At 42.3% G+C, this 72089-nt stretch overlaps 2 protein-coding genes across 2 annotated transcripts; both read left to right on the forward strand.

Moving 5' to 3' along the window:
* Window positions 1-1902: 1902 nt before the first annotated feature.
* Window positions 1903-25685, forward strand: LOC138097927 (putative adhesion G protein-coupled receptor F2P). Its single transcript, XM_068994153.1, has 8 exons — window positions 1903-1980; window positions 5486-5528; window positions 6967-7118; window positions 8884-9114; window positions 10890-12251; window positions 18987-19028; window positions 20963-21022; window positions 25638-25685. Exons 1-8 carry the CDS (start codon window positions 1903-1905, stop codon window positions 25683-25685), a joined length of 2016 nt encoding a protein of 671 aa, XP_068850254.1.
* A 17480-nt stretch (window positions 25686-43165) lies between these two features.
* Window positions 43166-55965, forward strand: LOC138069784 (adhesion G protein-coupled receptor F4-like). Its single transcript, XM_068961124.1, has 8 exons — window positions 43166-43252; window positions 44478-44532; window positions 47343-47491; window positions 48459-48710; window positions 50209-51588; window positions 54208-54249; window positions 54685-54744; window positions 55918-55965. The coding sequence occupies exons 1-8, from the start codon at window positions 43166-43168 to the stop codon at window positions 55963-55965; spliced, it is 2073 nt and encodes a 690-aa protein (XP_068817225.1).
* The last annotated feature ends 16124 nt before the right edge of the window (window positions 55966-72089 follow it).

Raw genomic sequence — 72089 nt, forward strand, 5'->3', positions numbered from 1 at the left:
AGTCTTAGCCACTGGAGCACCAGGTAAGTCCCTGGAATCGACATTTTTAAACATCTGTTTGAGAGGAAAGCATTCCTCTCCAGCTGTTCCTGACTTTCAGAAAGGTGTGGAGCAAACCTGGGAAGGCAGGTCTGGACCATCAGAAACCTTGACTCTTTGAAAATAGGGAAGGAAGGAGGCTGGGTGGGAGGAGTGGGTAGTCAAAGATCGGATTCCTGTTACTGTTTTGCCACTATGCTTTTACTTCTAAGTTTTCTGCTTGCATGGAACTAGAGGAAGAGCTCATGACTTTGGCTAACTGTCAACAAATCTGGAAGAAAAAGGATTTTCCTTAAGTCCAGATTAAAATATATCACTTTTAGTAACTCAGACAGGGAAAGACAGATAATAGTATGATATCACTAATATGTGGAATCTAAAAAAAAACTGATACAAATGAACTTGTTTACAAAACAACAGACTCACAGACTTGGAGAACAAATATAGGAGGAAGCAGGGGTAGGGGTGCGGGGGGGAAGGGATAGTCAGGGAGTTTGGATTGACATGTACACACTGCTGAATTTAAAATGGATAACCAACAAGGACCTACTGGATAGCGCAGGGAACTACTATGTAACAATTTAAATAGGAAAAGAATTTGAAAAAAGAATATATATATATATATATGTGCGTGTGTGGGTGTTTAACTGACTCATTTTGCTGCACATCTGAAACTAACACAATATTGTAAACCAACTGCAGCTCAATTAAAAGAATTCTTTTTAATTAAAGGAGAATAAAATACTACAAGACCTTCGGAAAACTGTTAATGATAGTCTGAAACAGGCACTGCAAAATATTTTAAATTATCACTAGATTTCAGTGAACTTCAGCTAGACAATTATTTCAATGCAGCAAACATGATTTTAAAATGTAATTTGCCTAGTCTTTAAAATAATAGCATTGTTTTTTATAGAATTATGCATGGTTGGGATAAAGACTATTTCTTTTTCACCAAAAAAATGATCAAATAGTTAGTATTAACCATTGCAAAAGCTCCTGGCCTTTGTTGATAACATCCAAGTTTTCTCCTTCCATCTAAAAGCAAAGAAACAGTCAACACCTCTCAAAGAATATCTTACTCAGGGATGAAAAATATTGACGTTATTAGAATTTATATCTATAAAGCACGGACTCTGATGCAAATTATCAGTTCTTCTAGTCTCCCTTCTCTCCCTCCCACCTTTACTCTTTCTTATGGAATTTTCTATGTCCCCATCATGCATCCAGCACAGTTCTAGATGCTAAGAAATCATTTTAGTTTTGACATCAGTTTTGGCAGAAATAACAATACCAGGGCATGTCTAAGGTCAGTTTTGAAGAAGCTGCTACCTACCTATGAAAATACAGCTCCAGAGTTAGGTGGAAATGAGGGACCATAGGTCAAGCCTGGTGCTTACTCTCCTTCAAAAGCTATTTCTAATCTGAGCTTGCATGTGGAAATGCCAGCTCACCTTCTACTCGAGCCACCCACAGGTTTCTCAGCCCTGCCTAACCCAGAGAGTGTACCATCCTTCCTGCTCCCCAAATATGGGCTGGTATGTCACACCCCAGTAGGCAGATGCCTTTGAAGGGATTCCCATGCTAGGTGTTACATGCAAGACAACAGCAGAACTTGAAGGTTATCACAGCGATTGCCTGAACCTTCCAGGGCCAGCTGGTGAGCACACCTGCGGCATCCTGGTAAGGTCTAGGGAGACCAGGGGCCTCCACCTCTGGAGCAGAGGGGCCCAAGCAGACAGCACTAAGGACAGAACCCAGTCTCAGGCTGACTGGTTCTGCATGGAACATCGAAATCTTTCAATTGGAGACATTTTGCCTTTTTGTTTGTTCTAATAGCCAGGAAGGCAACTGCCGAAGACGATGACTCAGATGCTTTTGCTCTTGCTGTACGGCTTCGTGTTTCTTTTGGCCACAGAGTCCTGCAGGACGTTATGCCAGGTGAGAAGAGGGAGGTGGGAGGATGAACCGGTGGGGAGACCAAATAGAAACTAGAACCCATGAGTTAGCCAGCCCATCTGAGCTGAAGGGTATGTAGAAGAAGGGGTGAAAGTGAAAGTCGCTCAGTTGTGTCTGACTCTTTGCGATCCCAGGGATCGAACCCAGGTCTCCCACATTGCTGGCAGATTCTTTACCAGGTGAGCCACAAGGGAAGCCCAAGGACACTGGAGTGGGTAGCCTATCTCTTCTCCAGGGGATCTTCCTGACCCAGGAATCGAACTGGGGTCTCCTGCATTGCAGGCGGATTCTTTACCAGTTGAGCCATGAGGGAAGCCTGAAGACAGGGTAGAATGCTCCAACCAGAAGAAACTGCAACTGCAGGCCACCAAAACCCATTTTAGCCAATAGCTGCCAGTTATTTTCCCGTCTGCTTTTTCCATAATTTCCTGAGATGCAAAGGGCTTTGAATGAGGTAAGGGTAATCCACTCTTCTTCCCTATCCTTTGATGGTGAATCTTTCAGCGGCTGGTAAACAGGGTACTTCCTCTTCCTTTAAGGCACCTGAGAATGTGGAGGCTGGGAGGAATGTGACCTTGACTGTGTGTGTGTTAGTTAAGTCATGTCTGACTCTTTGCGACCCCATGGTAGCTTGCTAAGCTCCTCTGTCCATGGAGTTCTCCAGGCAAGAATACTGGAGTGGGTTGTCATTTCCTTCTCCAGGGGATTTTCTTGACCCAGGGAATACAGGCAGATTCTTTACCATCTGAACTATAGGGAAGTCTCCAAGTTTGACTGGGAGATGGCTAATGGCATTGAGTGAGCTGGACTTAGGAATGGTCCCGGCACCGTGAAACACTGTCCCACCCAAAATGGCATCTCCTTCAAGAAGCCTGATGGTGAACACCACCAATGGGCAGGAAGGAGCAGTGAGCACCTTGGTCAGGTGGCAGCCTGGATAGGAGGGGGGGTTTGGGGGAGAATGGACACATGTGTATGTATGGCTGAGCCCCTTTGCTATTTACCTGAAACTATAGCAACATGGTTAATCAGTTATAATCCAATATAAACTAAAAAGTTAAATAAAAAATTCTTTCTAGAATTTCCCAAACAATATTCACCCTGAGTAATGTGCCCCTGGATGGGAAATTTCTCCATGACTCCCCTCCCTCTAATACTGAGTTACAGCCCAGTTTCTGGGAAAGATTAGAGACCCCCTCAGAAAGGCCTTTTCTAGGAGGCACCCAACTCCACAGCTCTGTACCATTTCCTCTTCATGTCCTCATCCGTACTCTTCCACAAGACAGAACTTGGAGGCTGAGCATGGGAGGCTGGCTTTGTTTTCTTGATTATCAGGAACTCACCTTACCAGAGAGGTTCCATCTTTTTCTTCTCAATTTACAAGTTGCTGGGGGCTGAGCTTTTTGGGGGGCGTTATCTGTCTTCCAACCTCTCTCAGGCAATTCTGAGGGTTTAGCGGGTTTACAAGTGTCTTGTTCACAGTATTAGTCTGAGGATTGTTGTTATGTGTGCGTGTGTTAGTCGCTCAGTTGTGTCTGACTCTTTGCGACCCCGTGGACTGTAGCGTGCCAAGCTGCTCTGTCCGTGGATGGTTACTAGCTGAAGCTTAAGCGGCCCAGATCGGATACCACCCTAGAAATGAAGAGATCAGGTGGGTTTGTGTACGTGGACTTTGGCAGATTAACTGGAAGTGAATCAGTTCCTTCACTTAAGAAGACAGTTTCCAGAATTCTTTGTAAATAGCATACTATTGCCTTCTGCCCTCCTATCTGACTAGCAGGATGTGACCTCACTGGAGTCTGTTTAATGGGCCAAGTGTTATCCAGAATTGTTCATTTTGAAGTGCTTTATTATGGTGCATTGGAGATCATGATCCACTCAAGATGGGCTAAGGGCATCTTGAAATGCTTGCACTTCCATGCATCTATTTATTTATTTATTTGGTTGGCACCGAGTGGCATGTGAGATCTCGGTTTCCTGACCAGAGGTCAACCCTGTGTCCCCCATGTTGGAAGCATGGAGTCTTCACCACTGGTCCCTCAGGGCAGTCCCTCCAGTAATAAATTAATAACAATATTTTTATAAATAAACTGCCAAAATTTCCTTCCTACATTTTTTGGCTGCACACTTACATGTCAATAATTTTGTAGTTTTTTTCTATAACAAAAATAGAAAGATGATTCAGTTTACCTCTAAAATTGATGATCAGATTTTTTTTCGTTCTTATGGCTAGTCAAAAAAAACCCAACCTTTCAGCTTCTCAATTCATTGTTAATAATATCATGTAAACATGTAAGAAAGACTGTTTTCAAACTTGCTGCTGCTGCTGCTGCTGCTAAGTCATTTCAGTCATGTCCGACTCTGTGTGACCCCATAGACAGCAGCCTACCAGGCTCCCCCGTCCCTGGGATTCTCCAGGCAAGAATACTGGAGTGGGTTGCCATTTCCTTTTCCAGTGCCTGAAAGTGAAAAGTGAAAGTGAAGTCGCTCAGTCATGTCCGACCCTCAGCGACTCCATGGACTGCAGCCTTCCATGCTCCTCCGTCCATGGGATTTTCCAGGCAGGAGTACTGGAGTGGGGTGCCATTGCCTTGGGGAAATCAAATTTTTTTCATGTGTTAGTTGCAAGATATCTTGAGCACTTAGGATTTTCTTGTTCTATGACTAATTGTAAATACTCTGAGAACGAATGCCTCTTATATGTTGATGTCCTCTTTGTAATGCAAATATGACTGCAAAATTCATAAATATATGCTATTGAAGCCAAACTAAACAAATACCCAAATCAACTTCTACCCAAAACAGCTATATCCTTCGAGTGCTCTCCAAAATAAGGGAGAATGTAAAGGAGGGGGAGTTGGGGAAAAAAAAAAAAAAAACTGAACAGATGATGGCTAAACTATTTTGCTTCTGAAAATTTAATAAAACATATGATAATGATGGAGCTTCCGTGGTGCCTCAGTGGTAAATAATCTGCCTGCCAATGAAGGAGACGTGGGTTTGATCCCTGGGTTAGGAAGATCCCCTGGAGAAGGAAATGGCAACCCACTCCAATATGCTTGCCTGGGAAATCCCATGGCCAGAGGAGCCTGGCGGGCTACAGTCCATGGAGTTGCAAAGAGTTGGACACAAATTAGCAGCTAAACAACAATGATCACGTGAACATGTTGCTGGACTCTTTCAGCACATAGAAGGGGCCCATGCAAGCAAGGGGTTCTGCAGCGTAACCTTCATTAATTTCCAGTAAGTCCACATCTGCCCAGGGTGTATTTCCTAGATAGAAAGCAGATCATTCTTCCTGGAGTGGAAGGAATTCTCCTGCTGAATAGCCATGGAAAGACATCTGTTCAGGCTGAGGGGAAATGGGACCGTGGTGACAAATTCATGGTCTTAGATTTAGTGGCATGCTGGCATCAGAGCTGATTCAGATGTGGTGAAAGTGAATCACTGGGTGCTTTTGACCTGAATTTTAATTTTCCCTTCCTAGGCTGCCAACAAGAACAAGGAGCAGGTGTCTACCAGGCCACACGGTATGTTGGCAGCAGTTACTAACAGTTGGGTGTGTTCCTATTCATCTGTCGTAAGGCAGAGCTCTTCTCAGCCCTCTGTCTCATGGCATGGTAGATGGCACACCTCGATGGTGTGTAGCTGGACTTTTTTTTTTTACTCTTCTCATCTTAAATTGTACCTTTGACCCCTGCTCCCTTCTTGCTCCATCCTGGTCTGAGAGTTCTTTGCCATAAATCCTTTGGATTGAACTAACTCAAAATAGAGCAGTGGCTATTGGGGGGGGGGCGGTCTATGAGACCCTGTTGATGATATAACTCCTTGTAAAGTTCTGGAGCTAAGAAATTTATTTTTTTGTATAATACTTTTTAAAATTTATTGTTCTTTTTAAATTGAAGGATAATTACTTTACAGAATTTTGTGGTTTTCTGTCATACATCAACAAGAATCAGCCATAGGTACACACATGTCGCCTCCCTTCTGAACCTTCCTCTCATCTCCCTCCCCATCCTACCCTTCTAGATTGTCACAGAGCCCCAGTTTGAGTTCCCTGAGTCATACAGCAAATTCCCACTGGCTGTCTGTTTCACATATGGTATTGTAAGTTTCCATGTTACCCTCTCCGTGCATCTCATCCTCTCCCTTCTCCCCTCCCCCCATGTCCATAGGTTGGTTCTCTATCTCTGTTTCTCCATTGCTGCCCTGAAGATAAATTCATCAGTACCATCTTTTTAGGATCCATATATATGTGTCAGTATATGATATTTATCTTTCTCTTTCTGACTTTGTATAATAGGCTCTAGGTTCTCCCACCTCATTAGCACTGACTCAAGTGTGTTCCTTTTTATGGCTGTGTAATATTCCATTGTGTATATGTACCACAGCTTCTTTATCCACTCATCTGTTGAGGGATATCTAGGTTGCTTCCATGTTCTAGCTATTGTAAATAGTGCTGCATTGAACATTGGGGAACATGTGTCTTTTTCAGTTTTGGTTTCCTCAGGGTATATGTCTAGAAGTGGGATTGCTGGGTCATATGTGGTTTTATTCTTAGCTTTTTAAAGGAATTGGAGCTGAGAAATTTCTTAGAGAATATCAGGCATGCTGGCTTCCAAACTGTGTTCTTGGGAGCTGCAGGCATGAGGCATGTTTAGGGGGTTCCTATGGGTAAGAGAGGGAGCTAGTCGACTGAACCATGGGCTCTTCTCTCTTACTCACTTCATCTGGGATGGTACCATTTTTATCTATTTTAAGCCTTAGAGTTCAGGATACTAGTTTGTTGGAAATAATAGGAGGTTGTCACTGAAATAGATGATGACCTCTGATCTATTTCAATCGTCCTGCGCTTTACAAAGAAAAGACACCTGATGCGCCTTCACTGTGTGGACACCGTGGTAACTGGCCCACGTGGTCCAGAGCCCAGACCTCTCCATGCAATGCTGACACCTTTTCTTTCCTCAGGTGAATGCCATGGCACTTGTGTGGACAATTCCTACTGCAGCCAACCTTGCCCTCCAGACACTCCCGGGGATATGGGGTTTTTATGCAGGAAAAAGAAATGGCACAAAGTCACTGACACCTGCCGTACTCTCACTGCCTTCAACATCTTCGAGGTAATATCCTTTCTCCCACCTGCAAAGTGGGGCCCCACACTAGCAGCACAGCACAATTGACAATAGTCAGGGCATGGAAGCAACCTAAACGTCCATCAGCAGTGAGATGGATAAAGAAGTTGTGGTATACATATATAATGGGATATTGTGTGTATATATATATATATATATATATATATTCAGCCATAAAAAAAATATATATATATATATTCAGCCATAAAAATGAATGAAATTGGATCATTTGTAGTCATGTGGCTGGACCTAGAATCTGTCATACAGAGTGAAGTAAGCCCAAAAGAGAAAAGCAAATATTGTATATTAAGGTATATATATGGAATCTAGAAAAATGGTACAGATGAACCTATTAGTAGGGCAGGAATAAGAGGCACAGACATAGAGAATGGACTTGTGGCTGTGGCAGGGGAGGGGAGGGTGGAACGAACTGGGAGAGCAGCATTGACATATATGCGCTGCATGTAGAAAACAGACAGCTAGTGGGGAGCTGTTGCGGAGCACAGGGACCTCAGCACACTGCTCTGTGATGACCTGGAGGGGTGGGATTGGGGTGGGTGGGAAGGAGACTCAAGAGGGTAGGGATATATGTATACATATAGCCGATTCATTTTGTTGTGCAGCAAAAACTAATACAACAATGTAAAGCAATTATACTTCAATTAAAAATTAAGAAATCAGCAATGCATGTAGCACTCACTAAAGGGAAAGTGGATGTGATGCTGTGTGGTTGGTGTGTTTGTATCTGTCCAATAAATCTATCAGTTCCAATAAAACTATATTTACTAAAAAACAGGCCATTTTTGGCAATAAGGAGAAGGCAATGGCACCCCACTCCAATACGCTTGCCTGGAAAATCCCATGGACGGAGGAGCCTGGAAGGCTGCAGTCCATGGGGTCGCTGAGGGTTGGACATGACTGAGTGACTTCACTTTCACTTTTCACTCTCATGTATTGGAGAAGGAAATGGCAACCCACTCCAGTGTTCTTGCCTGGAGAATCCCAGGGATGGGAGAGCCTGGTGGGCTGCTGTCTATGCGGTCTCACAGAGTCGGACACGACTGAAGTGACTTAGCAGCAGCAGCAACCTGGTGACTGTCGCCATAACCTGGTGATCCAGTGGTTAAGACTCTGCATTCTTACTGCTGAGAGCCTGGGTTTGATTCCTTGTTATGTAACTAAGATCCCACAAGCCATGCAGCATGCCCTGCCCCCGCTCCCACCCCAAATCAGGTGATAATCCTGGGGCCATAGTTTGCCCTGCTTGCTCTCAAGGGTGAGACTCAAGCCTGAATCCATGGGAGAGCTATCAATACTTTCAGTCCTCTATGGATGTTCCAACAGATTCATCCAAATTCAGCTCAGAATTTCTATTTTAAAAATATGCCCATATCTCATGCTTTGCCCCTCAGGAATAGCAGAAATAAGCTTAGAGGGTACTAGAAATCTACCTACAGAATGAATGTGCAGCATGCATACACAGAAGAAGTCAGAGAGGTGTGCTAAAGGCCACAGCTGCTATTTGGGGCAGGAAGCAGGTGGCTGGCAAGGCAGGGCTTTCCTTTTCTGTTGAAACACCCTGGTATTGGGCAGGTAATTCACAGCGAGTATGAACTTGAGAATGTAAAATACAAAAACATTATGCAGTATACCATCGTGTAATCAGACTGTCCTAAATTTTAGTAAAACTCTTTTTCTATTTAAAACAAAAGGAACATTAAAAAACTTCTTGTTGTTTTTTGCCATTTCTTAGGCAGATTTAAATTCTGTTCAAACATTTGGAGGATCAAAAGTAAGCGAATATACCAACAAGCCTGAGACTATTACAGATTTGTTAATGGAAAAGTGTCCGCAGGATCTGTCCTGCGTGATTAGGAACATTCAGAAGTCTCCCCGGATTCCGGGAAACATTGCTGTGATTGTCCAACTCTTACACAACATCTCCACTGTGCCAATGACGGATGTTGATGAGGCAAAGATGCAGGTGAGTGGTGGTGAGGATGTGGTAGAGAATCATCTTGATGGAAAAGGAATGCAGGTGAGCTGGATACTCTGTGAGCTTTTGGGGGTCTGAGAACCGTGTTTTTCATCTCAGTATCTCCAGTGCTTAGCACAGCAAGTGTTCAATAAATTGTCATTGAAAAGTGAATGAAGAGCTAATGAATAGAAGAATGAAAAAGTGAAAACATGCAATCAACAAACATTTAGAGAGACCACTTATGGGGTGTGGATTAAACCCCGGTGTACATTTCCAGGGTCTATTTGGCTACTGAAAACTGAGAACCATGGTAGATCTGCAGAGAGAAAGACTTTTCTTACTTTCATCTGGAGTCAGAACAGGTTGCAAAAAAGGAAAATAACTGAGTGCAAAGAAAACAATCATACATATCTGCCTCAGGAATGTAAAATGGAACCGGATCCTTTTTTTTTTTTTGCTTTGATCTTCAAAGCAGAGGATATTAAAAAGTAAGTTTAGCCTCTAGGATTGATTTCCAGTTTGGTATGTTCCTATACGTGGGGTCCCCTGATGGCTCAGCGGTAAAGAACCCACCTGTCAATGCTGGAGCCACTGGTTCGATCTCTGGGTCAGGAAGATTCCCTGGAGAAGGAAATGGCAACCCACTCCAGCATTCTTGCCTGGGGAAATCCCATGGACAGAGGAGTCTGGCAGGCTACTGTCCATGGGGTCAAAAGAGAGTCGGACATGACTTAGCAACTAAGCAACAACAAATGTTGCTATACAGGGTGCTGCACACAAGTGGGATGCATTAGATGCTAATTATGTAATAGGTGCTCTGACCAGAGTAAACACATGTTAGTTTCGCTAAGGTATGAAAAGGAATTGATGATGGCAATGGGCGTGGGGGAGGAAGGCATTGCACAAAATGGGAGGAAGGCAATTCCCTTGCAGCACTAACCTCATCTGGGAGTCTCATTAAGATACTGGTTCTACATAGACATAGAAAATAGACTGGTGCCAAGGGGGAGGGTGGCGACAGAGGGATGGATTGGGAGGTTGGAATTAGCAGATGCAAACTAGTATATAGAGAATGGATAAACAACAAGGTCCTACTGTGTAGCACAGGGAACTGTATTCAATATCCTGTGATAAACCATAATGGAAAAGAAATGCAAAAGAATGTGTATTTATATACATGTGTGTGTAACTGAGTCTGTTGCTGGACAACAGTACTTAATACAACCCTGTAAATCAACAATACTTCAGTTTTAAAAAAGGATGCTGATTCTGATTGACTAGGTCTGGGGTAGGGCCTGAGATTCTGGATCTCCAGGCAGTTCCAGGGGATGCCAGCTGGAGGATCACTTTTTTATGTATAATGTTAATTATTTATTTATCTATTTATGTATTCTTGGCTGTGCTGGGTCTTGGTTGCCGCTCAGGCTTTGCTCTCGTTGCGGCGAGCAGGGACTACTCTCTAGTTACAGGGCAAGGGCTTCAGACTGCGGTGACTTCTCCTATTGCAGAGCCCGGGCTCTGGAGTGTGTGGGCTTCAGTAGTTGTGGCTCCCGGGCCCTAGAACACAGTCTCAACAGTTGCAGTGCATGGGCTTAATGCTCCATGACACGTGGGATCTTCTCGGTTCAGTGATCCAACCCATGTCTCCTGTATTGGCAGGTGGATTCTTTACCACTGAGCCACCAGGAACGTCCCAGGATCACACATTTAAAAAGTAAATGTTGATTGTTCTGGCAGATTCAGAGAGTGGCTCAGTACTAATCCCGGTTCTTCATTGACAGAGTTACAGCATCATGGCCAACCACATTCTAAATAGCAAAAGCATCTCAAACTGGACCTTCATCCCCGAAAGAAACAGCAGCTGTGTCCTGCTACATTCAGTCAATTCCTTCGCAAGAAAGCTATTTGTCAATAAGCATCCCATTGACATAGCAGATACTTTCATCCACACGGTGGGCACCATCCTCTCTAGAGACAACGCTGGAAAGAATTTCACCTTTTCAATGAGAGTTAACGACACCAGCGACGTGGTCGCGGGAAAGGTGTTGATCAGTAGAGAGGAACTTCAGGAGGTGCCTTCTCCTTCTCGGGCCGTCAGCATCGCATTTCCAACTCTGGGGGCCATCTTAGAAGCCAGTGTTTTGGAAAGCATCACCGTGAATGGGCTTGTCCTGTCTGTCATTCTGCCCAAGGAACTTGAAAAAATCTCGCTGATTTTTGAAAAGATCAGCAAGTCAGAGGACAGGACGGCACAGTGTGTAGGCTGGCACTCCTTAGAGGGCAGATGGGACCGCAAGGTCTGCCAGATGATTGAGGAGAACTCCCAGCAGGCGGTCTGCAAATGTAGCCCGGGCAAGGCGTTTACCTCTTTCTCGATTCTGATGGCACCCCACGTCTTGCAGAGCCCCATCCTGATTTACATCACGTACATAGGCCTGGGTGTTTCTGTTTGCAGCTTGATCCTCTGCTTGTCCATCGAGGCCTTGGTCTGGGGCCAGGTGACGAAGACAGAGATCTCATACTTACGCCACGTGTGCATTGCTAACATTGCGACCACCTTACTGATGGCTGATGTGTGGTTCGTCGTGGCTTCCTTTCTCAACGGTCCAACGAGGCACCACAGCGCATGCGTGGCAGCAACCTTTTTTGTTCACTTCTTTTACCTTTCTGTGCTTTTCTGGATGCTTGCCAAGGCACTTCTCATCCTCTACGGAATCCTGATAGTCTTCCATACATTGCCCAAGTCCGTCCTGGTGGCAGCTCTCTTTGCAGTGGGCTACGGGTGCCCTTTGCTCATCGCTGCTATCACGGTCGCTGCCACGGAGCCTGGCAAAGGTTATCTCCGGCCTGAGGCCTGTTGGCTCAACTGGGACATGACCAAGGCCCTTCTGGCTTTTGTGGTTCCGGCTCTGGCCATCGTGGTTGTCAACCTGGTCACAGTCACACTGGTGATTGTCAAGACCCGGCGAGCGGCCATCGGCAGTTCCATGTTCCAGGAAGTGAGGGCCATCGTGAGGATCAGTAAAAACATTGCCATCCTCACGCCACTGCTGGGACTGACCTGGGGATTTGGCATAGCCACGGTCCTCAATGACGGCTCGCTGGCGTGCCACATCATCTTCTCCCTGCTCAACGCCTTCCAGGTAAGTCCGGAGCCTTCTGACTGAGTCCACAGTGAGAGAATTCAGGAGAAAGTTTTGTGATCAGGAGCTCGTAGCATCGTATTTCTTTATAAAAGACAAAGGATTTGAAATAGCATATTGAGTCAGGAGGACTTCCCAGGTGGTGCTAGTGGTAAAGAATCTGCCTGCCAGTGCAGGAGCCGCAGGGGATTCAGGTTTGATCCTTGGGTTGGGAAGATCCTCTAGAGGAGGAAATGGCAACCCACTCCAATATGCTTGCCTGGAGAATCCCCTGGACAAAGGAACCTGGCGGGTCACAATCCACGCATGGCAAAGAGTAGGAAATGACTGATTTGACTGAGTGCGTTTGTGGAGGGGAAATTGAGGCAGGAAGTAAGCTTTTGTTCCAGAAAGGCCTGGATTAAAATCTAGACTCTCTGATTTATGAATGTGTAACACTCTCTTGGGATATTTGCTTAACTTTGCCAAGTCATGTTTTCCTCACTTACAAGATAGGTAGAAGAATTCCCGTTTTATAGGACTGTTTAAAAATGAAAGACAACAGTAAATGGGGGACTCCCCTGGTGGTCCAGGGGCTAAGACTCTGCGCTCCCAGTGCTGAGGGCCAGGTTCGTTCTCTGATCAGGGAACTAGATCCCACTTGCTGTAACCAAAGATTCCTCATGTTCCAACAGAAAGATCCTGCATACTGCAACTAAGACTTGTAACAGCCAAATAAATAAATAAAATATTAAAAGCTGAGCTGTTGCTGTTTAGAAACTAAATAATACTACTTTCCCCAAAGTCTGGGTATATAAGTAGAGATATTAAAATGTGCCCACATATTATATTTCTTTCTATTTAAAATTAAAAAAAATTTTAATTTATTTTTACTTTTTTCATAAAATTGTTTTCTTGGAGAATAATTGCTTCACAATGTTGTGTTGGTTTCTGCTGTACATCAATGTGAATCAGCCATGAGTACATATATGTTCCCTCCCTCTTGGATCTCCCTCCCACCCTCCTCACCATTTTAGAATTTTTAGTGACCATTGGAAACCATCTTATTTTAATGAGGCAAGCCATCCAGAGTGGTATTAAAGACAGTCTCTCTTCTTGTGGATTAAGTGATATTCCCAGTTTTATGTATATCTTTACCAAGTTTTCTATGCTTATATACAAATATGTTTTTACATAGCATAGGGGTTAAAAAACAATGTATGTTTTCACTTAAAAATACATCCGAGCATTTTACCAGGTGACTCTGTATGTACCTTTAATGATTCCCTACTTGACTGAAAATGTTTTTTCATTTTTTCAGCTATGGTATATAAAAGAGCCAAAGTTTCTTATATTGAATGTTAAATGTAGGTAGTAACTAACTGAAAAGAGAGCTTTTAGTTTTCTAAAGCCCTCTGAAATATTGCTTTTGTTCCTAATTGTGTACTTATAAGAAAATAAGACTATTTCAAATAAATGTTTTATTTATAATAGAAATTTTAAGTCAAATGTTTTCTCATTTTGCTCTTTTAGAATTTAAATGTACATGATTTCATTCCACAGCAAGTGTTTTGATGTCTTGGGGACAACCTTGTGGGATGAGATGGGGAATGTGGGAGGGAGACTCAAGAAGGAGGGGATACACGTGTATTTATGGCTGATTCACATTGTTGTACAGCAGAAACCAATATAACACTGTAAAGCAATATCCTCCAGTTTAAAAAAAACACAAAAATAGAGGTGTTTCGCCTTTTGATTTTTTTAAATTTGTATGAAAAATATTAATTGCACCATACATTTTTTGTATCACTCTTCAGTTCAGTTCAGTTCAGTTCAGTCGCTCAGTCATGTCCTACTCTTTGCGACCCCATGAATCGCAGCACGCCAGGCCTCCCTGTCCATCACCAACTCCCAGAGTTCACTCAGACTCACGTCCATCGAGTCAGTGATACCATCCAGCCATCTCATCCTCTGTCATCCCCTTCTCCTCCTGCCCCCAATCCCTCCCAGCATCAAAGTCTTTTCCAATGAGTCAACTCTTCGCATGAGGTGGCCAAAGTATTGGAGTTTCAGCTTTAGCATCATTCCTTCCAAGGAAATCCCAGGGCTGATCTCCTTCAGAATGGACTGGTTGGATCTCCTTGCAGTCCAAGGGACTCTCAAGAGTCTTCTCCAACACCGCAGTTCAAAAGCATCAATTCTCCGGCGCTCAGCCTTCTTCACAGTCCAACTCTCACATCCATACATGACCACAGGAAAAACCATAGCCTTGACTAGATGGACCTTAGTTGGCAAAGTAATGTCTCTGCTTTTCAATATGCTGTCTAGGTTGCTCATCACTTTTCTTCCAAGGAGTAAGAGTCTTTTAATTTTGGTAATTATCAATTGCCTTACCCACATTTATGCAGCTAGTCACTGGTAGAACTGGGTTCAAAATGTAGTGTTCCTAGGGACTTTCCTGGAACTCCAATGATTCAGACTCCATGCTTCTACTGCTAGGGGCATGGGTTGGGAAACTAAGATCCCATATGGTTTGCAGAAAGACCCTCAAAATAAAAAATATTTTAAAAAATGTAATGTTCCTAAAATTTCTCTTCTGGGTACCCCATGGCCATTCATCCTGAACGCTGAATGAATTCATGTTTCACTTTTAAGCATTTTTTTCCCCCTTGTCTTCCTTGGGGCCACTTTCTTGTGACTTTTGTTTTAAACCAGGCTGTGAGCATTTATTTTGATACCATGAACTCCTTTACCTATTATTACAGGGTCAACCTGTAATTTCAGCTGTTTCTGCCTTGACTCCTGACAAGGAGGAGGGTGGGGCCATCCAGCTAAATGCCAGGACCCTTGGGACAGTGAGAAACTGAGCGCAGAGCCAGGGTGAAGGTCAGACACTGGGGCAGGCATGAGGCAGTGCTGGGCTGGAACTGGCTTGTACTGGCTCAAGAGTGCTGACTGTTACCTTTCAGGAATTTGGGGAGCTGACTGTAAACATAGACATCCTTACAAATTAAATAAGTTAGATTGAAAACAAAGGTCATACATCCTCAAAACGCATCACTTTGTAGTTGTTTGTATCTATATTTCACCGTACTTTTGAGGTTATTGGCAACTAGTATGTCTGGGTGGTGGGAACACTGTGTAATGATGTGCCCATCTCTTCCTGACTCCATGTTCAGTGATGCCAGCTTGCTGGATTGATTGATGGATTGATATTATTTTCATTTTTAATCTTTTTTTAAATTGAAGTATAATTGCTTTACAATATTGTGTTAGTTTCTGCTGTACAAGGAAGTGAATCAGCTGTATGTATAGATATATCCCCTCCCTCTTGGGCCTGCCTCCCACCTTCCCTCATCATCCCCCACCCATCATTACATAGCACTGAGCTGAGTCCCTCGTGCTATACAGCAGCTGTCTATTCCACTAGCTGTCTATTTTACACATGGTAGTGTTGCTAGATTTAAATCACCTGTGGTGGAAGTATTTAACCATGGAGAATGGCAAGTGCTACAAAATAGGCGAGTTGATTATTGCTGTTTACCAGCAAGTCTGTGGATCAGAGTATCCTGAGGATGCCCAGTGCCGGAAGAGAGAAAGGACAGTCATCAGCCCTCACTGATGGAGGAGACAGAATCAACTAAGCAAGCAGAAGCAGGACACGCAGGGATTAAGGAGGAACCGAGATGTGAGGCCGCTGAGGCTGATGGGGCAGATGGAGAAGAGAGACTCCTACACATGCAGGAGGTCAACAGGATGTAGGAGAAAGACCTTCTTAAAGATTTCATGGTTCCTTCTCCACGGATTTTAAAGCTCAAGCTGTGTGTGGGCTAAGTCCAACTATTTGCGACCCCACGCACTGTGGTCCACCAGGCTCCTCTGTCAGTGGGATTCTCAAGGCAAGAATACTGAGGTGGGTTGCCATTTCCTCCTCCAGGGGATCTTCTCAACCCAGGGATTGAACCTGCATCTCCTGTGGCTCCTGCATTGCAAGCGAATTCTTTACCTCTGAGCCACTGGGGAAGCCCCACCCTTTAGCTAGGGAAGTGTTATTATGTAGTCAAGAGCTACCTTGACTGTTCATTTCTTCTGACCCTTGTCTTCCTTCATATTTACTGAGAATAACTGGCTGGGCAGGAGGTTTGAGGACCCCCTCTAGCTGTTTTGGTGGGAGAAAAGTAAATGTTTCAGTCCATTTGGGCTGCTATGACAAAAAATACTATAGACTGGGTGGCTTATAAACAACAGGTATTTCTTTCTTATAGTTCTGGAGGCTGGGAAGTCCAAGATGGAGGCACACACAGATAGACTGAGTTATCTGGTGAGAGCCCACTTCCTGGTTTACAGATGGACAGTTTTGTTCTTGCCATAACCCTGCCTGGTGAAAGGGGCCAGGAGCTCCCTGGGACCTCTTTTATTTGGACCCTAAATCCCTTTCATGAGATTCTGCCCTCATGACTAATCACCTCTCAAAGGCCCCACCTCCGAATATCTTCACATTCAGCACTAGGATTTGACATATGAATTTTTGGAGGACACAAATATTCAGTCTACAGCAGTTAAAGCACGTACTTTAAAACCATGGGAGAACATCTTGAGATTTACCTGCTCAAACTGTGCTTTTTCTAGTAAAGGAAATTCAAAGAAGCTGCTACCAGTGAATTCTTCTCACTCAGAGATAAAACTGTGACTAAAATCTTATCTGAATTTTTTGAAGGATATTTTTGGTAACTTTTCCCAAGGTGGCATGGACCAATGACAAGTGATCCTTGTGGAATGTTTTCCTGTTACATATTTATTGCTATAGATGCAGGTTCTATAATAAAGCAATTAAATGCACACATGTACACACAGAAATACACAGTGACATAACTTTATTATTTCTTTTGTGCTGAGCATTATGGTAAATGTTCAGATACAAATATAATTCATCCAAACGCAAGAAATTAAAGATCTTTCAAAGAGAGAGCTTCGTCCTATAGCCTTCAGGAAACAGGCTAGAATTGTGGTTCCCTGGTCTTTTAAAATTTAATTCCTGGGTAAAATTCGTGAAGATTTTGGATTAAAATGTATTCCTAGTACCAAAACCTGACTGGGATGTATTTGGCCCAAGCATCTTTATACAAGTGATACTTTATAACTGAATGGTTCACAAAATTAGTGACATTTTCTTAATAGACACAATGACAGATTTCAACGGTTGTCTTGTAGGTTAAGAGAAACACTAAAAAGAGTAATGTGATAGAATCATTCCATGCTTTGGAGCACTCGACGGACTGGGTGAACAGGGAGGTGTGTTTTAGCGTGTCTGGGGGAATAGCTGAGCTGGGCGGCCATGCACTGGTCCCTGTGACGTCCTCTGTCCTTCAGCTGGGTTTTTACAGATCATGATTGCAGGGGGTTTTATACTGTTTCGGCTGATGGTCACTTGGTTGTAACATCTTTATGGTGCCGTTTGTCTTAAATTATGTACATTAGCAGGCCTCAGCCTGGGTAAGAATCACATTTGATTATGAAATAGAAGCAGCTTAACAAGGATGCCTAAATCGAAGGTCATTATCTTACGTCTCTTGTCTGGTGAGTCAAGACCTGAGTAACCTCATCTCCAAGAGAAATTTTGTCTAATGTATTTTGTTGTTGCCTTTCACATTTTGAAAGTTAAATCTCTGAACTTCCTTAGGTGAAAAATGGGACAAACACATTTCCTTCCTTCTTCCAGAGTGGTTTTGTGCAAAAAAAAAAAAAAAGTGGAAAACTCAAATGGACTATAATGATAGAACAGCCACTGTGTGACTTTAATGGGATCTATCTTTGTATGAATCATAAGAGACCTTGTTGTTGTTCAATCTCTAAGTCATGTCCAACTCTTTGCAACCCCCTGGACTATAGCACTCCAGGTTCCCCTGTCCTCTTTTATCTCCCGGAGTTTTCTCAAACTCATATTCATTGAGTCGGTGATGCCATTCAACTGTCTTATCCTCTGTCACTCCCTTCTCCTCCTGCCCTCAATCTTTACAAGCATCAGGGTCTTTTCCAATGAATTGGTTCTTCACGTCAGATAGCCGAAGTATTGATATGAGATAAGAGATATGAGAACTGATAAATTCTCTCCATAGTATAATATCTGGAGCACCCATTTCTGAACACCTATTAGTGTACTTAGAAACTCTAGAGTTTTTATGAGTATCCGTGGCCTTAATTTTTCTTCACAAGTTTTGTAACAGTTTTTAGTTGTGGATGGGGGAAGGAGGTTGGAGGTGTTCATAAAAACTGAACACAGCTGCTTTTGTTATTTTCCATGGAAGTTTCTTTCATTACTGATTATTCAAGAACTGTGAGGTGGCCATGTATAGCCTGTCTCCTTGGACTTTCTTGGGCTTTCTGATGAGATCCGGAACTCCTGATAAACATAAAACAGTTTATTTTGCCCAAATAAAAAATTCCTATAGTGTTCTTGTATGCCTCAGGGACCTCAGTCTGCTTAGTTTACTGTCGTATTCTAAGTGTCGAGAGCAGTAGCTGGTGCGTGAAAAATTCTATATCCATATTTGTTGAATGGATCAATCTAGGTGTTGTGACTTTAAAATGAGTAAGTCGAAGATTTAATAAAATGGTTTTTGTTTTTCTATTTAAGGATTTAATAAAATTATTTTTATTTACCTTCTACCAGAATAAGAACTGATAATAAGTACTGGTACTTATTATTATCATTTTATTTTGTTTAATGGCTCTTCCTCCCTCTTCCATCTTTCTCAGGGCTTCTTCATCCTGGTGTTTGGAACAATCCTGGATCCGAAGGTACAGTAAATTCTTCTTAAAAAAAATAAATAAAAAATAAATTCTTCTGCTGTTTTCTGCATTATCAGTATTTGGCCCTGAAATGCTTACTTGTAAATACCACTTATTGGGAGTCTTTCACCTCAATCATTTGTGCAGACACTTGAACAGGACATCGAGGTCTCAACGATGCAAGTAATACTACCAGCTTTCAAGCTTTTATGGGGCTAAGCTCTTACAGTCATTAGCTCTCACCCTGAAAGCAATCCTGGTTATTCCTATTTTTAGTTCTACAGATGAGGAAATTGAAACTCAGAGTGATGAAGTAGCTTGCTTGCAATTTCTCAGAAACCCACTCTAGCTAGCTAAAGCAGAAAAAGTTATTACATCTCACAATAACATCTTTGGGAAGGTCTCTCTGTGGCTGGGAGGCATGGAGGCTATGCATAAAGAATAGTTTCTGATTTACAGCACAGATGACTCCACATGAGGCTCCCCTGCCCCTTCCCACTTTGCTGGGCACAGACAGCACAGCTCGGCAGGGCAACATCAGAGAGTGTGTGCTAAGCTAGAGTTCCTGCTACTGCAGCCAGTCCACACTGCCTGGGGAGGATCACTGATACCTGCATCTTGCATTATCATATCTGATTGGCTGAGCCCAGGTCACGTGGCTACATCTTAGCTGCAAGAGAGTCAAGTGAGGTCCTGGCTTCTACCTTAAAGAGCAGTGGACTTAAGCAAGGAAATTCTCCAAATACAGATGAGTGTGTGCAGGTGGTATGATGAAAAAAAGTGGAAAAAAGGAACAAAACATCATAGTTATTCAGGCTTTTAAGATCACCCTCTTTCTGTTTTATTACATTGCCTCTTGGATTGAGAAAAGCAAACCTTCTAAATCACAGATGCAAGCACTCACACTGCAGGGCTTATTTTTTATTTTTAAAATTTTATGTATATATTTATTGTACCATCAATGCTGTTTTACTCTTAAGTTAATCTGCAAGGTCTGTAAAAGACATATTTCACAGAGGTTCTTTTGTTTTCCCATGAGAATACAATACCAACCTAAAAGTAAAAGAGGTAAGGGTTAAGAAATGAGCCCTTTAATCCTGATATTTCTATGGAATAGCTGTGTGCTGCTGGAGAGTCCTTAACTCATGAGCCTTAGATTCTTCAAATGGATCATAGACATAATAATGCTTTTCCTGCCTTCTGTGCTACTCCGTCACTTCGGTTGTGTCTGATTTTGTGATCTTATGGACTGCAGTGCACCAGACTCCTCTGTCCTTGGAATTATCCAAGCAAGAATACTGGAGTGAGTTGCTGTGACCTCCTGTAGGGGCTCTTCCTGACCCAGGGATGGAACCCACATCTTCTCACTGCAATTGCATTGCAGGGGCATTCTTTAGCTACTGAGCCACCTGGGATGCCCTGCCTTCTCTGCTGCTGCTGCTGCTGCTGCTAAGTCGCTTCAGTTGTGTTTGACTCTGTGCGACCCCATAGACGGCAGCCCACCAGGCTCCGCCGTCCCTGGGATTCTCCAGGCAAGAATACTGGAGTGGGTTGCCATTTCCTTCTCCAATGCATGAAGGTGAAAAGTGAAAGTGAAGTCACTGAGTCGTGTCCAACTCTCAGCGACCCCATGGACTGCAGCCTACCAGGCTCCTCCGTCCATGGCTAGATTAGGGTAAAGAACAAATGCAGTTTTGCAAGTGAAACTGCATAAAAAGCACTTGAGGTTTTATGTAGTTATAGACCATATGATTACTTTTTAAGTGAATCAAATACCACAGCTAATATTTGTAGTCAAAGTATCAACAAGAGCAATATTACTGTTGGTCCCGCCAATAGTACTTGCTGGAAACACACTCTCACCATAGTGTTTGCCGGTCTCAAACATATGCATTAGTTCTTCATAATCTTCTAACCCTTAATTGCTTTTGTTAACCCCCCAGATAAGAGATGCCTTAAAGGATCGAATAAACTCTGCACAGTGGATCTCCAGGATATCAGAGGTAAAGCCTTCACGTTCATTTTTGCATTTAAAAGTTTGACGAGGTAACAGCCACATTGGAGTTTCTGGCACCTGGAGTGTTGCTCAAAGCATCACCTAACACTTTTGTGGTATGGATTTTTCAGAAGAGCTTTGTGAGTGCCTCTGTGAGCTGTTCAGATTCTAGGTGGAGCACTGGGACCACAGCCACAGAGAGAAAGTAGACTTCAATGCGTTAGAGGAGAGTGACAAGGCAGCAGGGCCTGGAGAGGCAACCCTCAAACTATGGAGCTGGAGAGCAGGTGATGAAACAGAGAAATGAGAGCAGATGGAAAGTCTTGGGTCCCCATGACAGCTCACTCATTCATTGGGACTCTCATCAGTTGAACCATATTCAAGGTGTGACAATTCAAGAAGAACAAATTCTGACCCTACACAAAGATTTTCCTAATATCAATAGCTTGATGTTCAGGAGGGCTTGTTTCCATGGTTACTGGAGTTGTAAAAGGTAAGGGACCTGGAGGAGGCGTGGCAACCCTCTCCAGTATTCTTGCCTTAGAAATCCTGTGGACAGAGAAACCTGGTGGGCTACCGTCCATGGGGTCCCAAAAAGAGTTGGACATGACTTAGAAATGAAACAACAATAGAGCTGATTAACAATATTGTGTTGGTTTCAGGTGGACAGCAAAGTTAATCAGTTATAGACATCAGTTTCAGTTCAGTCACTCAGTCACGTCTGACTCTTTGTGACCCCATGGAGTGCAGTACGCCAGGCCTCCCTGTCCATCACCAACTCCTGGAGTTTACTCAAACTCAAGCCCATTGTGTCAGTGATGCCATCCAAACACCTCATCCTCTGTTGTCCCCTTCTCCTCCCACCTTTAATCTTTCCCAGCATCAGGGTCTTTACAAATGAGTCAGCTCTTGGCGTCTGGTGGCCAAAGTATTGGAGTTTCAGCTTCAATGTCAGTCCTTCCAATGAAGTCAATTTCCTTTAGGATGGACTGCAGTCCAAGGGACTCTCAAGAGTATTCTCTAACACCACAGTTCAAAAGAGTCAATTCTTCGGCTCTCAGCTTTCTTTATAGTCCAACTCTCACATCCACACATGACTACTGGAAAAACCATAGCTTTGACTAGACAGACCTTTGTTGGCAAAATAATGTCTCTGCCTTGTCTAACTCAATGAAACTATGAGCCATGCCGTGCAGGGACACCCAAGACAGATGGGTCATGGTAGAGAGTTCTGACAAAATGTGGTCCACTGGAGAAGGGAATGGCAAACCATTTCAGTACTCTTGCCTTGAGAACCCCATGAACAATATGAAAAGTTATAGGTATAGATGTATTTATTCTTTTTTCAAATTGTTTCCCTATTTAGGTTATTACAGACTATCGAGCAGAGGTCCCTGCACTATACAGTATGTCCTTGTTGGTTATCTATTTTAAATATAGTAGTGTGTATCTGCAGAGAAGGCAATGGCAACCCACTCCAGCACTCTTGCCTGGAAAATCCCATGGACGAAGGAGCCTGGTAGGCTGCAGTCCATGGGGTCGCCAAGAGTCGGGCACGACTGAGCCACTTCACTTTCACTTTTCACATTCATGCATTGGAGAAGGAAATGGCAACCCATTCCAGTGTTCTTGCCTGGAGAATCCCAGGGACAGGGGAGCCTGGTGGGCTGCCATCTATGGGGTCACACAGAGTCGGACATGACTGAAGCGACTTAGCAGCAGTAACAGCAGCAGTGTGTATCTGTCAATTTCAAGCTTCCAATTTATCCCTCCCTCTCACCTTTCCCCTTTGGTAATCATAGTTTATGTTCTATGTCTGTGAGTCTGTTTTGTAAATATGTCCATATGTATCATTTTAAGATTCTGCATATAAGTGATATATGATATTTGTCTTTCTCTGCCTAACTTACTTCATGTAGTATGCTAATCTCCAGGTCCATCCACACTGTTGCAAATACCTTTCACCTTACTCTTCCTGAAGCTTTGGTCTCCTTTCCAGTCCTTGGTCTGCATACCTGGAAGATGGCTGATACTTTTAAATGCTTTCCAGCTGGAAAAAAAAAAAGCCAATTTTTTACTGAGAAGAAACATTAATAATTATCTAAAGCAATGATTTTCAAAGTTGGCTGGATATCAGAAGTAACTGGGAAGTTTACAAAAAAATGTTGCTCCACCACTGCCATCCCCCGAGGTTTTAATTGGATTGTCTCACTGTGACTTGGATTTGGGAAGATGCATAAGCTCCCTAGGTGGTTCTAGTGTAGTCAGGGTTGAGACACACTCATCTAAGCCTTCCTGAAGTATCTCAGGAATGTAAATGTTTGCCTCCAGCTAGCCTATCTGATGTATTCCCATCTCTTCCCTGGGGTCTGCCTGGATGCTCTCAGGAGAGAGGTCTGACTCTTCCAATCTCTTTCAGCTTAGTTTCACTCCTTTACTTGTGTCTGGTATTTATCCATTCGGCTACCATAGGGAAGCTCTGCTCTTTGGTGTTATAGAAAATAGTTATTTTCCCCCCTCCTTCTCTTTGTGTGTTTATATGCAAGGTAAGGCAGGATAATACCCAGAATTTCATTATTAGCTTGTTGATTGTCTGAATCAGTGGTTTTCCAGGCTGGCTGCACCTCAGAAACACCCAGAGAGCTTGTAAACAATACCACTGTCCAGGTTCCACCGAAGAAATTAAACTAGAAAGTCTTAGGGTAGAGCTGAGTCATTATTATTATTTTTAAGCTCCCCGGTGATTCTAATGTACTCTTAGGGTTAAGAATCACTGGTCTGTTGAACTTCCCTGGTGGCCCAGTGGCTAAAACTCCACATTTCCAATGAAAGGGGCCTGTGTTTGATCCCTGGTTAGGGAACTAGATCCCACATGCTGCATTTAAGACCTGGCACAGCTAAATAAAATAATAATAAGTGTTAAAAAAAGAGAATCCCTTTTCTGGGTCCTAGGCTAATTTGTTCTTACCTTTTTATATCCTTCCTTCACTCTGCCACCAGCTGTAGCCACTGTAAGTTGGTGTTTTAGCCCTACTCAGAGGAAGTACTCTTGCCTGGAAAATCCCATGGACGGAGGAGCCGGGTAGGCTACAGTCCATGGGGTCACTAAGAGTCAGACATGACTGAGCGACTTCACGTTCCCTTTTCACTTTCATGCACTGGAGAAGGAGATGGCAACCCACTCCAGTGTTCTTGCCTGGAGAATCCCAGGGACGGGGGAGCCTGGTGGGCTGCCATCTATGGGGTTGCACAGAGTCGGACACGACTGAAGTGACTTAGCAGCGGCAGCAGCAGAGGAAGGATGCTATCACCTGTCTCCTCCTCTCCTGTCTGTAGGTCTCTGACTTCTGGGTCACCATATCCTACAGTCCAGATTTAAGTCTTTCTCCTTGGGCTACCTGCCTGGGGAGTGTCAGTCCCAGCGCCCCTAAACTGTAATAATAAACATACTTGTTTGCATTCATTTTATATCCTACATGATGAACTAATCTATGTTCACATAGTGATAATTCCACCAGCGAGATGATATTTCCAATCCACAACATGTACCTGAAGCACAAGGATAATTTAGACCCAGGTACATCGCAAGGTGGTGATGGTCCTGTTGAGAATTTCAGTAGCTGAGAAGGAGCTGTTTGAAAATAAGGTCATCTGTACCATTTTTTAGATTCCACATACGTGTGTTCATATCTGACATTTGTTTTTCTCTTTCTGACTTACTTCACTCTGTGTGACAGCCTCTAGGGATATAGCTCAGGGAGCTCTCTACCCAGTGCTCTGTGATGACCGAAATGGGAAGGAAATCCAAAAAAGAGGGGATAGATACACGTGCAGTTGCTTCACTGTCTTCTACAGTAGAAGCTAATATAATATTGTAAAGCAATACTCCAATAAAAGTTAATTTAAAAAGTGGAGTTGTTTGAAGACTAGGGATTTCCTGTTTCACTCTCTCCCACGCCAGTCAACTGCCTTCTCCCCACCTCCGTCTCAAACTAGAGGCTTCAGGAGAAGCATCCAAGCCAGGGAGGAGGAGAATCTCTCATACTAGCCTATTTGCATGTTGTCAATGGTTCTAAAATAAAAAAGGACAGGGATGAGGTAAAGGCAAGAAATAAACTGCTGTCCATGTGCTTTAAAAAAAAAATTGAGATGGAATCAATTTACAATATTATGTTAGTTTCAGGTGTACAACATAGTGATTTAATGTTTTTATAGATTATACTCCATTTAAAGTTATTACAAAATAATGGCTTTATTCCCAAATAATGGCTTTATTCCCCCATGCTGTACAGTATATCTTGGCAGCTTATTTATTTTATACCTAGTAGTTTGTGCCTTTTAATCCTCTACCCCTCTCCTACCCCTCTCCCCACTGGTATCTACTCGTTTTTTCTCTATATCTGTGAGTTGGCTTCTTTTTCTGTTCACCGGTTTATTTTTCTTAGATTCCACATATAAGTGATAACATACAGTGTTTGTCTTTGTCTGACATATTTCACTAAGCACAATACTGTGCTTAATGAAATAATTCTCCATGTGCTTTGAATAATTGTGATCATGTTAATGACTGAATAACTGAACAGACTGCTGGTGACAAGTCCACTATCCTTTGTCTTCCTCAGAATGTCTCTTCTGATTTCTCTCGTCACCCCACCAAAGTGCCACGCTAGTAAGCCAGGCTATACTCCTAACTTGGGAGGTGAGTACACACCACAGGGGACTCCATATACATGGCCTGTATGTGACATTTCTTGGGGGAAAAAAAAAAATCTCAATTGGATTCATGCTAATCAGAAATGATGTTTTCTTGATTGAAATGATTCTTCTCAGGCAATCTACTCTCACCTAGCTCTGGTTGGAGATATATTCACACTTCTAATTCTTGGACGTCTGAAATTGTTGCTGTCCCTGTAAAACAGTCAGGCTTGTCCTGCGGGAGTGCCTGTAAATCGGCCTGAGTCTTTGAGAGGGGAGTGAGCAGAGGGATCTGTGGTCCCAGCTGCTCCTTCTTCCCCTCCTTTTTATTCCCCATCCCCAGGACATCCTCCATGACATCAACAACATCCCCACATTTCCTACGGTCACCCTCTGTCTTCTCTAGTGTTCAAAGATCAAGGAATTATGATACACACTGTCTGTGGGAGGCCTTGGAGATAATGCAGAAGTCAGTTTTCATTTGCAGGAGGGTCAGAGACAGAGAGAAAGAAAGGGAAGGGAGGCACAGGGGGAGACAGACAGACAGGGACGCTTAGTGACAGGAGATGGCAGCTCAGAGATGGAAGAGCAATCAGACATGTGCAGTCAGGACTTCCAATCCTCTGTCTCTGTGTCCCTCTAGATCTAGAGACAGAAGACCAGGCAGGGAGATGGAGACATCTACAGCAGGACCCCTACTTTCACAGTGAGACAGAGAGATACAGAGAGAGGCTGAGGGATGCAGAGAGAGACAGAGAGAAATACAGAAACAGAGAGAGCAACACACACACAGACTCACACAGACACATGTACAGTGCCAGAGAAAGAATGATAGAAAGAGCCTTCCTCCCTGATCCCAGCACATCAGGGCTCTAGTAGCCAGTGTGGCTGAGATCTTCTGCAGCAACCCAGGGCCTTGGTCAAAAACGAGGTCTTTTCCAAGAGGAAAGGGCATGGTCCAACTTGGAGGCAGACACGTTCTGTAACAGCTTTTGCAGACAAGAGAGCAAAGCTGATTCCTGGATTCCCAAGGGACTTAAAGGGAAGCGAATCTTCATTTGCCAAGGGGGCTCTACCCAAAGGGGCTTCTTTGTTCAAGAAAGAGTCAATCCGTGACAGTTGTCATGATGCTTTTAGATGTTGCTGCTTGTATGTTAAAGATGTGATTGTCTGTTCTTGACCAGGTCATACATTTCAGGAGTGGCAGAGACCCCAGGAGAAACGTCCTGATTCGTGTCTTCTTGCCTCCGAAGAGTATGAAGGACGCCTCCCTCTTGGTGGTGCTGACAGAGGAGAGCATGAAGAGAGGATGGAAAGCCCCTCTGTCTAAGCTGTTCTGTGTTGCTGATGTTTTCCACATCCACTGTCTACATATATATGCCATGCTGGGTATCCAACAGCGGACACCAGAATCCTGGTCTTGCCAGGGTCTCCAGCCTCGTGTTGTTGGAATCAGGAAGAGAACACTGGCTTGTCTTGGCAGTGGTGGCCAGGGATGTCACCCAGCTAGATTCTATAGGTGGCTGAGGGAGGGCCCTCATGCATAGTCACCAACATTGGGCCGATTCTAAGTAGGTCATTGTTCTTTGGACAAAAAGAATTCAAGGGCCAATATGTTCCACTCCTCCACATTTAAATTGATTGCATGGTCAGCCTAGCGTGGGCTTAGATACAACTTTTTTGGCCGTGAACCAAGCAAAAAGCATTGAGCTTTTGAACCAGAAAGGTGTTTAAGTTAAGGAGACTGAAGGCTGGAGTGACAAGTAACAGCTGATAGAGATTTGAGCCAGAGGTAAAAACCCAAGTCTGTTGGTTCCTAGCCTTGGACTTTCTCCTCCAGACTACAGAGCCACCCAGGGTCTCTCTGTCTACTCTGACTGTGTAAGAGGTGCTTGCTGTGCTAAGTTGCTTCAGTGGTGTCTGACTCTTTGTCACCCTGTGGGATGTAGCCTGCCAGGCCTCTCTGTCCATGGGCTTCTCCAGGCAAGAATACTGGAGAGGGTTTCCATGCCCTTCTCCAGGGGATCTTCAAGATCCAGGAATTGAACACATGTGTCCTGTCTCCTGCATTGGCAGGCGGGTTCTTCACCACTAGCGCCACCTGGGAAGCCCATGTAAGATGAACCCCCACCAACAATATGGTGTTTTGAAATCTGGGATGAGAAAGGAGAAATATTATATTTCAACTAGAGAGCTACTGATTTTCTTACCTTGTATGTAAACAAATTCAACATTCAAATCAGGAGCCACCTGATAATAGAACAGTATTACAAATAAAAATCCTTCTGGAAAAAAAAAAGGTCCTTTTTAAAGCAAGCACACAATCAGATACAGAAGGAAAAAAAAATAGTGGATAAAGGGCAAGGGGCAATGAGTAGCCCTTAGTTATCTCCCCATGAAGTCAGTACTGGGACTTTCCTGGTGGTCCAGTGGTTAAGAGTCCAAGCTCCTGATGCAGGGGGGCTGAAGTTTGATCCCTGGTCAGGGAACTAGATCCCACATGCTGCAACTAAGAGCCCACATCCTGCAACTGAGACCCTGCCTGGCCAAATAAATAAATAAGTTTTTAAAGTTATACAAAACAAACCAGTATTAATGTGTTACATTACAAATGGAAAAGGGCAACTCACTTTGTGAATCAGGGGTGTCATTTTTTTTTAATTTTAAACACAGAAAACTGTAGTAAAACTTTTTTATTCTCTCTCTCTCTCTTTTTTACTATAGAAAATTTCCTCTAAGTAGGAACGTTTAAGAAAGCAAAAATATAATAATCAGAAGGTAGGAAAATATACCAACCGGGAGAATGAGTCATCTTCTAAGTGGTATTGTTCATCTTGGGACAACAATTGCACCCTTTGCAAATGAAGTCAGAAAGAAGCTTTAATTTGACATTTCCCAGTATCTCTGTAGGGTCTCTTCAAGGGAACAGAATGGAGCAGACACAGTCCTGGTTTTCCCGATGCAGAGATTTCCATATGAAGAAAGGTCACTTGCCCCAAATCAACATATTGAAAGAAGGACGCAATGTCATGGAGCTAGATGGTTTTAGGATTTATAATTCTGAAAAAAACTTTAGAAAAGACTGAGTCCAAGTGCCTCCATTTGCAGATGGAAAGTCTGAACACAAGAGAGAGGGAGAGACTGGCCTTTCATCTGTACTGTGTATTTGGCAACCACATCTCACGTGAAAGCACACTCTGCTCCCATGCACTCACTCCCTGAGAGAGGAGGTGCAAAAGACTATCTTGGGGTTATTATTCATTAAGAAAGCCTCTTGGAGGACTTCCCTGGTGGCCAGTGGTTAAGACTCAGCGCTGCCAATGCAGGGGGTGGTCAGACCCCTGGTAGGGAAACTAAGATCCTACTTGCTGCATGGTGTGACCTAAAGATAAAAAATTATTAAATAAAGGCTCATGGATGCTAACAGAGAAACCCCACTATCATTTGACGATCCCTTGGTGAAGTCCACCCTCCCTCTTGCGGCCCACACTTCAGTCTGTCCCATCCTGAAAGGTGACAAAGAACTGCGTGGATCAGGCTGACCGTGGAAGACCCAGGGTGGAGATATGTGGAACACCCTGTTCTCACCTTACCAAGGAAGTGACTTGGTCAGGTGGCTCAAGGAGAAACTGGTGCTAGTGGTGTCTAAGGCAGATTCTTGGGCAGAGCACTTAGTACTTGATACTCGTTGGGACAGTTATTTAAATTCCTGGGACTTTGGTTTTCCCAACCAGAAATTGAGAATAATGGAGTTTACCCTATAGGGCTATTGGAAAGATTAAATGAACAAATGTAGATAAAATACTGAGAATAGTACTTGGCAAAGAATAATTAGCCTTAAAATGTAAGCTGTTTGTATTAGAGTACCTATGAATTCATGTATGCGCAACAAACACACAAACAGCAAACAGCCATGACCTTTTGCATGAGTGTGGACGAGACACTCTCATAGGAGTTGGTTCACTATCTAATTTCTTCTCTTTCTTAAAAAATTTTTTTGGCCATGAAGCATGTGGGATCTCAGTTCTTTGATCAGGAATTGAACCTGTGCCCCCTGCTTCAGAAATGTGGACCACCAGGGAAGTCTTGGTTCACTGGCATCTAAATGAAAGTGTGGAGCATTGGATTCAGTTTCTTTCATCAGGGTGACCAGCCAGCAAAGTCTACTGAAGGATCTTTTCATTCAGTGTTTACAGAATTGTGTTACTTGGTATCCTGCCCTGGAAAGAGTATATTTCAGAGACTATATATGTATCCAGGGCTTTCTGTGTCTGAACTGTGCATCACTTTAAAGTCTTCCCTAATCAGTCCAACCAGAAGTGCTGATTCTCTCCACTGATTTCTTGCAATATGTATATCTGGGCCATTCACTGTTGAGTCAGTATTTATTGTGTAGTATTATTTACTCTTAGCCTTCTTGTGTGCATATATTTTCTTTCCCAGATAAGACCATAAGCCTTTGGAGACAGATTTACCCTTGTTACTCGATAAGTCACTTGTTTTGTATGTCCAAAGAGCAGAATGAGGTGCTTTGTACATAGAATGTTTAATAAAGTCCTCTGATTACACAACCCAAAGTTTGATGATACTGATTTTTCAGAATTTCCAAATGACATGGTACTTAACTAATGACCTAAATGGAATGACCTATTTCCACAGGCATCGTCTCCTTGAGCCTCCTGAGTACAACAGACATAACAAAACTCCTCTCACTTATTTCTTCTTCATGTGTACATCTCCCCTGGTAATAGTCAAATGAAAGTTTGCAACAGTTATATGGAGGAGCCAGGAAGGTAGGTTAATGGGAGGGGCTAGAAGTGGGAGGTGTGGGACCATTTGGGGGTGACAAGGACAATCCAACTGACCACCCTGCCCCAAGCCAGACCAAGGGAAGTTTCCCACAGGCGAAATTCTCCATCTGAATTCCCCATGGCTGTGCACCAAGGTAGAGCCTCAGTAAGAACTCCTTGGACAAGTCATTAGAAAATAAACCAAAGATATTTTTGGTGTTAAGGCAGGGATTGGATCATGTCCTAGCCAGTGTTTTCCAAGTTTAACATCAGTACAGGCAAAAATGGGGTCTCCTTTTAACAATTTAACATCAACAACAACAGTGGCAGAATCTTGCATTTACCACCCGCCTGTCTGAGTTCTCATTACCCCAGTAGGTGCAACAGTCTCATGTGATTATCTGAGATAAAGAGGAGGAAAGAAAGGACAAACAACTGACTCATTTTAATGGATTTGTTTCAGACGAGAGGAACCTGTAATTTCTCTTAGGCGTGTTTGACCGACCCGCTGAGGAATGAATCACAGACTTACACAAGCCTCGAAACCCAGGGCAGGTTTACAGTTCTCACATCGGCTTCTCACCGAGGCTAGTGAGCACCAGGGCCTCCTCGGCCTCCTTTCAAACATGGAGAAGATAGATCACAGCCGCTGACATCGTGGGGGGAGCCAGGGTGGACACAGTGATGGTGGGGCGCCCTTGGGGGGAGTCCAGCGCCGACCCCCTGCTGGGCTGCGGGATTTCCTGGATGCCGTGAGTACACACGCCACACCAGCACCTTTTCCTGCTGAAGACAGGACTGTCGTTAGACATATCCCAGAGTGGGGAAAATGTGTGATTTATGATGGTATTTTCTGGAATGCTTGACTCTGCAGGAAACTTCCCTCTCATTATTTAGAGATTGGCTAACTCAGATCTGGAGTATTTCCTCAGTCTCTTTTACATTGGTTTCTCTTTAAAAAGTCGCTTGTCATTTGATTTAAATTGCTCACTCCTAGGGCTGAAAATGGCAATTAAATCCTCTGTTTTCCAATAGTCTCCCTTGCTTGATAATTGGATGAGAAAACTAGCTTTCAATTCGCTTATTTAGGCTGAGTATAAAGCTAGATGTTTTCTTTCTTTCTTCTTCTTCTTCTTTTTTTTTAATGAAGCATGCTTTAGTAGTTTCTTCTTTTAGTGGGACTGACAAAGCTGCCCTTAAAGGGGAAACATTTCCTCCACTGAACTGCTGAAACCTTTTTGCAAAGGCATCTCGCCCTCATTTTGCGGCCAATACTATGTCATTTGATGGCATATATTCCTTATACTTTGAGGACAATTCTGGGACCTCTAAAGTGTGCATCTTAAGATGCTATTTTATTTCCTTAAGTGTCAACCCTCCAGGGAACTTTCTTCACGAAGCAGGGAAATTGCCTGTCTTATCAATTTCTTTAACTTCATGTAAGTATCAAGATAGTTGGTGAGATGCTGGAAGCTTTCCAATTCTGAGATGATGTGATTATTCAGACTTCTCAGAATTTGAATCCAGACTGCAATTTTCAGAGAAGAAGCTAAACTACAAAGGCCCTGGCTGGACGCCATCTAAAATAACCTAGGATGAGATGTTTCTTCTAGCAAATCTTTCATATCTTTTTCTTCCCTCAAGGCTCTCTATGAATCAACTCATCCATGGCAAGGGAGAATCCATAAGAGAGACTGAATATATTCTATTATCGAGGCCAAGAAACACACAAGCAACTTGCCATCTGGCTATATAATCAGAGTTTTAATTATACTAGTGGGATAGACAGGAGATTAAGCTGAGGGGAGCAACACACACACACACACACCCCAAAATGTGGGTCACTGAACTCTTAAGTTCCTCACCCTCTAGTTAACCTTTCTGAATTGATCCTTCCCACCAGTGGGATTGGCTGAGGAGTATGTGGTGAGGTGCCATCTAGAAGGTTTAGAAAATGACTTTTCTGTTCCTCTCACCTTGGGGTGAATTTCAGCGGAGCGCAACGCTTTGGGAAAGTGTCCAGGGAGTTTACAAACATTCTCAGGCAGCTCACCTCTGAGCGTTTTGCATGAAGAGGTTTGAGAGATCACACATTTCCTTGCATTCCTCCCTGCCTGACTGCACTTACAGTTCCCAGGTTGCACTTCCTATTATTTTCTTGGCGAGTCCTGATGCCAGCCCTCGCTCAGCATGTTCAGACAGGCAGGGAGCTCCTGAGCCTGTGTGAATCACCTGCTCCAACACCATCTAGCCTCTAGTATCAGAAACAGTACCAGGACCCACAAAGGCTGACTGTATTTTTGAATTCTAACGCAATCAGAAACTCAGTTCCAGGTTCAAGGAAGATGGGACAGTTAGAAGATGGTGTTTAAACATAGCCAGCATCTTCTAGGTCTGTCCAGGGAAACAGTATTTTGTGATTCCCGACTTTGTGGCGACAGTGTGGAAAGACATTTGCACTGTCATACTTGTGGCTGCTGCTGCTGCTAAGTCGCTTCAGTCGTGTCTGACTCTGTGCGACCCCAAAGATGGCAGCCCACTAGGCTCCCCATCCCTGGGATTCTCCAGGCAAGAACACTGGAATGGGTTGCCATTTCCTTCTCCAATGCATGAAAGTGAAAAGTGAAAGTGAAGTCGCTCAGTCGTGTCCGACTCTTAGCGACCCCATGGACTGCAGCCCACCAGGCTCCTCCGCCCATGGGATTCTCTAGGCAAGAGAGAGTGGGGTGCCGTACTTGTGGAAGACATCACTAATCTGGCAGCGCATAATTTCCTACTGAAACTAGATGAGACCCCAAAATCTTTTTTTCCATAAGGCTCCACGTAGTATAGCAAAGAGGAGGTCCATTAGACTGGGTGCATTTCAACTTACATTACCAGGTTCCAAGTTTATCCAAGGGAAGCTTGGCATGCTGCAGTCCATGGGATCGCAAAGAGTCAGACACAACTGAGTGACTGAACTGAACTGAAGTTTATCTAGCATTACAAATATGCTCATCTGTTCCCCTAAGATAGGAAAGTTATCTTGTGATTTTATTTTTTAATTAATCATTGAATTAATTTATTTTTATTGGAGCGTAATTGCTTTAGCAGGCTTGCACATTGGCTCAACAGGTAAAGAAGTTGCTTGCAATGCAGGAGACTCAGGAGCCGAGGGTTCTACCCCTGGGTCGGGAAGATCCTGTGGAGAGGGAAATGGCAACCTACTCCAGTATTCTTGCCTGGAAAGTCCCATGGACAGAGGAGCCTGGAGGGATACAGTCCAAAGGGTCACAAAGAGCCAGGCATGACTGAGCAACTGAACGTTTATAATTGCTTGACCATGTTGTGCTAGTTTCTGCTGTATAATGAATTGAATCAGCCATCTGCATACATATATCCCCTCCTTCTGGGACCTCCCTTCCACCTGGGGAGAACGATCTTGTGATTTTAAAACAAAAACATCAGAAGCTGGCCTTATTCACTCCTTTATTCATTTCTCCAACAAATATTTACTGAGGTTATTATACACCTTATGCTCTGCTGGATGCTGGGGACAGAGAAATGTCCTTCTATGTTTACCTCCTAACTAATGATAACCTGAATTTCCCACAAGGTGCAGTCTACTTTCTCCAGGGTTCTGGGACTAAAAGCATTAAGCCCAGTGCTGTGCAGACCCCATGTCCCTAGGGCTCAGAGCACAGGCAGTGAATGATGTGCGAGCTGCCTATGGCTGTGAATTCTCCAGCAAGTTAAATCCTGAGATGCAGTCCCTCTGGGACTTTTGAGTGCAGCTGTACTTTCCTTTAAGCCTCTGAAGGCTGCAAACACTATATTCTCTCTCTCTCTCCGAAGTAATCACCTTGTTAGAGCAAGGAGCCTGGCTTCCATTCAGCCACCTAGAATGGCTGCTTATTATTAAGTGAAAAGCAGAAGGAGATGATTCACACCTCTATGAGGATGCACAAAAAGAGAAGGGTTGCGGGAATAAGGAGGAGTAATTGGAAATTTTCTAGTTCCTGAGAAGCTGCCATTCCAGATTGCTTGTTGCTTTTATTTTTTTTTAATTTTATTTTTTAGAGTTTTTTGATGTGAACCATTTTAAAAGTCTTTATTGAATTTGTTACAATTCTGTTTCTGTTTTTTTTTTTTGTTTGTTTGGTGTTTTGGCTGAGAGGCATGTGGGAACTTAGATCCCTGGTTAGGGATCAAACCTGCACACCCTGCACTGGAAGGTGAGGTTTTAACCCTGGGCCACTGGGGAAGTCTCCTGATTGTTGCTTTTATCTCTGAAATAAATCTTCTTCTGGATACTTTGGGACAAAATGTGGAGTTGCCTTTATTGGGTGACTAGTAAAGAAGCTGGAGGGAGTTTCTTTGTAAATCAGATAGCTATTTATTTGCCTAATTACCACAGATGGCCTCTGGTGAGAATTCTTTTGCATCTTTCTTTTCCTCTTTTTTATTCTCCTTTTCTGAGGCTCTCTTGCCCTCCCTTGTGGTCATCCCCAACTTCTGGCTGCCGTGTATCTGTGCCTGCCTCCCTTCCCTCTCTACTCTGAGCATCATCTCGAGTTAGGATAATTCTGGCTTATTTCATGAACTAAAGATGACCCCTACACTGCCTCTTTCTTTCAGGATGTGCTAACACCAGGACTGTCACCCTCTGCTGGGCTACTTTGCATCACAATTTGAGTGAATTAAAGGAATTAGCACAGGACTAGCATGGGGTGAAGTAATTCAGTCGTGTCTGATTCTTTGCGACCCCATGGACTGTAGCTTGCCACGCTCCTCCGTCCATTGGATTTTCCAGGCAAGAATACTGGAGTGGGTTGCCATTTCCTTCTCCATGGGATCTTCCTGACCCAGGGATTGAATCGGGGTCTCCCGTGTTACAGGCAGACCCCTTAACATCTGACCACCAGGGAAGTCCCTGGTGGTAGCATGGGGTAGGGGTCTGACAAAGGCATGGGAAGCCCAAATCTGGGGACATTAATGTGTTCCCAAATAGCATACTGTCTTTGGATAGCAGCTTTCAATGCGCCCAAGGCACTTTCGATGATGTAGTAAATTTGGTAAAACCTGGGTGACAGTCTTGTCACTTCAAGAACTCTCGGAACTTTGCTAGATGAAAGCATGGGAGTGTGAGGGGTGGGTGGTGGTGGTGCTGTACGCAGTGTTTCCCAAATGGACTTGACCATGGACCGCCTTGCTCTTCTATGAGACCAGAATGCCTTGGCAAAATCCATTAGACACCAAATCCATTAGACACCAAATTCAGCCTACTGAGAGTAAAGCAGAGAGATTTCCTGAATTTGTAGAACATTTAAGTATATAAAAGTCCTCAATGTTGTTTTTCTTCCATCCTTTTTCTGTTTACCTTTTGATGCCTGGAAAAATTGTTGCCCAACAGATGGTGGATAATATGCGTTGATCCCGTGATAAATATATATGATTGCAGCGCTAGTCTACTACTAGGCTGGAGCTGGCTTGTGCCGCCTCAAGAGAGTTGACTGTTATGTTTTAAGGAATTAAATTATATAAATATACCCCTCAAGAGAATTTTCCATATTGGTTGCATTTCAACTTGAGATTTGGACCATTGAGATGAAACAACGTGAACCCAGAACCTTAAATTAAAAAAAAAATGCTAGAGTTTTCTAATAAGACTTGAGTTAGAAATGAGATTCTAGTCCAACCGTGTCATTTCAAAGGTAAGGAAACCAAGGCATGGAGCATTTGTGAGATTTGCCCAAAGCCATCCAGCAATTTGTGAGAATTAGAAGTCTCCTAGCTTTGGGCTTTTTCAGTGAAAATCACACTCCCTTGAATTGAAGTGTCTGGGTATTTACAGAGCTTGAGGATGAGTTTTGACCTAGCTATCTATCTTTTTAAGTAAAAACTGAAATTGCCATCATTGTTATATTCATTAGAAAGAAATCATTTACTCAACCAAGTTTCTCAAGAAGAGCTGCTTCCTTAGAAACAAACAAATAAAAAGCTTTCTGGACACACACAGCATCAGAATATATGGTCAGCTAGTACTGAGTCAGACTTTTAGTGCTGCGTATGTGAGAGCTCAGTCATGTCTGACTCTTTGAGACCTCATGGACTATAGCCCACCAGGCTCCTCTGTCCATGGGGTTATACCGACAAAAATATCTGAGTGGGTTACTGGTTCCTACTTCAGGGAATCTTCCTGACACAGGAGTTGAACCCGTCTCCTGCAGCTCCTGCACTGGCAGGCAGATTTTCTTTTTACCACTGAACTATCTGGAAAGCCCCTCTTATAGTGCCATAGTTCATCAGTTCTAAGATAGGCATTTTTTCCTAACCTTTCAACATTTCTGAAATTGGAATATTGTACAATCAGTGGCACGTCACAGTTTAATAGGCAAGCTTTTTTTCTTTTCCTTCCTTAGTGGACATGAAAATAATGATGTTGCTTACAATGTTGGGTTCAATGAAACATGATAATTTAATTCAGTGTAGCAATGTCAGTTTGGGTACTTTCTTGTTTCCATCTTTACATGTTTATCTCTAGTCAGGCATGGACATGGACATAAATATATGTGCATTTTGGTCCATGTCATTTCTCATATTGTCTTCAGTGTTATTTTTTTCCCTTTTAGAAGGCATCATTAAGCCTAACCAATGGATTTAAATTAATGAATCACTGAGGAAAAGATATGAGTATTAAAACCTCAAGGAGAATCTTACTATATGTAGACATTGTGCTAGGCCTTGGAGAGGCATTTTATTTGTACTTCCAGAAATTTTTCAGCTTAGTATTACACAAACTCAAAGTTCTAGTTATCAAGGTTTTGTGTGTGTTAGTCGCTCAGTCATGTCTGATGTTTTGCAACTCCACAGACTAATGTAGACTGCCTGCCTGCCTCCGCTGTCCATGGAATTCTCCAGGCAAGAGTACTGCAGTGGGTTGCTATTCCCTTCTCCAGGGGATCTTCCCAACCCAGGGATCGAATCCAGGTCTCCTGTGTTATAGGCAGATTCTTCACTGTCTGAGCCAGCAGAGAAGCCACCATGAAGTCTTTACCAATGATTAATCTAAGAAAACGTGTTTCCTCCATTCTTTTCTGTACAATATCAACCTCTGATTATGGATTATGCTGGCAGTGCTTCTTATTATTTTTTAATTCCTCATTCTCAGGGGTCTTAAGCTTTCTCCACTGCTCTGCAGAGCACTCCGGTTTTGGCCTCAGCCAACATCTGAATTCTGATGGGAGGGATTCCATCTAACTCTTTCTGGTGAGAAGAGAAACAACCCAATTGGAACTAACCTAAAAACATCTATCCATCTGACTCATCCCCATTGTCAAACTGGACAGAAGTAAGAATGCTATGACTTCTCTTGAGTAATATCATTAAACAGTATCTCCCAGCATTTGTAGTAACTGAAGGAAATTTACCATATAATTATCATACCAAGTGGTATGTGGGTTGCACATACCAGACAATGATAACATTAATGATTAAGTAGCAAATTAACCTCAAACTAACCAAGAGTGCTTAGTTCAAAATTTGTGCTCCTTATGGTATGCTTATGATTTCATATTGCATAAATATGTATGCCAGTAAAATTTTTCTTAGTTTATATGAATACATAAAATGTATCATTTCATAGTCTTCCACAAAGTGCATAATGGTCTACAGAAAATGCTATGGCTATTGGGCTATCTATTCCTCAAACATTTTTTGGAACTATGGCCCTGGAGGCCCTAGCATTGGTTGGGGAATATTTTTGGATTCCATAAATCACATCATGTCATTATGCCAAACCCTTGAATTTCTTCCTGCAAGATTAGCTTTAAGCAGGATTCCTGTAATGAAAATGATGAAGAATAAGAGTGGCCTCTCACATGAAGCCTTAGATAGCAGGCGTTACTATTTATAAATGCCTCCCTTTGGCTTGACTTTGATCATTTAATTGTGCATTTCAAACAATGCTCTCCAGGTAGAGGAGAATCGCACTCACCCATCAGTCCTATTCTTTGGTTCTGAATGTAGATATCTTTTCTCCCTGAGAAGTGTACCTGGGGAAGGAGATTGTGATCAGATTGTGAAGAATAGCAAAGAGAAAGGATCAACAAGACCAATTCAGCAGAAGTGAACAATTTTTGACTTGACAGGGAAAATGAATCTTATAGTCTATATTTCTATTTTTCAGATTGCAAGTTACAATCCATTAGAGGTTTGTGAATTCAATTTAGTGGGTAACAACCAATTTCTGAGAGAATGTCAGATAGAATAAAGTGGAATACAAGATAAAAATTGTGACTATATCAGAATGTCTTGCTTCCAGATAGGAAGAATAGTATTTTAACATAAAAGTTTTTTTTTTTTTCTGATAAAGAAGGTTTTATTTTTTTATTTTTATTTTTTATTTTTTTCACATTATTATATTTTTTTGCTCTTTATGTCTTATTTATTTATTTATTTAATTTTTATTTATTTATTTATTTTTACTTTATTTTACTTTACAATACTGTATTGGCTTTGCCATACATTGACATGAATCCGCCATGGGTGTACATGAGTTCTCAATCCTGAACCCCACTCCCACCACCCACCCCATATCATCTCTCTGGGTCATCCCAGTGCACCAGCTCCAAGCATCCTGTATCCTGCATCGAACCTAGACTGGTGATTTGTTTCTTACATGATAGTATACATATTTCAATGCCATTCTCCCAAATCATCCCACCTCTCCCTCTCCCGCAGAGTCCTCTCCCACAAAGTCTGTTCTATACATGTGTCTCTTTTGCTGTCTCACATACAGGGTTATCATTACCGTCTTTCTAAATTCCATATATATGTGTTAGAGCTCGGATGGTAAAGCGTCTGTCTACAATGACAGACACCCGGGTTTGATCCCTGGGTTGGGAAGATCCCTTGGAGAAGGAAATGGCAGCCCACTCCAGGACTATTGCCTGGAAAATCTCATGGACAGCGGAGCCTCGAAGCCTACAGTTCATGGGGTCGCAAAGAGTCGGACACGACTGAGCGACTTCACTTTCACTTTCTTTCACTTTCACATACTGTATTGGTGTTTTTCTTTCTGGGTTATTTCACTCTGTATAATCAGCTCCAGTTTCATCCACCTCATTAGAACTGATTCAAATGTATTCTTTTTAATGGCTGAGTAATGTCCATCTAGTCAAGACTATGGTGTTTCCTGTGGTCATGTATGGATGTGAGAGTTGGACTGTGAAGAAGGCTGAGCACCGAAGAATTGATGCTTTTGAACTGTGGTGTTGGAGAAGACTCTTGAGAGTCCCTTGGACTGCAAGGAGATCCAACCAGTCCATTCTGAAGGAGATCAGTCCTGGGATTTCTTTGGAAGTAATGATACTAAAGCTGAAACTCTAGTACTTTGGCCACCTCATGTGAATAGTTGACTCACTGGAAAAGAGAGTCAATGCTGGGAGGGATTGGGGGCAGGAGGAGAAGGGGACAACAGAGGATGAGATGGCTGGATGGCATCACTGACTCGATGGATGTGAGTCTGAGTGAACTCCGGGAGTTGGTGATGGATAGGGAGGCCTGGCATGCTGCGATTCATGGGGTCGCAAAGAGTTGGACATGACTGAGCAACTGAACAGAACTGAACTGAATACTCCATTGTGTATATGTTCCACAGCTTTCTTATCCATTCGTCTGCTGATGGACATCTAGGTTGCTTCCATGTCCTGGCTATTATAAACAGTGCTGCGATGAACATTGGGGTACATGTGTCTCTTTCAATTCTGGCTTCCTCAGTGTATATGCCCAGCAGTGGGATTGCTAGGTCATAAGGCAGTTCTATTTCCAGTTTTTAAAGGAATCTCCACACTGTTCTCCATAGTGGCTGTACTAGTTTGCATTCCCACCAACAGTGTAAGAGGGTTCCCTTTTCTTCACACCCTCTCCAGCATTTATTGCTTGTAGACGTTTGGATTGCAGCCATTCTGACTGGTTTGAAATGGTACCTCATTGTGTTCTTGATTTGCATTTCTCTGATAGTGAGTGATGTTGAGCATTTTTTCATGTGTTTGTTAGCCATCTGTATGTCTTTGGAGAAATGTCTATTAGTTCTTTGGCCCATTTTTGATTGGGTCATTTATTTTTCTGGAATTGAGCTGCATAAGTTGCTTGTATATTTTTGAGATTAGTTGTTTGTCAGTTGCTTCATTTGCTATTATTTTCTCCCATTCCAAAGGCTGTCTTTTCACCTTGCTTATAGCTTCCTTTGTTGTGCAGAAGCTTTTAATTTTAATTAGATCCTATTTGTTTATTTTTGCTTTTATTTCCAGTATTCTGGGAGGTGGATCATAGAGGATCCTGCTGTGATTTATGATTTATGTGATCTATGTCAGAGAGTGTTTTGCCTATGTTCTCCTCTAGGAGTTTTATAGTTTCTGGTCTTATGTTTATATCTTTAATCCATTTTGAGTTTATTTTTGTGTATGGTGTTAGAAAGTGTTCTAGTTTCATTCTTTTACAAGTGGTTGACCAGTTTTCCCAGCACCACTTGTTAAAGAGATTGTCTTTAATCCATTGTATATTCTTGCCTCCTTTGTGGAAGATAAGGTGTCCATAGGTGTGTGGATTTATCTCTGGGCTTTCTATTTTGTTCCATTGATCTATATTTCTGTCTTTGTGCCAGTACCATACTGTCTTGATGACTGGCTTTATAGTAGAGCCTGAAGTCAGGCAGGTTGATTCCTCCAGTTCCATTCTTCTTTCTCAAGATTGCTTTGGCTATTCAAGGGTTTTGGTATTTCCATACAAATTTTGAAATTATTTGTTCTAGCTCTGTGAAAAATACCACTGGTAGCTTGATAGGGATTGCATTGACTCTGTAGATTGCTTTGGGTAATATACTCATTTTCACTATATTGATTCTTCCAATCCACGAACATGGTATATTTCTCTGTCTATTAGTGTCCTCTTTGATTTCTTTCATCAGTGTTTTATAGTTTTCTATATGTAGGTTTTTAGTTTCTTTGGGTAGATATATTCCTAAGTATTTTATTCTTTTCATTGCAATGGTGAATGGAATTGTTTCCTTAATTTCTTTTTCTACTTTCTCATTATTAGTGTATAGGAATGCAAGGGATTTCTGTGTGTTGATTTTATATCCCACAACTTTACTATATTCATTGATTAGCTCTAGTAATTTTCTGGTGGAGTTTTTAGGGTTTTCTATGTAGAGGATCATGTCATCTGCAAACAGTGAGAGTTTTACTTCTTCTTTTCCAATTTGTATTCCTTTTATTTCTTTTTCTGCTCTGATTGCTGTGGCCAAAACTTCCAGAACTATGTTGAATAGTAGTGGTAAAAGTGGGCACCCTTGTCTTGTTCCTGACTTTAGGGGAAATGCTTTCAATTTTTCACCATTGAGGATAATGTTTGTTGTGGGTTTGTCATATATAGCTTTTATTATGTTGAGGTATAAGATAAAAGTTTTTAAAATATAAATATTATTTATTTTTAAATGTTTATATAGAGATAGCTTTATACACACATATTTTTGTCAGTACACACTGAGTCACAGTGTAAGATCCATTTATTATTGTGTTATGGTAAAAAATTTTTGAAAGCTCAGTTCAGTTCCGTTCAGTCCCTCAGTCATGTCAGACTCTTTGTGACCCCAGGGACTGCAGCACATCAGGCTTCCCTGTCCATCATCAACTCCTGGAGCCTGCTCAAATTCATGTCCATCAAATTGGTAATGCCACCCAACTGTCTCATCCTCTGTCGTCCCCTTCGCCTCCTGCCCTCAATCTTTCCCAGCATTGGAGTCTTATTTAATGAGTCAGTTCTTCACATCAGGTGGCCAAAGTATTGGAGTTTCAGCTTCAACATTAGTCCTTCCAATGAATATTTAGGACTGATTTCCTTTAGGATTGACTGCTTCATCTCCTTGCAGTCCAAGGGACTCTCAAGAATCTTCTCCAACACCACAGTTCAAAAGCATCATCTTGAAAGCTACAGGAGAATTATATGTAAAACATACAGTTATTTTAAGACAGCTCATACTGGTACTTCTGTTACTTCTCTTTGTGAGGATCAGTTAAAAATCTATCTTAAACAATATTGATACTGAAAACTGCCTTCTGTGCCTATCCACCAATTGGTTGCGTACGTGAAAACTTCATTCTACCGACACTGTAAGACTGTGAATTCCACAGTTCTATTTCAACACCTATGCAAATCCATTACTGACTTTGCCTGTCATTCTGCCACGTCCCCTTTCCCCTGCTCAGACTTGTTCTACAAGATGATGGTTTAAGTCAAAATATACATTCCTTCTGTTCATTGGTTAGGAGCTCAAAGACAATTTTAAACTAAAAGACAACTTGGAAGCCTTCTTGTAAGTGCCCGTGGATCATCATCTCGCCAGAAGGCACAGTGGCATCATGAAAGTCCCTCTTAGTCTTGACTCCAACCAGGAAAGCTTTGATCCAAGATCCATGAGTTTTGTCTGCTTCCTGGTTACAGTTTTCCTCAGGAGCCTAAATAGATCAGAGTGAGTGCATCTCCATTAGAGCATAAGGAAATTTACATTTGCTGTGAACTCAGTGGTTGGTTAGCTGACTAAATATTAGGTTAGTTATGTGGTACTATCATCTTCAGCTCTATCCACCCTTGTCTATTGCAGGTGAAGATCCTCCTGTGTGAAAATGAAGTCCCAGGCAACCACGATTTGCTGTTTAATATTATTTCTGGCCACAGAATATTCTCATAGTAGATTCCATATCCACACAAAAGTAAGTTTGATCAATTCTTATGTGGTCCCATGAGAAATCAATCAGTTCCTGAGATGACTGATTTATGATAAATAACATGTCATTTCAAAGAAATTTTCTAGTGATTATGATGCTATCCTTTCTGATGGCAACTTTCTAAAGAAAAGGACAATGAAAAGTTGAGAGGTGGCTGGGGCTTGTGACAGTACAGTATTGTCACAGGGTGCAACAGTCTAGTAGAAAAACCACTTTGCAAGCCATGGAGTATGTAGACAGGCAGCTCTTGACAGGCAGAAGCACTAACTTGGCAGTCAAGCAATTTAGGTTAAAACCTTAGGTTTGTCTGTTAGCCGCACGAGTTGCTTCACTTCTCTGGGTCTTAATTTCCTTACCTAAAACACGAAGAGTGGGTTTTCCTCTTTTAGATTTTTACAGTCCTTTATAGCTACAAGATGCTTAGTCAGGAAGTTGTGTCTGACCCTTTTGTGACCCCATGGGTTGTAAGCCCCCAGGCTCCTCTGTCCATGGGACTTCCAAAGCAAGGATACTAGAGTGGGTTGCCATTTCCTTCTCCAGGGAATCTTCTCAATGCAGGGATTGAACCCATGTCTTCTGCATTGGCAGGCGGATTCTTAACCACTGACCCACTGGGGAGACTCGGGTTTGATCCCTGGGTCAAGAAGTTCCCCCTGGAGAAAGAAATGGCAACCCGTTCCAGTATTCTTGCCTGGGAGATCCCATGGACAGAGGAGACTGGCAGGTTGCAGTTCATGGAGTTGCAAAGGAGTCAGACACCCTTACCAACTAACAACAGCAACATAGCTACAAAAAGATTCTATTATTGTAACCTAGCACTCATTCCTAGTATCTGCTTTCTTCTTTCTCTGTGTATTGGGTGGACCACATTAGTTCCCTATCATAGCTACAGTTAATACAAGCAAAGAATGGTTTAGCGCTCTAATTGTCATCACTGTGCTCTCCATGGGCACATGTGCTTTCCAACAGATGTACCTAATCCCCTGACTTTCAGAGCCTATGTGACCACACCCAGTTTCTAGCCGTCACTGCGGGCAGCATGTTCTCTGTCAGGGCTCACATCCCTTCAGCAAATTTCTGCAATATCAGGTGCCATTTTCTTCCTAGTCCTGAACACATTTTCTCTTCATATTCACACGGAGTCTCTAAGTTAAGATGAGAGAGAAGAGTCCCAATGTAAAGAAAACCTTTGAGAATTTATGTTTTACAGGATGGAGATAAACTTCAGAGTCCTGAAAGAAAACCCAAGACTGGAAGAATTCAAGGTATGTAGCTGCGGAACAGTCTTCTTCCATTTGAAGACTCGGCAGAATAAAGGAAGGGCATGGATATGGCAGATCAATCCCCAGACTACAAATTTTCACACAGAATAACAATCTCAAATAAGTTCTAAATGTTAAACATCATCAATAGATTTTCTTGCAATTATACTATTACCCACAGCATAGTCAGTGAAACAAGTTGGCAAATATTCATACATGTTCTAGAATAGTAGATGAGCTGCTGCTGCTGCTAAGCTGCTTTAGTCGTGTCCGACTCTGTGAGACCCCATAGACAGCAGCCCACCATGGTCCCCTGTCCCTGGGATTCTCCAGGCAAGAACACTGGAGTGGGTTGCCATTACCTTCTCCAATGCATGAAAGTGAAAAGTGAAAGTGAAGTCGCTCAGTCGTGTCCGATTCTTAGAGACCCCATGGACTGCAGCTTACCAGGCTCCTCCGTCCAAGGAATTTTCCAGGCAAGAGTACTGGAGTGGGGTGCCATTGCCTTCTCTGAGAATAGTAGATGAGAGTCCCTTTTAAACTCTAAAGGGAAATCTGAACTAATGAGCTAACAAGAGGCAGAAGAGTGAAGAGGGCAGGATCATTCATTCCTTCCTTCAAAGATAATTTCAAGGTTCTTAAAAGCATGTAGCACTCTGAGGCTGAGTGATCTATTCAAGTGATGTAATAGGTATCATGTTGGTGAAACTGACAGAGGATAAGATGGTTGGATGGCATCACCAACTTGACTGACATGAGTTTGAGCAAGCTCTGGGAGTTGGTGATGGACAGGGAAGCCTGGTGTGCTGCAGTCCATGGGGCTGCAAAGAGTTGGACATGACTGAGCCATTGAACTGAACTGGCAAGACTGGTTACCCAGAGAAGTGAGAGACAAACTGTGGAACCATCATGAGAAGTAAGATAGTGAAATCCTGTGGTTCTCACCCACATAGATTACTGGGATCTGCACAGTCATGGCCAAGTATATCTGTGGGGGCAAATACAAATCTATACATATTTGGAGCTTAGAAAGAAAAGAGGAGAGAAATGTAGCTAATGTGCATTGAGCATTTATGACAACACTGATCTAAGTGTGTACAAGATGCTGTCTCATTCAATGTTTGTAAAAAGACTATGGCATTACCTCCAAATTATATGAATGAGGAAATTGAAATGCACTTGGCTTAAGTAAATTGCAACAATGGATACACTTGGGTAGATGTCAAAGAAAGATGCAAAACAACCTGCTTCTATCCTCCTGTCCAAGTAATGAATATTGGTCATCAATATTCTTTGGCTCACAGCCAATAAGGCACTTCATTTTGTATTTATTTCAATACCTTGATGGTTCTCAGTATCATCTACTTCTTCCTACTGCACTGCTGCTATCTGAAGGCAATTCTTCCTGGGAATACTTCAGCAGCTTCATCAAGTCAATCCACTCTCCTCATGGGCCAAATTAAGCAGCTGCCAGTTTTTTTTGAATAAATCTTTATTGAAACCCAGCCACGCTCACTCATTCACACATTGTCTTTGATTGCTTTTATGCTACTAAGCAGAGCCGAGTATTTGTGACAGAGACCATATGGCCCTCAAAGCTGAAATGTTTACTCTCTGTCTAGCTTTGTTGTATTTAGCAAAAACATAAAATGTCTGGCAAAATTTAAATTTCAGATAAGCCATGAGTAATTTTTCATGGGTTATACATAAATGAAAAATTATCCACTGTTTTACTGAACATTTTTAGTCAGTTCTCTTTATTTGTGGATTTTGTGTTTGCATCTTCTCCAAATCAGCACTCATAGTGCTCTCTGAATTATTAACAGACATGCACAGAATAAAGGAAAAATGGTCAGCCAAGGTGCATGTTCTCAGTTGAATGAGGTGGCACTTGACCTTCCTACTATAAACAAATTTTTTTTGTGGTCTATGTAGTGTCACATGTTTTGTGGGTTTGTTTTTAGTTGGTGATTTTGCTGTTTAAAATCACCCCCAAATATAGTTCCAAAGTGATGTATAGTGTGCCTAAGAAGGTTAGGATGTGCCTTATGGGGAAAATATATGTGCTAGATAAGCTTTGTTAATGTGTTGTCACGAGTTATAGTGCCCTTGGCTGTGAGTTCAATGTCAGTGAATCAAAAGCATATATTAAATACAGTGTCTTTAAATGGAAACACACAAAACAAGCTTATATAGTGATATACTGATCAGTTGGTGAAAATGTTGTGAGCAGAAGCTTATAGGAACCTAACCTTGTATTTCTCCTAGGATCTGGAGATGGTTACGTATTCACTAATTCAGTGTTTGTGGCAGTGATTTTATAGATTGCAACTGCTGCAAATGATGAGAATTGAGTGTATCTGAAAACAAAATCAATATTTAACTGGCATTTAACCTGTATTTTATCTGGCAGCTCTATTTACCTGGTCCTTTACAGAAAAGCTTACTAACTCCTGCTCCATGCATGGTTAATTATCTTTCACAATCTAATCATGTTTCCTGGTGACCCTCATATAAGCACAGAATCCAAGGTCTTTCAGGACTTGACTCTGCCTTTCTCCCCACCCTCATCTCTTGTCACTCTCCCCTCAGACACTCTGAACCAGTCTTTATGAATGACCCTCCTTTTCACATGTTCTTCACTCTGTCCAAATATCAGCTTCACTTTCTGCCTGGCAGGTCTTAGTGGTTGGTGGCTGAGAACACAGTTCAATGTCGCCTCCTCTGGGAAGCAACCCCCAAGCCCCAGGAAGGAGTTAGATATCCTCGTCAAAGTGTAGAAATGCTAATCAGGCCTCTCTCTCTCTTCTAAGAAAAATGCCACGGACCTTGCAGCACTTCTAACTGCAGCCAGCCCTGTGCTCAGCACTTTCATGGAGAAATAGGATTTATCTGTAATGGAAACAAGTGGCAGAAATCAACTGAAACATGTACAAGCCTTTCTGTGGAAACACTCTTTATGGTGATGTATTTGCATATTTGCATCTTATTTGCATATTCTACAAGAAACATTTTAAATGTTTTCTGTTCAGCATGACAATAAATCTCAGATCTGGACCTGAGAAATTCTACAGAGTGGGTTCAAATTTGTTTCTTATCCTTCCTTCCTCACCCAAACTCTCAGCCACATTATTTCTCCCTCTCAAAATCTTTACTCAAAAAACAAAGAAAAAAAAGATCTGAAATTCATTCAGACAGTGATAAACACTTAGAGATTAAAATTTTAGCTCTAAAAATGGATTTTCATACCTCTTATGCTAATCAGTTAAGCAAGTGAATTTGTCTACAGTTAAATTCATTTGATATCTTTTTTCTCATACTTTCAATCACTTGACCAAAGGAAGACAGAGGTGTGTGTCCCAGAAAGAATAAAAATCCAATGAATAAAACAATTCTCAATTAAAATATTTTATGTTGTATCCTCTCACTTAGCCACTGTTTGCTTCTGCCTCTCCTTCATCCCTGTAGAAGCACATTGATCTCTGCATTTCCTAAAATGTCAAGTGTTTTTAGAATAGGAGTGTCAGTGCATTCTCTGTCACTTCAGTTCAGTTCAATTCAGTTCAGTCGCTCACTCATGGCTGACACTTTGCGACCCTAAGGACTGCAGCATGCCAGGCCTCCCTGTCCATCACCAACTTCCGGAGTTTACTCAAACTCATGCTCATTGAACCGGTGATGCCATCCAACAGTCTCATCCTCTGTTGTCCCCTTCTCCTCCTGCCTTCAATCTTTCCTAGCATCAAGGTCTTTTCAAATGAGTCAGCTCTTCACATCAGGTGGCCCAAAGTATTGGAGCTTCAGCTTCAGCATCAGTCCTTCCAATGAATATTCAGGACTGATTTCCTTTAGGATGGGCTGGTTGGATTTCCTTGACGTGTTGGGTGCTTAATCATTTTTGAGTGAAATAACCATCTTTTTACAAACAGGACTCAAACAGTGCATCACGCCTCTCTGTGGCAGCACCGTCTATAACTCTGCACATTCTTGACTACCAAACCCCAGAGCCCATCAGGAGTGTAGCTCAAGGAATCCAAAAGAATTGCCCACTGGATTACGCCTGCATAATTAATGCTGTGAAATCATCAGAAGCAACGTCCGGAAATATTGCATTTATAGTGGAGTTACTAAAAAACATTTCTACAGATTTGTCTGATAATGTCACCCAGGAGAAAATGAAGGTATTCTTTGTTAAATTCATTTAAAAAGCTGACAATTTTTTGTTTCAAAATCTTGCACTTTAATAGTTTCAAAATAGTTTTCACGGTAAAAACTACCATAACCAGAATAACAACTCATTTCAGTTTTGGGTATGGAGTCATCCTAGTTTATGGATATGGAGTCATCCTAGTTTATGGACGTTTTCAAGAAACAGTGAAAGTGAAAGTCACTCAGTCACATCCAACTCTTTGTGACTCCATAGACTATATAGTCCATGGAATTCTCTAGGCCAGAATACTGGCGTGGGTAGCCTTTCCCTTCTCCAGGGGATCTTCCCAACCCAGGGATTGAACCCAGGTCTCCCACATTGCAGGTGGATTCTTTACCAGCTGAGCCACAAAGGAAGCCCAATAATATTGGAGTGGGTAGCCTATCCCTTCTCCAGCAGATCTTCCTGACCCAGGAATCGAACAGAGGTCCCCAGCATTGCAGGTGGATTCTTTATCAACTGAGCTATCAGGGAAACCCCTTTCAAGAAGTAAGAACATTTTTAATACAGGTTTTTGTACAGACTGAATATTTGCAAGGAACTGTCACATAATGATCCTGTGAGGAAGACTTTGACTACTGTAAAGTTTCCCAAATTTTATTTTTTTAAAATGTAATTGTACTGAGAAATGTTAGCAGAGGTTCTATTTCTTAAAAGAGAGATCTGTAGTACAGCAGATACAGGAATTCTGGGGTAAATGAAGCCAAGTAGGTCTTATGGCAGGACTTTCTAGAGCTTTAAATGTGTTAATAAACTTTGGCACTCTTCATAATGTTCGAGGGGAGGATAGGATATGGGGTGCTGTACTTGGATTTCCAGAGGACTATTTCCTCCTTAAACAGTCATTAATATCTCATGGAAAACTTGGGTTATACAAATTGAAGTTGGAAATGTTGCTTGGGGCATATAATAAAGCAGGCAACCCTTTGCTATAGTTCATCTCATTTCATTTCATCTTATTTGCTTATTTCAATTTATTTTATCTTATTATTTTTTAGTTTATATTTATTGATTTTTTAAAAATTGGGATATAGTTGCTTTACAATGCTGTGTTAATTTCTGCTGTATGGCAAAGTGAACCAGCTTCAAGTATATATATATCCCCTCTGTTTTGGATTTCCTTCCTATTTAGGTCACCACAGAACATTAAGCAGAGATTCTTGTGCTATACAGCAGGTTATCAATATCATCAGTTATCTATTTTATCCATATTAGTGTATATATGTCAACCTTCAATCTTATTTTGTTTATTTCATTTCTTTTTTATCATATTTTGTTTTTAACATTTCTAATTTTTTTCCTCTTGCCGAAGTCCTACTAGTATGAGATTCTAATAATCAGTGAATTTGAAGAGAAACATGTCAAATAATATCAAATCATTTGATCTTTAGAAACTTGAGGTTTTAGAAATCGACTTTGTACTGCAGTGTGTGTATCTCCAGTATCGTATCTACTTCTCTCCTCTGCAGAGCTACAGCAAAGTGGCCAACCACATCCTCAACCCCGCGGTCATTCCAAACTGGGCTTTCATTCCAGACAAAAATGTCAGCTCCGATTTGTTGCAGGCAGTGAACTGGTTTGCGAGGCAACTCCACATCCAAAATGAACCTGAGCACATTGTGGATGAACTCTTCATTCAGACAAAAGGGTTCCCCATCAACAACAAGACCTCAGAGAGAAGTCTCAGTTTCTCCATGAACTTGAACAACACAGTGGAGGGCATCCTAGGAATCATAGAAATTCCCAGGCAAGAGCTGTGGAAGCTGCCCCCAAATGCATCCCAAGCTGTTGGCATAGCTTTTCCCACCCTGGGGGCAGTCCTGAAAGAAGCCCACTTGGAAAATGCCCATCTTCCCAGGCTGGTAAATGGACTGGTCCTTTCAGTGATTTTACCAGAAAAATTGGAGCAAATCTTATTCACCTTTGAGAAGATCAACAAATCACAGAATGCCAGGGCCCAGTGTGTTGGCTGGCACTCCAGGAAAAGAAGGTGGGATGAGAATGTCTGTGAAACAACGCTGGACACCAAGAATAGAGTGAAATGCCGGTGTAACTACACCAACGTGATGATGTCTTTTTCCATCCTCATGTCCCCCATATCTGTGGACGATAAAGTCCTGGACTACATCACCTGCATTGGGCTCAGCGTCTCCATCCTCAGCTTGATTCTTTGCCTGATGATTGAAGCCACCGTCTGGTCCCGGGTGGTCATGACGGACATATCATATATGCGACATGTATGCATTGTGAATATAGCTGTGTCGCTCTTGACTGCCAATGTGTGGTTCATCTTAGGCTCCAACTTTAACAAAAAGGCCCAGGACTACAACTGGTGTGTTGCGGTGACATTTTTTAGCCACTTTTTCTACCTCTGTCTGTTTTTCTGGATGCTCTTCAAAGCCCTGCTCATCATCTATGGACTGCTGGTGGTTTTCCGGAGGATGGTGAGGTCCCGCATGATGGCCATTGGCTTTGCCGTTGGCTATGGGTGCCCGTTAGTCATTGCTGCCACCACTGTGGCTATCACAGTGCCAGGGAAAGGCTACATGAGACGTGGTGCCTGTTGGCTTAACTGGGATGACACCAAAGCCCTTCTAGCCTTTGCCATCCCAGCCTTGGTCATTGTGGCTGTGAATCTTGTTGTGGTTTTGATTGTGGCTGTCAACACTCAGAGGCCCTCTATTGGCAGTTCCAAGTCTCAAGATGTGGCCATAATCCTGAGGATCAGCAAAAATGTCGCCATTCTCACCCCACTGTTGGGACTGACCTGGGGTTTTGGAATAGCTACGCTCATAGAAGGCACTTCCTTGATATTCCACATAATCTTTGCCCTGCTCAATGCTTTCCAGGTAAGTTCTGGGAGAGAGACTTATTTTATTGATACTACTGATACTATTAGCTACTCTTTTATTATCTTATAATTTGGTATTCTGGCTATACAACAAAATATGGCTATGGTTTAAAAATACAGAACAACACATATTCCTTCCATTTCCTTTCATATCTTAGAGACATTTATCTGTGACATCTCTCTGTCTATTGATTGTCGAGTTGGATTTCGACGATCAGGCTGATTGGGTAGGCATCTCCTTTTGTCTTTTCTAAAGTTGCAACGTGAAAAGACATTGACCTTCACTTATGGAAGACTAGTCTTTGGTTAGGGATGTGTGAGGCTACATTTACATAGTATGCCTCAAAACAAGCACAATTTTTATCCTTTCTCAAGTAGTCTGGGCAATCTATGAAATAATAGTCATTTTTCACAGCATGCAGAGATGGCCCATGACACTCACTTTGGATGTTAATCAGTCAGGGATTCTCATACTCCTTCCCTGCTATTCTCTGTAAAATAAATGTTATTTGTTATTCACAGATGGATCCCAGCAATGTCACTTTCTCTGGTCCTCAGACTTCTCTGTAAAATAAAGATGGATCTAAAATGATCTCTAATGTCTTTTCTTGCTTAACATGCTTGCTTTGATAAGATTATCCATCTAAAAGTTGTTCCACTTCATTTTGGCTACTAAGCCACTTTTGGGAAGCTGTCATTAGGCTGCTTTCTGCACCCATGAGTAATAGAAAATTTAGGAAGTTCATATATATATATATATTTAAATATATTTATTTGGCAGCTCTGGGTCTTAGTCGCAGCAAGTAGGATCTAGTTCCCAGACCAGGGATCAAACCCAGACCCCTTGCATTAGTGGTGTGGAGTCTTAGCCACTGGGCCACCTGGGAAATCTCAGAAGGTTTATATTTTTAATATATTTTAAATCAGGAGCTGGCAAACTGTGGCCTGCTGCCTATGTTTATAAATAGTTTATTGAAATACACCTTACACATGGGCTTACATACACACTATTTTATTGAAAAAGTTTTATTGAAATACACCTTACACACACACATTTTGCCTATGGTGGCTTTCATGCTACAGTGGCAAAGGTGAGATAGTTGGAACAGAGGCTGTAAAGCCTAAAATATTTATTATCTGCTTCTTTTCAGAAAAATATTTTCAAAAAAATTTTCATCAATGCTTTAAATTAAATATAACTGTTTAACAAAGCAACAAAGTATTTCATATCACTATTACTCTATTTCAAAACCTAATGTGAAATAATAAAGCCAACTTTAAAGTAATGCCAGCTCAGTACAATTATATATCTTATTCATAATTTCTTAATAACTAAAGAGAACATTTATTTCATTCTTTCCTCTGTATTGCTTTAAAGAGAAACCTTTTACTTAAGGTTTTCTTTGGGAATGGGGATCAAAAGCTCTTGGACTCACATAAATCTCCCCTGCTCTTGAAGTTATGCTCATTACCTCTGATCTCATCCTACTTTGCAATTTAATTAAACCCCAGGAAATTTTGTTCTGCATTTCTCTTTCAGATCATTTCTCTCTCTATTTTCTTGATGGAAAGACAATTTCTAGACTCCCTTTAGTTGCACACGTTCATTTTTCTAAAACAAGGGTTCTCTGTGACTCACAATTCAGCATTTTCAGTTTTCTGATCAGTGTTTCCTCTCCATGAAACCATCCTTAGAAACCAGGCTTCCCTTCACTCTTGTGGCAGGGTTCAGACTTTCCTTGCAAGGCTCCTAACTCCCGTGACTTAAAAGGATTGACTGGCAATTATTCTGACTTTGTAGGTGACCAGATAATTTAAACTCCAAGAGATCCTGGTCTTGCGGGTTTCTTTAGACTTTTCTCTCTCTTTCTTTCTTTTATGCAGTAACTTCTTTCATCAGTTTTAGAGACTCTGTTACTGTTAAATCACTTCAGTCGTGTCCAACTCTGTGCGACCCCACAGATGGCAGCCCACCAGGCTGCCCCGTCCTTGGGATTCTCCAGGCAAGAACACTGGAGTGGGTTGCCATTTCCTTCTCCAATGCATGAAAGTGAAAAGTGAAAGAAAAGTCGCTCAGTCGTGCCTGACTCAGCGATTCCATGGACTGCAGCCCACAAGGCTCCTCCATCCATGGGATTTTCCAGGCAAGAGTACTGGAGTGGGGTGCCATTGCCTTCTCCGTTACGGACTCTAGCTGCCTGTTTCTTGACTTTTCCATTGAAAGTAGACTAGAATACATTTCATTTTCCCATGACACCTTCCCTGATTGTAACTTTGAATGACAAAATTTTATGTGTGTGTTACTATCAGCATGAGTAAGAACAACCACCTTAATACCTGGGAAGAAAGTAAACAGATTTAATAAGTTTGAAAACTATCCTACATCTGAAGCCATTCAAGAAATATCAATCACTCTCATGCACATGCATGAAGGCGGTCCTCTTTTTCTGAGGTCCATTCAAAGAAAACACTCATTAGTGCAAGAGAATCAGTAGAAACTGCAGTTTCTAATATATGATAACTATCTTTGAAGGAATCTAGAAGAGTGGTGTTAAAATAACTTCTGGGTTATGGTCTGCAGAACTGTCCCTCATACTTTTGTTGAATTCTGTCACAGGGGTTCTTCATCTTGCTGTTTGGAACCATTATGGACCACAAGGTAACTTGAATTTCTGTCACTCACTGTAAATGTTTTCCATGTGGTTGGGGGGAGCAGGAGGATGAAGCAGCCTTGATCAGAGAGGACAGTGGAGAAGAGCTGAGTTTGTGGGGTGGTTCAAGGCATCAGCTGTGGGGGGTTGGGGGGGAGAAGGGAAGAACTGTACTCTCTCTTGTCCTGCTCCTTCTCAAGTCAACTGGAGGTTATATTTGAACATAGCCAGTGAAAAAAATAGAAACCATGACCAGAACTTTAATCTTAATCCTAAATCTAGTTATGATTACATCTCAACTTTTATCCAAGTTTCATTATTTTTCAAGCATGGTGCTGAACCATCTGATGCTGCTTCTGCCAGAGTTGCTGGCCTCAAAGTTTCAGGACCCAGGTCTAGACCTTGAGGATACTGTCATTTCTTCACTCTCATTTCTTCTTTAGATACGAGATGCTTTGAGGATGAGGATGTCTTCACTGAAGGGGCAGTCGAGGGTAGCAGAGGTAAGCCTTTCCCTTTCAGTCTCAGTACTGGAAGGTCGGTGTTCTCAGTAGAGTCATACGGAGACAAATACTATAGCTCAATATTGGGGATTTGTTAGCAAACAGAATCAAGAGGGGATACCTTTATTCATTCATTTCTTCAGTCAACAGATTTGGAGTATCTTGTTAGAGCTTAGGGTCACTGGAACCTACCCCTCAAAAAAAGTTTCCAGGGAATTCCCTGATGGCCCCGTAGTTGGGACTCCATGCTTTCACACCTAGGGCCTGGGTTTGAACCCTGGTTGGGGAACTAAGATCTTGCAAGCCCTGCAGCATGCCGAGAAAAGAAAAAAAGCAAAGTTTCCATACTGGTTGTATTTCAACTAAATACATTTGGACTATTGAGAGAGACAATGTGAATGCGTAGACCATAGATTCATAAAGTGCCAGAGGTGGAAGTAAGACATGAGTTAGAAATGAGATACTAGACCACCCTTGTCATTTCATAGGTAAGGAAACCAAGGCCTAGAGTACTTATGAGATTTGACCAGAGTGACCCAGCAGTTTGTGAGATTTAGCATTCTTCTTGCCATGGGCTTCTGCAGTGAACCACACTCCCTTGAACTGCAGTGTCCGTGTATCTGAAGATCTTGAAGATGACTTTTGACCTAGTTATCTGTCTCATCAACTACCAACTGAAATTGCCACCATTGTTATATTGATGAGAAAGAAGTCATTTACTCAATCAACAGTTTCTCAATAAGAGCTGCTTTTAAAACAAACAAATAAAAAAGTCTCTGGAGACATACAGCATCAGAATTTACAGTCAGCTAGTACTTAGAGTGACTTTTAGCACCAAAGACCATCAATACCAAGACAGGCATTTTTTATCCACCTTTGACTATTTCTGAAATTGGCACACATTGGGTAATCAGTGGCATGTCATGACTTAATTGGCAAGTTACTTTTTCATGTTCTTCCTCTGCGGACATAAATTATAATGATGTTGCTTACAATGTGAGATTCAGTGAAATATGACAATTTAATTCAGGGTAGCTGTGTCAACTCTGGTACTTCATGTTTCCATTGTTACATGTTTATCTTCAGTCAGGCATAGACATAAACATAAACCTATGTGCATTCCAGTCAATGCCATTCTTCATTGACATCAGTGTTATTTTTTCCCCTATTTAGAATGCATCGTTAGGCCCCACCTATGGATCTAAATTAATGAATCGTTGAGGATAAGAGGTGAGTATTAAAAAAATCAAGGAGAAGCTTCGGGAAGGGAACTGGGGTTATCTTTCAGAGAATGGAAACGTCTTTATTGCCAAGCACATAAATGAAAATACACACATCTTTAAAACCCAGGTCAGCTCAGTTTACTTGATCACATCTTAAGAATACATCTTTTTTTTTTTTTTTTGTCCTCAGTGAGAGGATGCAGTCATCATCTCCATTCTGATACAGGATATATCTTGCTGTTTCAGTTCAGTTCCGTTCAGTCGCTCAGTCGTGTCCGACTCTCTGTGACCCCATGAACTGCAGCACACCAGGCCTCCCTGTCCACCACCAACTGCCGGAGTCCACCCAAACCCATGTCCATTGAGTCGGTGATGCCATACATCCATCTCATTCTCTGTTGTCCCCTTCTCCTCCTGCCCTCAATCTTTCCCAGCATCAGGGTCTTTTCAAATGAGTTAGCTCTTCGCATCAGGTGGCCAAAATATTGGAGTTTCAGCTTCAACATCAGTCCTTCCAATGAACACCCAGGACTGATCTTCTTTAGGATGGACTTGTTGGATCTCCTTGCAGTCCAAGGGACTCTTCAGAGTCTTCTCCAACACCACAGTTCAAAAGCATCAATTCTTCGGCTCTCAGCTGTCTTTATAGTTCAACTCACATCCATACATGACTACTGGAAAAACCATAGCCTTGGCTAGACAGACCTTTGTTGACAAAGTAATGTCTCTGCTTTTTAATATGCTGTCTAGATTGGTCATAGCTTTCCTTCCAAGGGGTAAGCGTCTTTTAATTTCCTGGCTGCAGTCACCCTCTGCAGTGATTACACACACCTTCCTTCCATTTTGCCAGTGAGTGTAGACACTTATAGTAGCCCCATTGTTGAGAAGGAAGTCTTAATTGATTGGAATCACAAAGAAACAAGCACATCTCTCCCTAAAGAAGTTGGTGTTCAGAATCATTCCTAAAGGGATGAGGGTGGAGTTGCCTACTCACAGCCTGCCTACTCACAGCTACCCTCTGAGACTTATTTCTACACAGGTGAAATCAGAGGAAAACTAATATTAGTCAGTGGTGCAGGGGAGGATAAGTCTCACAGTGGCAGCCTGCAGCCTGAGAATTAAGAGCAGAATGTGGGCAGGGTGATCGAACTTGCTATGCTTTTGCCTTGGAGAGGTGTCCTGGCTTTCTGCGTGAATACCGAGGAGTCTCAGATTTTTTTTTTTAACACCACCCAGCAGTAGGCACAACCTCTTTTACATTCCTTTCCTTTCTGAATCATGGCCCATCTATTGAGCAATGGGGCAAAGGAAGGGGCTGAAACAATCTCATGGAATGAAAGACTCTCTGAGTTGGAAGAAACTTTAAGGGCCCTCCTGGATTAGAGATTACACAAACCTGCTGTCCTGCTGCTGTGGACATTGGCACATGGTCCCCAGAAGAGGGAAGGGCTCTTTCATATACATTGACTGGCATGTACCAGGTGCTATGAAAACAGAGGGGAAAACACTGGTGTATTACCCTTAGTTAATCACCTTCATGTTTGAATTTTAATTTGAGAACTTTAAAGGGGAGGATTCAGTAGAACTTTGAAGAGCTAACGCCCCCAACTTCTGTCTGTTTCCTAGTCCATAGGGATCTTCCCTGGTGGGACATTGCTTTAGAATTCCTTGATTAGTCAGTAAGGAGAGGTAGTTCAGATGACCATGTGATGTCCCAGGCAAGAATACTGGGGTGGGTTGCCATGTCCTTCTCCAGGGGATCTTCCTGGACCAAGGAGTGAACTCACGTCTCCTGCATTAGCAGCGGATTCTTTACCACTGAGACACCAGGGAAGCCTAATCTTTCCATCAAGGTTCTAATTTGATCTGTTTGGGGAAGCTTCTAAGGCCAGCAGTCCCCAATCTTTTGGGCACCAGGGGCTGGTTTAATGGAAGACCTTTTTTCTATGGACTGGGGGTGGTGATGGTTTCAGGATGATTCAAGAGCTTTACATTTACTGAGTACTTTATTCTATTGTTACTACATCAGCTCCACCTCAGATCATCAGACATTAGATGTCAGAGGTTGAGGACCCCTGTATTAGACTATCTTGGGTGGAGGAGGCTGGGCCACCTGGGGAGACGATCTCTAACCATTCAAGAGAAGAGAGGTGTAGATGAAGTCTCCACTTTAGCTAGCTCAGCATATCTGGCCGACTGTATCAATAGCTGGGGACAACCAGTAGAAGACAAGGTCAGGGACTGCACCACTCAGTAGAGTCAGAGGTGCTCAATGTTTGGCCAATATCAGGAGGAAATGGAGGAAGGAGGTGGAAACACACCAACAACTTTCCCCAAAGAAACGCTGACCACCTCATTCTTCAGCTTGCAACCTCTATTTCTGAACCTGTGAAGTGGGGGATGGATGAAGATTGCATTCTTTCAGTACATCTTGGGTGGGTGACCCTGGGCCTATTGAATTCTCCCGGTAATTGTAGTCTCCCTGCTTTTTACATCTGGACCCAGGAAGAATCGGAAGAGTTCAGAAGCAGCAGCTGGCACCAAGCTGGAGGCAAAACAGGCTCAGAGGATAGGATGGGAAGCTCATGACCAGGGATCCTCCCAAGTCTAGAATGAAGGGCTGGCAGCCCTGGGAAGGTCTTTCAGTAGAAGAAAGCAGGTCCCCCGTCAGGGGGATGAGAACAGAATTACAGCTCAAGACACAGGCAATTGGGGAGCACAAGGCTGGATCCTGGTCGAGGCTGGGGTTAATCATAACGCAAAGGCAGTTTTTCAGATTTTAAACCAGGACACAAAATCTTAGACTGAAGGGGTCTTGGGTCAGAAAAGGGGCCCTCCATTGTTGGAAACACCACATATCCCAGGGACCTCAGGTGGGACTGTTATCAGGAACAAGGTCTGGACACGTGTACGGAGAGGTCCGGGGACTGTGGAAGGACAGCAGCCGTGTGAAAACCGGGCCGTTTTCCCCACATCCTAACTGAGGGACCCTATCCTGGGAAGCAGGGGAGGAAAGGGAAGGGCATTTTTAACACGTGGCCAACGCTGCACAGCGCCCTCTGCTGTTCATACGGAGGGCCTGCCTTTAATAGGACCCAGTGCTGCTGCTGCTGCTGCTAAGTCGCTTCAGTCGTGTCCGACTCTGTGCGACCACATAGATGGCAGCCCACCAGGCTGCCCCGTCCCTGGGATTCTCCAGGCAAGAACACTGGAGTGGGTTGCCATTTCCTTCTCCAATGCATGATAGTGAAAAGTGAAAGTGAAGTCACTCAGTCGTGTCCGACTCTTAGCGATCTCATGGACTGCAGCACCAGGCTCCTCCGTCCATGGGATTTTCCAGGCAAGAGTACTGGAGTGGGGTGCCATTGCCTTCTCCAAAACGACCCGGTAGAGCTTGTTATTAACCTAGTGTGATTTCAGAGTCACTGGGATGGCTCCTCCGTTCTTCTGAAATCTCTTCCACATATTTGTGGTTAAACTTCACTTAAAAAATCTCTTTATTCCAAGTGAGAAACGAGATGGATAGAACAGATACCCAGAGAGAAGCGCCAAGGTTTTCCTAGGAAGTTGCAAATTCAGAGCACTGAGTCATTCTAGAGATCAGGCTTACTTAGCAGAGGGGCGAGAGGGGGCCTTGAAAATATAGGTTCGCGGGAGTGGCGAGGAGAAGGCACAAGGCACAGAAAAATAAAGCTGGGAGTTTAGCCTTCCTGCTGTGTGACCTTGAAGAAATTGCTCAATGTTTCTGTGTCTCCATTTCCTCATCTGTAAAATGAAGCTAATAATAATAGTAAATACCTCTCAGGTGTAGGGACTCAATGAGCCAACACATGCAAGATTGGTAGACTAATACCTGGTTCAAATTAAGTTATCGGGTTTGGTAGTTTTTTTGTTTAGTTGTTGTATCCACCTCTTTTGCAATCCCACGGAATTTAGCCTTCCAGGCTCCTCTGTCCATGGGATTTCCCAGGCAAGAATACTGGAGTGGGTTGCCATTTCATTGTCCAGGAGAATCTTCCTGACCCAGAGATCGAACTTGTGTCTCCTGCCTTGGCAGGCAGAGTTTTTTTTTTTTTTTACCACTGAGCCACCTGGGAGGCAAGTTGTCCATACATGCCAGCTATTATTCTGACTTAACCAGCATGTCAATCATTTTGCCTAGGTTGCTCCATGCTTCATGGAAGTCCTGGGTCCTGGCTGGAGAGTTGAACTCCTGCAGGAGGCTGGAAGGGAGGCTGGAATGTAAAGGACAGTCATGTTTCTTTGGAAGACTTTCTCTTCTTGCCAGAAATGACGCCTGAACTCTCAGTAAGGAGGTTTGCTGAGGAAAAATTGAGGAGAGCATTTGGTGACTGGGCTTTAAGGACGTGGATTTATGAGCTCTTTGATCTACCCATGACCTGCAAAAGCCTAGCTTGTTGGTCAGCATTGGCAAGATTAAGACTTAATCCCCTTTCACCCCCAAGGACTTGCTCTGCGGTTCCTTGGCTCAACCTCCCATGTCTCTGCGTGGATCCTGGCACTTTGGGAGGTCCGGATCTGGATCCAGGTTTGGGGCAGGTTGGGATAGGCATGGGGGCGGGGGGAATGGGGTGGCAGGAAACATACTTTATTTACTTTGGAGACAGTTAAAGCATGCCAGGTTTCCTAAAGATAGGGAACGATAATAATAATAATAATAATAATAAAGAGGACTTTTTGGGGAGCTGCATTGTGCAACTTGTGGGATCTTAGTTCCCTGACCAGGATTCGAACCTGGGCCCTCAGCAGTGAAACTGTGGAATCCTAACCACAGGACCACCAGGCAATTCTCAAGAGGACTTTTCAATGTGCTTGCTATTTTGCTCTGTTTTAGACCTTGAGTAAAATAATTTTGCCCCTGGGAACTTACTTTCTTCATTTGTGAAGCAGAGAAAAAAATTCTTGTGGTTATTATTATTTGTGTGTGCATGTGCGTGTGTGTGTCTGTTTAAACCACTGTATATATGTAAAACGATTTGGGGTGTTGTTTTAGAAATAAAAATGAAAATTTTTATTTTCTTTTTTGTCTCTTTATTTAAAACAATTATATTACAAAATAGAATATACAATATCTCCTGCATAATCTTATGCTTTCAGAAGTGAAATACCCACCTTCTTGAAAATATTAATATCTTGTTTTCTGACTCCAGCATCCAGGAGTGAACCTTAGGCAGATATATCTTAGACCTGAGTGACTCAGTTTGAAGATTAATTTTCTCCTTGGAATTTTTCTTCTCCTGGTAGTTCTCATCTTTGGACATAACTCAGTGCCTCCATTGAGAAATAGACTTTTCACCCTTGTTAGGTGGTTTGGTGATAATTTATCATCTCTTTCCACCTTACCACACATCCCATTCATTGCTTAAAGAGGTGTGGCTAAACATTTGCATTGCAAACAGCAGGCGTGGCTTTCACTTAGTGTTTGGTTTCCCAGCCCAAGTCTTCAAGAGCTAACAGCTGCTCAGGGAGTGGGGAATTGGCTTTCAAAGAGTTACAAGATCTCTGGGAAGCAGTCAGTCAGAAAGCAACATCACTTAAAGAGGCAACAGAGAAGGAAGCATATCCTGCTTTCCCACAATTTCCTCTTCAATCTTCTGCTAAGATTTAAGAGCCCTCAGCACAGGATATGATGAGACAGCAAAGAGAAGCTCTCAGCTGCTAAAACAAATGAAGAATGCTGAAACTCATTCAACAGGAAACAATCAAGTGTAGACAGAAGACATTTTAAGACAGTGGGTAGAACCTTTGTTCAGACACAAGAATGGGCTGTGAAACTCAGGAGGTGAAGACCACAAACACCTCAGCCTTTGGGCCTGGAGAATTGGGGGAGGGGGCAGCATGGACTCAGACTTGGTTCAGTGATGCCCTTTATAGATAAGCCGTGTGGGCCAGAAAACAGGATTTGAAGACAGATGTGTGTTTAAATTTTTAGCTTATCACCGCCGCCTTCTTTTTAATTGTAGAAGATTTAAATTTGTGATTTTCTTTGTTTACCTTTGACTGTGCTGGGTCTTCACTTCTGCAAGGGATTGTCTCTAGCCGTGGTGAGTGGGGGCTACGCTGTTGTTTGCGGCCCACGGGCTTCTCACTGCAGTGACTTCTGTTGCAGAGCCCAGGCTCTAGAGCCTGGGCTCAGCATCCGTGGTGCACGGGCTTAGTTGCTTCACGGCACGTGAGATCTTCCCAGATCAGGGATTGCACGCGTTCCTCCTGCATTGGCAGGTGGATTCTTAACCACTGAGCCACAGGGGGAGCCCATCCTTGCCACCTTCTAATGAGTGACCTGGGGAGGCTATTTAGTCCCTAGGAGTTTCCTACTTTGGTCATCTATAAAATGGTCCTATGAAACATGCTTTATCCTATTGTGGGGAGCAAAGAAGAGGATGTCTATGAATGTCGCTGCCCCCATGGGAGATGCCTGAGAAATATTAGTTCCCTTCTCCATCCTTCCACCTGTCTGGGGATGGGGCATGTGTGCTTTGCTTTTCCTGTGGCAGAGTTTTTGACTCTGCAGCAAGCGGGGTGGAGGTGTGGACTCACTAATAAAGAAGTGAAATTGAGGACCTAGCGCTTTCATTAGACTCAAGAGCAAGAGCCAGAGGAGGCCTGTCAATGCGCTTCTAGTGGCTTGGCCAGGTCCCCAGATAGGAAAAGGGACAGGGTTTCAGAGCAAGGAATAGAAGTTAAAACTGGATCTGGAAGCTGATGCCAGAGAGCAAAGAACTCCACCTGGGTAACAAGAGTTTTCAGAGTAATGACGCACGCAGAAGATAAGTTCCGTTCTTGAACTACTTTAGTCACTTAATCCCACAATCCAATGTACGTTTCATGGAGGACTAGTGGTCAGGGCCCTCTGTCTGGTGAAACTGAGATCGTACAAAGCGTTCCATGGGCGGGGGGGGGGAGGGGGGGGCGGGGGGTTGGGAGGGGGAGTGACATTACTGGTAAAAAGATACAGGCAGCCTCTAAAAGCTGGGAAAGGCCAAAAAAAGAATTATCTCCTAGAGCTTCTAGAAGGAATGCAGTTCTGTCAATACCTTGCTTTTAAGGCAGCAAGACCCACTTTGGACTTCTGACCAGCAGAACTGTAAGATAATATGTTGTATTGTTTTAAGCCAATACATTTGTAGCAATTTGTTACAATAGTGATAGGAAGCTAATAGAGTAGCTGTAACTACATTGTCATAAATAATTCACAGGCAATTAGTCACAGTCTTGACAGGGCAAACGATTGACTTGAATAAATTAAACACTTTAGTGCCACCTGGTGGCTGAAATCTTACAGTGAAGGACCTGAAATGTCACCTGCCCATAGCTTTCCCCTACAAAGAGCAGGCATACTATCCCCCAAGCAGGGCAGGAGGCTAATTGTGATCAGATGATGAAATAAGTGTGAAATGGTTCATACGGATTACCTAATAATACAGTGGAAAAGGAAACTCAACTTGCACACATTCAGGGATACAGCATTTTATTACATGGACCCGTGATAGAACACAGGCAGCCTGTAAGACCTGCCTACGAACCATTAGCCAGTGACGGTGGTGGCCAGTGGCTGGAGGAGCTCTCATTCTATTCAAGCCTTACTTACTCCATCAAATTTATCAGACCGCTACTCTCCCAATTCTAGTTATGCACAATCAACACTTCTCAACCTTGTATTCAACCTTGTTTAACTAGAAAGCACCCTTAGATCTTTTCTGTAGAGAAAACCTGAAATGCCTGGACATGTATGGCCTATATGAGTGTCTTACTGTCACTCATAAGGACAATGAAAATTAAAAACTACGCTAAAAACTATTTCCAACCATCAGATCGGCAAAAATGCAAATGTTTTTGCTCATGCTTTTGGAGAGATTGTGAAGAAGTAGGCATTCTCATGTATTGCTTGTTGCAGTGAAAAGTAGTATGACTTCTATGGAGGGAACTTGACAATATTTACAAAAGAACATGGGCTTCCCAAGTGGTGCTCATGGCAAAGAACATGCCTGACAGTGCAGGAGGCCCGGGGTCGCTCCTGGGTCAGGAAGATCCCCTGGAGGAGGGCATGGCAACCCACTCCAGTATTCTTGCCTGAGAAATCCATGGACAGCGGAGTCCATGGAGTCACAAAGAGTCCGACACAACTGAAATATTTGTGTGCAAAAAAATATATACTTTTACAGTAGGGAAACACTTCTAGAAATCTAGTGTGATAACACACCTCCCTGATTATTAGAGACCATATTCATAAAGTCATTCTTTATAAAGTTCCATTTTTATTAGCAGAGATTGGAATCCACCTAAATGTTGATCATTTAAGGACTGCTCGAATGAGTTATAGAGCATCCTCCCTATGGAGGCCTGTGCAAGTGCTAACAAAGAACAAGAATGTATGTTGTAAAAAAAGAAGAAAAAACAGCCTAGGTGCAAAGAGTTTGCATATAGTATGGAAACTCTGTATAACAAAGAAAGAAAATTTTGAATAAATATATATGTATTTTTTGTTAATGATATATATACACAGGAAGCAGAAAGCAGGAGATAATGGGTAGCAGCAGGCCAGGGTAGGGATGAGAGATGGGCTGGACTTGATAGGCATGAATGTAGCTATGATAACATGTTGCCACAAATTTAGTGTCTTCAAACAACAGAATTGGTCTTCCCTTGTGGCTCAGTGGTAAAGAATCTGTGTGCCAGTGCAGGAGACGTGGGCTCTATCCCTGATCTGGAAAGAACCCACAAGCTCCAGGGCAGCTAAGCCCGTGCGTGGTAACTACTGAGCCTGTGCTCTGGAGCCCAGGGAGCCACAACTACAGAAGCCCGCGTGCCTAGAACCTGTGCTCCAAGACAAGAGAAGCCACAGCAATGAGGAGCCAGAACCTGTGCTCCAAGACAAGAGAAGCCACAGCGATGAGGAGCCAGAACCTGTGCTCCAAGACAAGAGAAGCCACAGTGATGAGGAGCCTGAGCACCTCAACTAAAGAGTGGCCACCACTCCCTGCAACTAGAGAAAAGCCCACATGGCAAAAAGATCCCGCATAACCAAAAAGAAATAAAACAGCAACAGCAAAAAAAACCCCAGAATTTTATATATTATAGTGCTGGAGGTCAGAGTTCTCAGCTGAATGTCACCACATGAAAAGATGCCCAACATGACTAATTATCAGAGAAATGCAAATCAAAACTACAACGAGGTATAACTTTACACTGGTTAGAATGGCCATTCATCACAAAATCTATATTTTGTTATCTATTATTATCACCAAAAGATAATAAATGCTGAAGAGGGTATGGTGTACTACACTATTGGTGGGAATGTAAACTGGTAGAGCTATTATGGAGAACAATATGAGGTTTTCTTTAAAAGCTAAAAATAAAGCTATCAGATGATTCCATAATCCCTCTCCTGGGCATATATCTGGAGGAAAACATGATTCAAAAATATACATGCCCCCTAATGCCCATTGCAGCACTCTTTACAATAGCCAAGATGTGGAAACAACCAAAGTGTGCGGATATATATAGACTTTCCAGGTGGCTCAGTAGTAATTTGGGAGATAAAGATTTGATGCTGGGTTGGGGAGATCCCTGGAGAAGGAAATGGCAACTCACTCCAGTCTTCTTGCCTGGGAAATTTTATGGACAGAGGAGCTTGGTAAGTTACAGTCCATGGGGTCCCAAAAGAGTCAGACTTAGCAATTAAACAACAAATATATATGAGTCTAAAAATATAAATATATATAAAGAAGACTGAGCATTGAAGAAGTGATGCTTTTGAACTGTGGTGCTGGAGAAGACTCTTGAGAGTTCCTTGGATGGCAAAATCAAACCAGTCAATCTTAAAGGAAATCGAGCCTGAATATTCGTTGGAAGGACTGATGCTGAAGCTGAAGCTCCAACACTCTGGCCACCTGATACGAAAAGCTGACCCATTGGAAACGACCCTGATGCTGGGAAAGATTGAGAGAAGGGGATGACAGAAGATGAGATGGTTGGATGGCATCACCGACTCGATGACATGAGCTTGAGTAAGCTTCGGGAGTCAGTGATGGACAGGGAAGCCTGGTGTGCTGCAGTCCATGGGGTTGCAAAGAGTCGGACACGACTGAGCAACTGAGCTGAACTGAACTGGAGGAGAAAGGGACAACAGAAGATGAAATGGTTGAATGGCATCACTGATTCAGCAGACATGAATTTGCCCAAACTCTGGGAGACTGTGAAGAACACGGAAGCCTGGTGTGCTGCAGTCCATGGGGTCGAAAAGAGTCAGACATGACTGAGCAACTGAACAATAACAATTTTCATAAGTAATCACAAATAGCTAAAAAGTGATAGATTAAGGATTTAAACTGATTTCAAAACCCCTATGGCTTATTTATGGAGAAGGAAATGGCAACCCGCTCTAGTACTCCTGCCTGGAAAATTCCATGGATGGAGGAGCCTGGTGGGCTACAGTCCATGGGGTCGCAAAGAGTCGGACACGACTGAGCAACTTCACTTTCTTTCTTTCTATAGTTCCTTTTGGAGAAGGAAATGGCAACCCACTCCACTGTTCTTGCCTAGAGAATCCCATGGACAGAGGGCTCTGGTGGGCTACAGTCTATGGGGTTGCAAAGAGTCGGACATGACTAAGCAACTAACACAGACACGTACGGCTTATTTAGTTCATTCTATGATTCTTTTTTTTTTTTTTTTTTTTCAGTTAGGTACTACCTAGATGAAACCTGTACCACCATCCCTCTGGGTACCAATTATACTGCTGAATCACTCTCAGAAATAGGGACTCATATGAGTGGATCATCTGGAAATGTTTGTCCTATTTTAAGAACAAATTAAAAGTTGCCACAGTTGGTGGTGTCTGACTCTTTAACTCAGATGAGAGAAAGTATTAATAGGAATCAACTCTGCTTATTTAAGAGGTCGGGTTGGTCTGTGGTATCCATGGGGACGCTTGAAGAGAAGCTGATTACCGTTGAGATGTGTGGAAACGAGATCGATAGTTTTCAGTAGCTGAGGAAGATTACCAGAAGTCAAGGAAGTCTTTGGCAGGGGCTGGGCAGCCCTGTGTCCCGGCCTGTCAAGCACTTGGCAGGCGACTGAGAAAGTCTAATTGTGGCTGACGATGAGTCTTTTTACACTATTGTCACACCTCCAGCCTCTGTGTTCCATTTTAGGAACAGCATAACTTGCCCAGCCAGAAATTGCCTAATTTAAACCCTAACTCTTACCTGTGTGAATCAAAATGACTCAGGAGGTGCAAATAAAATGTTCGTTTTATTTCTCTCATAGGTTGTCTTCTCAGAACTGAGTCCGTAAGGATAGAAGAAACACAGGTACCAGAGAACTGAATTTGGGTGGGAAGAAGAGAAGTCCCACAGGATAATAAATCAGAGCCTACACTGTTTCCCTGACAAGAGGATACAGGGCAGGCAATTTTACTATTTATGAGTACGTTTTAATTGTACAAAAAAGAGAGTGCCGATTCTTTAAAAGGAGAGTTGCTGCCTTTTTAATATTCTTAAAGCGTTAATAATAAAAACAGAGAATGTGTGTGTATATCTATGTGTGTATGTATGTTTTTTGCTCCTTTCATGTTTATTTAATAATCACAGCCTAGATTCTAAAAAGAAGACTTCAGAACTCACAGAAACTCTGCATATTCGCCTACAAAGTGAGGAACATGGAGCGCTGAGGAGCTAGACAATTCACAAGATATCACTTATTCCAGCGTACGACAAAGGCTGACGTTTATAACAAAAGCCCCGAATCATCTAGAATTTCATAGCTACCATTTTTTTAAAACCAATGATTTATTTATTTTTGGCTATTATGGATCTTTGGTGTTGCACGGGCCTCTCTCTAGTTGTGGCGACTGGGGGCTATCTCTATCTAGCTGCGGTGCGCGGGCTTCTCACGGCGGCGGCTTCTCCTGCCAAGCACAGGCTGTGGGTATGAGGGCGCCGAAGCCGCGGCACATGGAGCCTAGAGCACAGGCTTGACAGTTGTGGCGCTCGGGCTTAGCTGCTCTGCGGCATGTGGGGTCTTCCCAGATCAGGGATCGAACACGTTTCTCCTGCACTGGAAGGCGGATTCTTTACCACTGAGCCACCAAGAAAGCCCCATAGGTAACATTTCTTATTTTTGTTTAGTCCTTTCAAATTCTGAAGATGCTTTATCATATATTTATCACATTTGACCCTCACAAACACCTTGTGTGCAGCCAGAGGATAAAATTTTATTTCCCGTTTATAGGTAAGGATCAGATATACTAAAAGCTCAAGTGATGTGCCTAATGTCTATTATCTTACAAATCATCCATATTGATTTCAAATCTAATGATGGGTAGAAATATATAATACATGATCCACAAATTTCTACCATAAAAAATTGAAGATCCCTGAAATAATGGGGATATAAAATGAATGGTTTCAATTACTCAGAAACATTACATATGTGAAACATATCTTTCCCCCCAACTGACTAGGTATCACTATATTTTAAAAATATGTTTCAATTCCTAATGTGCAGATTATTTTTCCTTGATTCCTTTCATTTCATTAGCAGAGTTAGATCTTCCATTTTTTTTTAGTGTAGACATTTATCACTTTAAACTTTTCTCTTTAGAACCACTTTTGCTACAAGATCTGCATTACCTTTTCATTTATTTATTTATTTTTGGTTATATTATCATCAGTTAAAAAAAACTAAGGACATATGTATCCAATCATCTTGTGATACACCTTAAAATTACACAATATTATGGATCGGTTATATCTTAGCAAAGGTGAAAAAAACCTAACCATATCAATACCAAAATGTATAGCAAGTTTCTGGCTTTAAAAAGTGAATAGTCAATTCTATAACATCATTACTGTTGCAATATTAGCGCAGGACAGCAGCCATGGTGGGAGGGTGTCCAGGCATCTGCTTCTCTGCAGAAGGGAGTAAGTGGCACCATTGGTGGCTGCCAGACTCAATATATATATTTTGACCTACTTATCTTTAGAAATCATATATCTTTCAAAAGATTTTTATACCTTTATACTTCTAGAAGAAATATATGTTAGAAGAAAGATTTTAGTGGACTTCATGTGTCAGGAACAAGAGTGTGTTTTACAAATCCTTTCCATGGCATTAACTACTGGGAAATTGTAAGTCCATCTAAGTATACAAATTGTGAAGCATCTCTTTGGAAAACATGACAGAGGTCTTATAAGAGCAATCAATCCACTCTTATCCCTCCCAAGATTTTTTTTCCTTCAAAGTTCTAAAGACAAAAATTAATAGTTGGCCATGAATTTAGCAAAGATACTTAAAAAAAAACATGAATAATAATCATTATTGTCTTGGACCAGATGAGATTATTGCTTTATAGCTTAAGGGTCTGTGAATTGATATGATTATGTATTTTTTTCAGTAAGCTGTTCTTGCTAATATTAATTAATACTATTTATATTAACTTTTGGTATTTTATATGATATGAGAATCTATTTTACACTTTGGGAAAAGGTCAGCTAGTATTCAGTATATTTGTCTGGAGCACCAAAAAGCGACTTCTGATCTCCCAGGTCTGATGGTTTTTAGCCAGGTCACTTCCCAGGTGGTGCTAGCAGTAAAGAATCTGCCTGCTAGTGCAGAAGATGCAAGAGATGTGGATTCAACCCCTGGATCAGGAAGATCCCCTGGAGAAGGGAATGGCAATCCATTCTAGTATTCTTGCCTGTAAAGTCCCGTGGACAGAAAAGTCTGGTGGCCTACAGTCTATAGCCCATGGGATCGCAGAGTTGGACACGACTGAGTGACTGAGCACAGCCAGGTCACTAACTATAACCATGAAAACCAAAGATTTAAGAGAAGGTTTGATGCCTTTCAATGCATAAGCAGAGGTTGGAGCATCCTTTCAATTTACTTGATACAGTTATCAGTACTTTCATATGTTTGGCTTTCTTCAGGGAGCAGTCCATTTTGATTTGTTTGCCTTCATAGCAAGTTTTATGGAAATCCAAGAAGGCAGGGATGAGAGTATTGACGCTTGTTAAATGGATCTGGTGTCCGCTGATTGAGGAATGAAAGACTATTCTAATTGTAGACTCACAAATGCTTTTGAAGAGAGGTTACAAAGTCGACTTTCAAATTTAGTCAATTTTGAGGTCATAAAGAAAGGCACACCGCATTGCAAAAAGATGTCCTTGCTTCTGTACTCTGCCTGGAACCACTGAGAAGCTACAGAAATTGGCTGCAGAATGGAGAGCAACCGGTAGAATGGCATACATGTCACTAGCAGAGGGATGTTCAGAATTGCCCTTTAGATCTTTCTATCATGCCAGCCAGCACTGATCATGCCATCTTACAAACAGAAATGCTATTATGTCTTATTGATCACTTGCTCGATTGTGCACCCTTCCAGGATAGGAGGCCGGGGCCAGGATATGCTCTTTACAGCTTTCAACTAGATCTCCTACTGTCATGAATTAACAACAAAAAAAGAATGAATGAATTCAAAAGGAGGTAAAACTCATTAAGGTAAAAATCAGCATATTCATGAATTTGTAATATACGCATAAATTACGGGTTAAGAAGAGAGAAAATGAAGAATGGTTTATTGAGAAGCACCATTAACAGGTTATGTTACTGGATTTTGACAATAAAGCATATAAATAAATTTAATATTTATTTGACTTAGGTATTTTGAATTTTTTTCTTCACCAATGATCCTACTATATCACATAAGATTTGAGGTAGCTTGGGAGCAGGAGGAGAAGGGGACGACAGAGGATGAGATGGCTGGATGGCATCACTGACTCAATGGACGTGAATCTGAGTGAACTCTGGGAGTTGGTGATGGACAGGGAGGCCTGGCGTGCTGCGATTCATGGGGTTGCAAAGAGTCGGACAAGACTGAGCGACTGAACTGAACTGAAAGGAAAAAGACAGGGCTTCCCAGGTGGCTCAGTGATAAAGAATCAACTTGCCAATGCAGGAGACCCAGGAGATGCAGGTTCAATCCCTGGGTTGGGAAAATCCCCTGGAGGAGGAAATGGCAACCCACTTCAGTATTCTTGCCTGGAGAAACCCATGGACAGAGGAGCCTGGAGAGTACAGTCCATAGGGTCACAAAGAGTCAGACACGACTGAGCGCACACACATACACACACACAAAAGGGAAGAAAACACAAAATAAAGATATAATTTTAAAATAAGGTGAGGAATAATATTGATAAAATAGCAAGGCCAGATAGAGGGAAAGTTAGAAAATTTTAATCTGCAATCTTCATCATCCTGAACCTACAGGGAGAGAAGAAAAGTGTGCTTTCGTTTTTGCTACCAAGACTCTTCCAGTGTGTTAATGGGAGCCAGGTGATCTGTGGAAGTTTACTGTAACTCACTTTACTCTCCCTAGTAAGCCAATTTAATCTTTGCTCTTTAAATAAATATAGCTTTTGTATGGCTCCTTGCCTATTATCCTTTTTACTTATGATATTGAACTTCCTGATTGCTGCAAAGGCTATTTTTTTTTTTTTTAGAGCCCAATTAAAAGTTTAGGCTACTCCGGAGTTTGTAGAGCACAGTTCTTCTAAATCAGCCAGTTGGTGGACAATATTCACACATTCTTGGTCTCTGTGAAACAAGTACTGAAAGTGCAAATATAAAGGAGAGTGTCAGTTTCTAAAATGGCTTGTTTCCTATCCTATTTCTGCCTATATTGAACCCAAAGACAACTGAATGGTTCATTTATTTTTTCTTCTGAAAGTAGCTCCTATTTTATTTTCTAAAAAAGAAATAAAAAAAGAAGAAAAAAAGAAAATCTCTTTCAACTCTCTACCAATTGGCCCAGAAATTAATTAAAGAAAATATATTTTATCTATTTACAAATCACAAGAGTTATTTTGTTAATGGATTTCTTGCAAATTAAATCCTATTATTAGATTCCCGTGGTAAAGATTTCTGGCTTTTCTGAAGGTGAATATTGAATGATCATTTCAGAAACCCCACCTGTGTGAATTAGAAATTAAGTTGAGCCTTGTGTGCACGCATGCTAGTCGCTTCAGTTACGTCCGACTGGTTGTGACCTTATGGACTGTACCCTGTAGACTGTCTGTGTGATTCTCTAGGCAAGAA

Source organism: Capricornis sumatraensis, chromosome 22, assembly GCF_032405125.1.
Source record: "Capricornis sumatraensis isolate serow.1 chromosome 22, serow.2, whole genome shotgun sequence".
NCBI lineage: Eukaryota > Metazoa > Chordata > Mammalia > Artiodactyla > Bovidae > Capricornis > Capricornis sumatraensis.

Coding starts and splice junctions, on each gene's coding strand:
- LOC138097927 (XM_068994153.1), top strand. CDS start 1,903: ATGACTCAGATGCTTTTGCTCTTGCTGTACGGCTTCGTGTTTCTTTTG. Junction 5,529..6,966: donor GGTGTCTACCAGGCCACACG/GTATGTTGGCAG, acceptor TTCTTTCCTCAG/GTGAATGCCATGGCACTTGT. Junction 21,023..25,637: donor GGATCTCCAGGATATCAGAG/GTAAAGCCTTCA, acceptor TGTCTTCCTCAG/AATGTCTCTTCTGATTTCTC.
- LOC138069784 (XM_068961124.1), top strand. CDS start 43,166: ATGAAGTCCCAGGCAACCACGATTTGCTGTTTAATATTATTTCTGGCC. Junction 43,253..44,477: donor GATTCCATATCCACACAAAA/GTAAGTTTGATC, acceptor TATGTTTTACAG/GATGGAGATAAACTTCAGAG. Junction 54,250..54,684: donor GAACCATTATGGACCACAAG/GTAACTTGAATT, acceptor TTTCTTCTTTAG/ATACGAGATGCTTTGAGGAT.